The 72,089-nt window shown below is 41.2% G+C and overlaps 2 protein-coding genes and 1 pseudogene across 6 annotated transcripts; 1 reads left to right on the forward strand and 2 right to left on the reverse strand.

The window, feature by feature from the left end:
• The first annotated feature begins 15,713 nt into the window (after positions 1-15,713).
• Positions 15,714-46,246, forward strand: LOC133913036 (protein SABRE). Of its 2 annotated transcripts, XM_062356063.1 has the most exons (23): positions 15,714-16,117; positions 17,396-17,507; positions 18,223-18,483; positions 19,231-19,496; positions 20,082-20,304; positions 21,432-21,605; positions 21,693-21,770; positions 21,847-22,098; positions 22,713-24,806; positions 25,957-27,781; positions 27,936-28,036; positions 28,600-28,956; positions 29,066-29,184; positions 36,082-36,334; positions 36,492-36,716; positions 36,975-37,105; positions 37,373-37,445; positions 42,523-42,621; positions 42,699-42,884; positions 43,857-44,210; positions 44,291-44,458; positions 45,153-45,528; positions 45,625-46,246. In XM_062356063.1, the coding sequence occupies exons 1-23, from the start codon at positions 16,047-16,049 to the stop codon at positions 45,720-45,722; spliced, it is 7,896 nt and encodes a 2,631-aa protein (XP_062212047.1). In that variant the 5' UTR covers positions 15,714-16,046; the 3' UTR covers positions 45,723-46,246. The 2 variants fall into 2 exon arrangements, with proteins under 2 accessions (XP_062212047.1, XP_062212048.1); XM_062356064.1 differs by lacking the exon at positions 20,082-20,304 and having other exon boundaries at positions 21,437-21,605.
• A 12,866-nt stretch (positions 46,247-59,112) lies between these two features.
• LOC133911197 (uncharacterized) lies at positions 59,113-59,498 on the reverse strand (annotated as a pseudogene).
• Positions 59,499-61,977: 2,479 nt separating this feature from the next.
• Positions 61,978-70,454, reverse strand: LOC133913037 (serine/threonine protein phosphatase 2A 57 kDa regulatory subunit B' beta isoform-like). 4 transcript variants are annotated; one of them, XR_009908965.1, is made up of 4 exons: positions 68,903-70,454; positions 63,286-63,615; positions 62,842-62,947; positions 61,978-62,233 (listed from the first exon to the last, which is right to left on the reverse strand). XR_009908965.1 is itself a non-coding variant. In XM_062356067.1 (3 exons), the coding sequence occupies exons 1-2, from the start codon at positions 70,139-70,141 to the stop codon at positions 63,286-63,288; spliced, it is 1,569 nt and encodes a 522-aa protein (XP_062212051.1). In that variant the 5' UTR covers positions 70,142-70,454; the 3' UTR covers positions 61,978-62,233. The 4 variants fall into 4 exon arrangements, 3 of the variants coding, with proteins under 3 accessions (XP_062212051.1, XP_062212050.1, XP_062212049.1); XM_062356067.1 differs by lacking the exon at positions 62,842-62,947; XM_062356066.1 differs by lacking the exon at positions 61,978-62,233 and having other exon boundaries at positions 62,530-62,947.
• Positions 70,455-72,089: the final 1,635 nt, after the last annotated feature.

Consider the following 72,089-nt stretch of genomic DNA (forward strand, 5'->3'; position numbering starts at 1 on the left):
AGACTCTCCATGATGCTCCAAGGACAGCGTGCAATTCTGGTAAGTTGATGCTTAATTAGATAACAATGATAATTGGACATTGAGTGAGACTCCATTGTAAAGCTACCTAAACCTAAAAAACGGGCCTGGAATATTATGTAAACAACATGTGTTATGTCCATTCTAGGTGTGCAAACTTATCTCCCCACTATTTTCTAGTACATATTATTTTCTTTTGTCACCAACAATAATTTTATGTCAACTACATGCATCTTTCACCCCTCTGTGGAGATTTGGAGGTTAGATAGGTTGCTCTAAACATAAGGCGCCTGTCAATTTCCATGTCATTGATTTTTCACTGCTTTCTAAAACCTATAGTGTTTAGCTCATGTACCTTCTCTAGTACGAATACTTGAATGATTTCAACCATGCGCAGGAGTTGAAAGAGACGTGTCTTCGATATGAATCGTACTAATGAAAAAGACTAAGACATGACAAAATCATTACACCTGCAGTACTTGGTCACCAGTCCATTATCCCCAGGAAAATCCCTAGCCACCCAAATGGATAAATTTAGTCTATTTTGTGAATTCTGTAAGTTAATTAATGTGTTGATTCATATCTCGCACATTCACTGACCATGCTATCTTCCTTAAAAATATGATTTTGTATCATTATGCACTTTTCATATGGCACTACGGTTTAATTATCTGATGTTACATTATTTATGGAAAAGTTGAATAAAAACATCTAAGAAAACTGTAGAGTACATTTAAAAATTTATTTTAAAAATAATATATATATATATATACACACACACACACATGAAATATCATGAAACAACACTAGATTAGTTGTCCTAAGTATAGGCCATCGAAATAATTTACTGCAAGTGGATACCAATGGTCTAATATTTTTCCCTAGGTACGTGCAATGTACACATAGGTGAAATGGATGGAAATGGAAATGCCTTTTGTATTGGGAACATGCAAAGGTCATCTGTCTAGTAGAAGGGTAGGAAGATGATATAAAACTATTTGACAGTAATACATATCGGTGCAGAAGGTGCAATAGTGTTAGCAACATGCATATACACCTAACGATGGTATGCATGAAAGTAAAGCTTATGTGTTTCATCTGAGTGATGCCTCCATTTCTTTACCATTTAGTTTTGGAATGATGGAAGATTTTTTTGGAGTTGTCACCTGAGCATAGTTGTGCATCGATAACAAGGAGGGCATTATTGCTCTTTCTAGCTTTTGTTGCTACATGTTATGTCGCCTTTTTGACATGAGCTCACCCATGGACTAATGATTAATCATCAGTAACAACCCTAATTCCCTCATAAAAAGAGAGAACCACCAGGGTTCAATGGTACATAAATAAGCACCATGTAAAGGAGCGGCCTCTCTTGTCAAGATACGGAACAACAGCCCGTTAAGTTAATATCAACTATTACAACTAATGTGATATTATATGACCTAACCTAACACATACGGTGAGTAGATTTACTACTACAGAAATTTCCTTCACTATCGGCTCCAAAACCCACTTCATTGCCAGTTTTGGAGTCGACAATGGGTAACGGGCAGTGATAGTTGGGGATTATCACTACCGGTTCTGTGGACTGGCAGTGAAAGGGGTTATCACTGTCGGCTAAAGGATTCTGTCGGCAGTGTTGTGCCTCCCCACTTCTACTCTGGTCCTGTCCTCCCTCTCTCTCCTCGATCTCTCCGTCTCTCTCCCACTCAATACATACATACAATGAGACATATGCAATGTAAATCAATAATAAAGGTACCTTCATTAATACATAGTAATTCATGTCACACATATATATAATAGTTCTCACAGGTCACCCCCCAAAAAGTTGGTCGAGTTAATCTAGTCCAGTATCCCTCTACCTCTCCCGCGATGAGGACTGCATCTCCGCGTGGATGGCTGATGACGTCTGTACGTGCGGGGATGCGGGGAGGGGGCGATGGTGGTGGAGTGGAGGACCTAGCCACGCCTGATCGACCGCAGCATCGCCTAAGCTCCAGGCTCACCGGCGTGTCAAAGATATCAAAGTCCGACTCTTGAACGCTAGTACGGTTTGAGCATTCGACCTCCTCCGCAGCGCACTGACGAGCCACCCTCTCGTCCTCCTCCTCCTGGGTACGCTTACGGGAGGCTGCTTCTTGCTCCTCCGCAATGCACAACTGACGAGCCAGCCTCTCATCCTCCTTCTCTTGGGCGCACTGGCAGGCCACCGCTTGTTGCTCCTCCTTCACATCATTGTTGGAAGTCCATTATGTCGAAGAGTCGTCTGACGGTACCAACTCCGAAATACACCTTCATTAATACATAGTAATTCATGTCCTATATTAATACATAGTAATTAATGTCATTCATTAAAATAGTGTCATTTGGCGATATGTAAGCCATCTAACCCTCTGGTAAAATTCCTCCTTGTCGCATACTCTGTACTAGAAAGTTCAGTGTAATCTGAAGGTTTGTCACCGGTCGACGACACGATCGGTTCATGAAACTCACTGTTTGGGTTGATAACATGTTCCATGAAGAACCCGACGATCTATTCTTGAAGGGTATTTATTTCTACAGGTTGTAACTCTTTTGTGCGTAGTTTGGAGCGCTGTGTTTGAAGAATCGAATAGTCCTTGAACACGTGTAGAAATTGAAAAGAAGACATCGATATGTTATTTCATACCTCAAGATCATTGAACCTGACAACGTCTCCATCCGGGCTGAATCCGTGCATGAAAGTTAGAACATAAAACGCCCATAGATTCTTGCCAGGTGGCTGCCTCATACACTTCAAGAGGAAATGATTCGTCAGTGGAACGAATTGAACATTTTTATTCAGTAGGAAATGCAAGACATGAATATTCCGTACGTACCAGAAAGTCAGTTTTTACATTATACTCATTCCTGAATGGAAAGTGAATAAAACTCTTTTTACGGTATCTTGTGTACGCCCTGTACGTGAATATGAACATCAATTAAACTTAGATTCAATCGTGGAGACGATGAAATGATCGAGTTTACCTATTTAGCATGTCAATGAGGTTTTGGTAAGTCATCTGAGCTATCTTTTGTGAGTCCAAGACAATGATCTTGCTCAAGTCTGGGTGGATGACAAGGAGGATCCAATGAAAACTGCAGGAATATTATGTCACCATAGCAAATTAATACTAGAATCGAGTTACCCATAAAAGCAAAACGCCCAGGAGCGCAAGCACGTACTCATAGCTGTAGGGTAAGAATATGAATTTCTTGTATTGATGGTGAAGCAGACACTTCAATATGTAGTTCTCGGTGAAGTCTGGACTCTCCCTTACAAGCATCTGGTTCACAAGTCCAGGGTCGATGAATCCTACTTTAAGATCAAATTGTTGTCTACATACGTGATTCTCCATTCTACGAAATAAAGAAGTTAGCCATGCAATTTCAAAGTACAAGATCATATAACATGATTTCTATACATAAGTCACTTACAGTGTCCACGCTTTGACTATAGCCACATCGAGGGCATCTTCCTTGTACAATTCATCAAGTACTTGAAATACACCCAGAAGGAGCCATCCTCGTTGAGGAAATATTCTTCTGTATATCTTACGGGGAGCGCCTACAAACCCTACCTGGATTGATCCAAGTACCCCTGATGTAATCGACGCATTTGAGTTATAAGGTTTCTTTCTATATTTGGTTTGACCAAAGGTTTGGTCCACTCAAATGGCCATGTAACATCCAACTTTGCAATATCCGCTCCCACAGTAAGCCGTGCTAGTTCTTTTGCAAATAGTTCAGAAGTAGGCAGGAAGTCCCCAATGCTTGGAGCATCCTGAACGATTGGAGCTGATTTGCTCTTGGCCTGCTTCTTACTAATATTTTCATAGTCACTCAACGGCTTACTTAAAGCCGCCCCCGTCTATTTAGATTTGGCCATATTCATGAAAAATTTCATGGTATCTTCAGGCACAACAAGCTTCAGTGGAGGTGGTGGAGAATGGAAATGAGTCATGACACTAGCGTCCACAATCTTTTTGGTTTCCTCATCAGTGAGTGAATAGACATCTTTGGGTTCCGCCAACTTCTTAGATGCCACCGACTTCTTAGATGATGTCGTCTGCTTGGATGTTTTAGAACCTGATCTTGTTTTCCAAGCTGATGGCTGGCTTGTTGATAGTGCTGGCTTCTTAAGCGGTGGACTTCTTCGAGGAGATGGTTGAGGAGGCGGAATTCTTTTGGGAGATGTTTGAGGAGGATCTTCGAGGCGATGGTGACTCGGGGCGTAGTGGAGAGTAGAGATTCTCAGTAGTTGTCCCTGGTAGAAACACTACATAGGCCTTCTCCCATACGATGAATGTGTGCTCGTTCTCTCCTATAGTGTTCACCCCCTTCTCTGCGGGGTAATCCACCTCAACATGATGGTACTGGTCAACTTCCTCGTCTACTTCAATCACGGTGTAGCCCTCTGATATCGGACATCCGTGCAAATGTTTATGGGAGCCACGGGGATAAGCCACGGTGAAAGCCACCTTGATGGTAATATTCCTAGCACCAATGTGCAGTTCACACGGTGTCCGTGCTGTGATGAGATCCACGGGATAAGTGATGGGGTCAGCTCTCGGAACTCCCATGGACGCACAGCTACTCCTACAAGCACCAGGGCTGGAGCGCTCAACATTAGGAGACGCTGCAGGCCATTCCCGATCGCTCACAATGGCGTCCCGTTCACGCATGAGGGCTTGTTGTACCGCTTGTGCTATCTTTTCGTTTATATGTTCCCTCTCACGTTGTAGTGCTTGTTCAAGCATTTGCATCATCCTAGCTCGTTCTGCCTCTCCCTCTGCTTGGGATCTCGTTCGACTCTTGTAACTGTCGACGTCGCTTGGGAATCCATATTTCCAACCCATCACCCCAACGTCTCAAGTGTGATCACTGTGCTCCTTGTTTTATAGGGCCAAGGTGAGCTCATCCCTATCCCTGTCTAGCTTGAAAGAGCCTTATGCAGACTGCTCATGAGCTTACGCAAGCTTTTTTACAAGACTTTGCATCAGTTCCTGGTCTTTAGAGGTCGTAAAGTATAAGCTTCCATCAGACGAGTAAGAAGCACCCCTCCCAAGAAAGAAGCACGACGATCAATCGCTCTAGCCCTCCATCTCAAGCGTGACACCTCTCTCTCACAGTTGATCTAACTGTTGTTGTCACTGTCGTTCTTTCCTCACGTACCCACAACTGCCGACTTTGTGGGGGTAGAGGTTCTTCTTTGAGTTCGCTTTGTTCACCTCACTCAACCTCTGTGCTTCTTCCGACGACTTGTACTCCACAAAGGCTTACCAATAATCTTCCAGTTGTGGCCATTTGCATAAATCTGGCGTTGTACCTTTTTGCACATACGTTCTGTTCAGTGTGCCCTTCCAGTTCTTAAATGAAAGGTACATGATCATTAGCGTCTTACACTTAACTACTTCTATATATGTCCCTTTTAAGAAGTCAAACTTCTCTAATATCTTGGGCCACAAGATGTCATTCTTGATCGAATCAGGAACCATGTGCTGATCACCTTGTTCGTCAGTCCACAATCTGTAGCTGATGGGCACACAATCCTTAACAGCAATCCCACAAGCTGACTTGTATGGCCCCAGAACTCTCTCAGGTGCAGTTGGCTCCCCTTCTGGTGAGACCTTCGTGATCACAAATCATCATGTAGGCATCTTCGAGGGACCTCGGACACGATGCCGCTCCTGGGATTGCTCATTGTCGTGACCCTCCGGAGCATCAAGCATCTGCGCATAAGCGAAAATACTATTGGGAACCTATACGATAAACATATGCATTCATCTACTTATGAATTGCCTCATCGCCTCCACAGGCGTCTGTTTGTTTTAGGTTGAGGTAGTGGCTTGGGCTACCTTCTTCAATGTTTGATGGTGGCACTATATCTCCTTCTGGCACCTGGGTCGGATCGGTGTTTGGTGGTGCCATCCCTTCCTGGAAGTTCTGCATACGATGATGATGAGCAATTGAGTATTCTACAAATAGAGATAAAGCCGACGAGGGAGCGAGAGAGAGGCTGTCGAAAGAGTGAGATAACCATGAAGGGTCGATAGATAGAATGCATATACATACAATATTATAATTGAGTACATTATGACCACATGTAACAAAAAAGATGTCACATCTTACGAAGCAAAATAGGCATAAATGTACTGACAATTGACATATTGATCTTACAAGTCACATCATCTTACATAGCAAAATAATGATGATTACAACCAGAACTAGGATTATAACATATTTACACATGACATCACACTTCTTCTTATTTTTGAAGTTAGCCAATTTTAGCTCGACTTGGATGATTTGACTATTGTATGTCGCAACAGCTTCATGTTTGGACTTGTATCCTTTGTAACATGCTCATTTAAATCCATTAACTTGTGCGTGGCATTCCTTCCAACTAGAGAACACTCCACTTTGCAGCCACTATGGAAAACATACCATGTCATAGAAGTCCTAAATTTCAGATAATTGGTATAAATGATATACTGGATAGTGCTTTTCATACAAACTCATCATGACAGTGCATTGATTAGTACTAAAATAAGCATAGTATCAATATCTATACATTAGTGTGTGTAAGAAGAAAAGCAACAAACAAAAACAAAAATTAGTCACCAGCATCATATGTACCCACCATCCAACAAAGAGTCTATTATTTGATTGATCCGCATCAGATTATGGAGATAATTATATACGACTGCAAGCTCTATTGGGATAGTGAAAAGACATTAAAGGTGCATGTGTAATAACCATCTCAATCGAGCTTTGCAGTGATATGTATGATAAATAGTTCTCCAATTTCATCATTTGCAAAAAAGTAAAACAAGTATGAAAACAGTGCAATTTTTAATACAACACATAACAGAAGTTGAACTATACCAGGGCAGAACAACATACCATATCATAGCAATCCTAAATTTCAGAGAATATGCAAAAAGATATACTATACAAACCACACTAACACCAAAAACTGTTACTACGAAGAAAAAGTAGTATTCATGTTACATTACAACATAGTGGCTCAAGCAAATGACCTTATTAGATTTTCAGTACTGATTACCTATTCGAAAAGAAAGCAAATAGCCTTATTAGGACTTCAGTACTTGAGAAGAATGCTAGCTTTCTCTCTGAATAGGTAATCAACACTAAAGTCCTAGAAGTAATAAAGAAATACGACCTTAGCCATATCATCATCGCCACTATTTTATTGTATTTCAAAATAAATGTTTGCTTCTCCGTAGAGAGCATGGCCTTATTAGGACTTCGATAATTTGCACCAATGTCCTCCACTGTCCTATCATATCAATGTTTCTGAGATTTCAGCTAGCAAATAGAACATGATCTAGTTCTTCAAAATTTAAGACATCATCATGGACATAGTTGTTATGCCAACAAAGTGCACAAACTCTGAACAGAACAAATAAGGAAGTGCCGAGATAGGAGAATTGAATATCAGTTTACAAAATAACTGCTCAGAGAAGGTAACATAACAATTTACTAAGTATCAAGTATATTAGACAGTCTTTGAACTCATAGCAGCACACATCCAGGGATCAATTTAACATGTATTGCACTGGATAGCCAAACCAATATGGATTTCTCAGTGTACAGGTACAGAACCGAACATACAATAAGTAACATCCAGGTCTATGCTAATGTACTCAGAAATCAAGCCCAGTCTCAATGCATTCTTTCATCACAGAGCATAAAGCACATGTAACCTGATGTCCAGATTAACAGAGTAGGTGAGCGGGCACGGACAACGGTGGCACGAGTAGGATGGGGAACAGCCGCGTCAGGGACGAAGACGGTGGCCTCCAGGACGAGGACGATGCGGCTCTGGGGAAGGGGACGGTGGCCTCTGGGATAGGGACGGCGGGGCTCCAGGGATGGCGGCCTCCAAGACGGGGACAACAGGGCTCCGGGGACGGTGGGCTCCAAGATGGGGACGACAGGACTCCGGGGATGGGCGTTAGGGAGGATGCGGTGGGGACAGCGACGGGAGGTGTTTCGGCGCGGAGGGCACAGGTCGAGAAATTTTTTCTAAGTGTCAGAGGGCAGGCGTAGAGCAATTATATAGGGGAGGGCTTTCACTACCGGCTCAATATGAGCACCAGCAATGAAAGGATACCTTCACTGCCAGCTCAATAGAATGACCGGCAATGAAACTACTTTCACTGTCGGCCCAATAAGTATATCGGCAATGAAAATAGTTTCACTGCTGGTCCAATATGTCTACCAGCAGTGAAACCCTTTTCACTGTTGGTACCGCGGGGTGCAAAAAATTGGTTTTAGTTTCGCGCGTGCCCATAATCGAACCAACGACCTGCACCAAGTAAGAAAGAATAAATCGTTAGGCTACTCAAAAGTTTTTGATTGAATTTGTACTATCTATATTTATTAACATTCTATTGAACTAAAATCCTAATACATATTTATTTAAATTTGAAAGATTACCTTCATTGTCCGCTCAATAGGATGACCGGCAGTGAAACTACTTTTACTGTCGTCCCAATAAGTACACTGGAAGTAAAAGTAGTTTCACTGCCAGCCCAATATGTCCGCCGGTAGCGAAACCCCTTTCACTGTTGATACCGCGGGGTGCAAAAAAATTGTTTTAGTTTCGCGCGCGCAGAGAAATTGAAGCTTCCGTAACAAAAGTGAGGTATAATTGCATCTAAAACAAATTCATACAAATTTAGCTACTTTGTCTTAACGATTCACCCTTCATTATGATCATGGCGTACATAGGGAGGTTTGTCAGTGTCCTCCATGGGACCTAGGTCGACGTCCTCTCCGAAAGGAGGTAGCGCGTCGAATTGATTGTAATCTTCCCCATCGACAACATTCTCCACTCCGACAATCCTTCTTTTTCCTTGAAGAATCACGTGGTGCTCCTCCTTATTAGTCGGGTCCGGGTCCGTTACATAGAAGACTTGCATAACATCATTTACAAGTACAAATGGTTCTTCCCTGTATCCAACGAGTTTTTATCCACTGTAGTCATACCGTACTTGTCGATCTTCACACCCTCTAGGAGTTTGACCCATTGGCACCGGAAAAGAGGAACCTTTAACACTCCATAGTTGAGCTCTCAGATCTCCTCTATGAATACGTAGTAGGTCTCACTATTTCTATTGCAGTCGTAGGCGTCTATATGGACACCGCTATTTTGATTGGAGCTCTTATTATCCTGAGCTCTCATATAATATGTATGTCATTTATGTCATATCCTTGGAATGTGAAGATTGTAGTTGACGGTCCATGAGCCAACACATTCAAATGAGCACACTATTTTCTTATCCATCACCTATCTATATAACCAAGCACCAAAATGATCTCGGTGTTCTCGCGCGATCCAAACATTGGACTTCCTTGGGTTTCTGGTGCGTAGCATCTTTTGGTATTCTTCGACATACGGGTTCACTATAACTGATTATTGTAGAACTATGAAATGTGCTTGCGTGAATGAAACGGGGTCATTAGTGTGGAATGAGTTTGCACCTATCGTCCCTTTCCCCTATAGCTTCCCCTCATGGAAAGATACATGCACACCAATCAATTTGAGATTCAAGTAGTCGACGCAGAAATCAATGACCTCCTCGGTTCCCCAACCCTCGGCCATGCAGCCTTCTAGTCAATTTTGGTTACGAACATATTTCTTAAGAACACCCATGAACCTCTTGAAATGGTACATCTGATACAGAAATACGAGGCTAACAATCCGTATCTCTTTCACAATGTGAACAATGAGATGCACCACGATATCAAAAAACGATAGAGGGAACATCGCCTCAAGCTGGAATAGAGTCTCGACCATGTCTTCCTGTAGCTTATCTAGCTTGGTCGAATTGATGGCCTTCTGTGATATCACGTTGAACAATGAACATAGCTTTATGATTGGGTTTTGAACCTTCGGCGACAGAATACCTCTAATTGCAATTGAAAGCATCTGTTTCATCATCACATGACAATCATGAGACTTTATGCTAGTTAATTTCAAATCTTTCATGTTTACTAGTCTCTTTATGTTGACGGAGTAACTGGATGGAACTTTGATTCCATGCAAGCACTTGCACATTGCAATTTTCTTCGCCTTACTCAGATTGTAGCTAGTGGGGCCAATATATTTGTCACCTTCTTCCATCTCTTCGGGATGTAGATCATATCTGAGTTTCAATCATTTCAGGTCCTTCTATGCTAAGAGTGTATCCTTTGTTTTACTAGGTATATCTAGTAACGTACCAATCAAGCTATCACACACATTCTTCTCAATGTGCATGACTTCGATTGCTTGTCGAAACACCAAATTCAGCCAATATGCTAGGTCATAAAAGATGAATTTCTTTTTTAACATAGGAGCTATAAGATTAGATTTCGGAACCAGTGTACTCCCGCGTCCCTTTCCAAGGATAACCCTAAGTCCCTTTACCATCTCATATACATGCCTCCCAGTGTGATACTTAGGAGGTGATCGAGTCTCAACTTTTCCATCAAAAACTCTCCTATTGCTGTGGTACGGGTGATCCTTGCGAAGAAATTTATGATTACCTAGGTACATCATTTTTCAGCTGTTCTTCATCCACATGCTCTCTGTTTAATTCAAGCAATGCACGCATGCACAATAGCCTTTGACAGTCTAGCCTGATAGGTCTAAGGGCTGACCAATCTTCGATTGTTATGAAAAGCATTGCGTATAGGGTGAAGTTCTCTCGTTTGTATGCATCCCATACCTGCACACCATCGTTTCATAGTATTACAAGATCTTTCATTAATGGTTTCGGGTAGACATCGATATTATTGCCAAGTTGGCTCGGCCCTGGTATCAGCACCAGCATCATAATGTACTTCCGCTTCATACACAACCAAGTAGGAAAGTTGTAGATACATAGAGTCACATACTAAGTGCTATGACTACTACTCATGTTGCTGAATGGATTCATCCCATCCGTACTCAACCTAAATCTTATATTCCTCACATCTTCTGCAAAGGACTTCTTGTATTTTCTATCGATGTTTCTCCACTACGTAGAATCAACGGGGTGACTTAGCATTCCATCATCCTTGCGCTCATCGGCATGCCATCGTGTCAGTTCGGCATGCCTTTTGTTCGCGAATAAACACTCTAAACGGGGGACTATAGGAAAATACCACATCACCTTCACGAGACGCCTTTTATTCTTTCCTTCACCATCGATATCAACACCACCACGCTTATACCATGCTGCATCACAGACGAGACACGCTTGCAAGTCTGCATGCTCTCCGCGATACAACATGCAATCGTTCGGACATGCAAGTATTTTCTGTACTTCCAACCCCAGTGGGTACACAACCTGCTTGACCTGGTACGTGTTTTTTGGCAGCACATTTTCCTTTGAAAGCAGTTTCTTCAAAAACAGTAATAACTCTATAAAGCTTATATCAGACCACCCATTGCTTGCCTTCAATTGCAGCATTGAAAACACGGTACGTAACTTTCTATGCTCCTTCTCGCAACCTGGGAACAACGGTGTTTTAAAGTCCTCTACCATATACTGGAACTTTTGAAACTCTCTTTCATTAGTGAAGTTTTCGTCCCCATCGCGCAACATCTCCTCCAGATCATCGACGTCAGCGTCGGCCAACATCTCCTCTAGATCATCATCAGCCAACATATCTCCGGCAGGCGGCATATCGATATATTCGTCGACCGGCATATCGATGCACATATCTTCGTCTTCTTTCCAATGTATTGCCCTTCCTGTATGATCTCAGCTTCACCGTGCTCGGTTTAACGGGTATAGCCAAACATAAAGCCCATTGGCATCAAGTGAGAATATATCTGCTGGGTGGTGGAGAACTGTTTCTTGTTCTCGCAATCGACGTATGGACAACACATGTATTGAGACTTTGTATTTGACTTGTGCGCCGCGGCTCCTACTAGAAAACCTTCCACGCCGTTCTTGTACTCTGTGCTCACACGGCTCGCATTGTACATCCATCTTCTGTCCATCTACAATTATCATTATTGTAAATCCAAATTCAAAATATCTAGAAGATTTTGCGATCACCAATAAATAAATTATCTCGCTATCTCCTACCGGCAATTGGCCTGGGTTGGAGGAGCCGCCTTTTCTATGCTTTTGCATCCGCTTTCGATGAGTATTTGTTGGTGCCATCCCTAGAATTTTTTATTATTATTCAACCCTTATCTAGGACTCATTAAGGGAAAATGAAAAATAAATACGCTCATATCTAAAGTTTCTATATTGGAGGTTGCTAATTAAATAAAATATAAAAAATACAATTGGATCTTGCTACATACCTAAATATCATGGCTAATTTTTATAATTCATTAGAAATAAAAAAATAAATATGCTCATACCTAAAGTTTCTATATTGTAGACTTTAAATTTATTCCTATGGTCCATTAGGATCAACTTTGAATCTTCGCCTAGGTCTCTATAAGGATAAGATCAACTTTGGTTTTTCAGGCAACATTTTGAGTTAAAATGCTAAATATAGGATTAACCTTGGGAATTTCAACCTACTTGAGCTCAAGAGGCTCCTGCTAGAAGCTTGCTTTCTGTCAAGAAAAAATCTAGAGTTCACTTGCTTAAAAAATAAAGAAAGAGCAAATGGAGAGAAAAGAAGGGATTTTGTTTGGATAGCTAGAGAGAGCTCATCTAGACCTCCTTCTTGACCAAAATTGAGCTTGGGTAGTGAGGGAATCAATGCGGGAGAAGGGATGAAGTGGTTGTTGCCATATAAGATTTTGTGAAGGAGAGAGTTCTGAAATGGCTCTGTTAGCTCAAGGTACAAGAAGGTGGGGAAGATAAAGACATTACTGACGGCTCATATAATCTCCCGGCAGTGATGTACATATATCACTGCCAGTCACTGGATTAAACCGGCGGTGATGAGGGTGCTGGGTATCACTGCCGGCTCAATCCATCAACCGACGGTGATGACCCTTATCACAGCCGGTTCATAAGTCACGATGGTTTATTCTTCCTGCGTGGTTTATGAACCGGCAGTGATACCCCATCACTGCCCTATCACTACCGGCTCATAAGGAACCGGCAGTGATATGCTGGTATATAAGCCCAGTTCTGTAGTAGTGTACTCTATCATTTCTCTTCTCTTAATTATTATCCACATGCACCCTAGATTCATGGATGCAAATCAGTTGCAACTTTCAGGTTTATTATTATCGCTAGACTTGTCAGTCCCTACAATGATTGCTTGGTTAAGAGACCATCCCTATAATGATTGCTTGGTTAGGAGATTGCTGCTTAATAGGGGCAGACCTACATGGGTTGTGGGTGTAAAGATGTATACCATAAGCGCAAGATCCTTTGCTACTCTGACTTTACTCCATAAGCACTATGTTTCTTGAGAGTTCCCTGTAATGGCACATGAGCTAGACCGCAATTGGTGTGTGTAAATGCAAGAGTCGAGACTTCAACTATTCCATTATAATCAATATATTTTCTAAAATTTATAGGCCGGTCAAACCAACATTCAAATGTGCAAAGCTCCCAGTGACCCAACACAACACCTATGCAACAAGCTCCTAGTGGCCTAACGTCCAAACCTGAACTCTTAGAGACCTGAAGGCACACACACAAATCACGACGCTCAATGGAGTGGAGGCGGCGCTCAATAAAGGGGCAGAGGGCAACAACGTGACCGCGATGGGACATGGTTGCGAGACCAAGAAGAGGCGCGGCTGCGAGACCGAGACAGGGCAGAGCGACGCGACTAAGGAGAGGCATAGTGCCGCTACCGTGGTGGGGTAGGGCGAGGCTATGCAACCAAGGTGAGTATTAATTTCCTAACACCATAGTCTAATAGCTCACTACTTAGTATTGTGAATGCTTGTTTTAATTTGGAAAGTTAATGCTATGCAAATTGTACAAAACTCAAAAATCAAGAGAAAGATTTTTTATTCCAAAAGATGAACAACCATAAAGCTATATTATAATTTAATTTTTTGTTTTGTAGTTCCTTTATATTAGTTGAAATATTGTTATTGTTATAAACAATTAATACATTTAATCTTGTCATTAGTATGGAACAAATTTTTTAGTTATATACACTCATCGTTAAAATAATGGTGGCATGAATATTTTCTCTTTTGGCACGTGCCCATGGCTGAAAGGACCATACATTCGGACTTATCTCGGTTATGCCGCATTGAGTCTGCAGTGGGCCGACGCCACGTTCACTTAGGGGGCGTATAGTTACCTGCACAAGGTCCGGCTAGATTCGTGGGATATAGGTTTTTACTGTTTGGTTGTCTGAATATATTTGAGTCTGGCTCATCAAGTGTAAAACATTGTATCATCTTGGCTTCACGGAAACGAAAATGATTTGCGTTCCTCTGGAACTAGGCTCACGGGATATAGATATGCTCAGTTAATAATGATATTAATACATAATTAGTAAGTATTAACTCATATTAGTATATTTTAAATTAGATTAAGATTTAATATAATAAATTAAGTGTTATAAAGTATATTTATGTAAAATAAACATCATATTAATACTTATTTTTTTATTTCAATCTCATACAATATATACTAAACATAATATCTTTTCAGCTAAGCTAAACATGTACCGTCAACCAAACAAATAATATTATATGTATATAACCTGACTTACTAATACGAACTAGATTGGAACATGTGGACAACTAAACGAACTCTTAGACATATAACAAATATGGACATGTATCGGTAGTCCATCGAGCTAGTGATTTCAAGTAATCCATAGGATATTTTACTGTAGTCTAATAGTACTTTTTTAAAGAATAGTAGGATGCGCCTTAATTGCATTTAGGTAAATTAAATTGCTCTCCAAAATCCATTTTTTCCACTGGCTTAAAGTGTTCATCCAACGGTTGAATAATCATACAGAGCTAGTCATCCAATGGCCGATCAGGTCCTAATTAGCACAGTATGCCCAATCTAGAGGCAATGAGGCATGCCTTGTTTCCTATGCTGCAATAGTCAAAATGTGCCTTACATTTTTTTTTGACAAATTTGAATAGTTTTTGCGACTAGTAGTTCGATGTCCAAATTGATCATGGCACATTCAAATCTGTCTTGACTTTCATATGCTTCGCTGCTTCACTTGGGTGCAAACAAAATGCAACTCGACGACGCATGTTTTTCCACTTCTCTCGTGCTCGTATGCTAGTGTCTTGAAGGAAATAAAAAATATAGTAACCTTTGAGTGATACATTGTTTTAGATCTATAAGGCTATAATTATCACTTAAACTATAACATGATTTCTTAAAATAAAGTGTCAGCATAATCACGTACGTCAGTGACGGATTAGAAGCCCTTCGACTTACGATGAGCAGAACATAAAAATTACTTTTATTAATATTATATTTTATACACTATGTTCGATAACAAATTCTACAGTTTTAATCATCACAACTAATATCTAAAACTAGACAATCGCACGACTCTCATTCTTGATCTCACCCTTAACTCCAATCACTCTCCCATGAAGTGAATACCCAACCAAACTTTTGTAGCTTTGTCAACTTTAGTAAAACCATTTACAATTGTACTTCCATTTTGCTTCGCCAAGAACTCATTTGTGGCGCTTGGACCGTTGCTCGTCTTGGAAAGCGAAAAGCCCAAGGCGACCACTTCTCGCCCTTCTCTTCTTCCCTTGCCACCCCTCCACCCATTCCTGCTCCCCTCTCGCACTGCGCTGACTTGCGAGAGAGTTCCGACACATCCCCCAAGGCAGCAAGCACACAGCAGCATCTCCACGCGCGACTCCCGACGAGAGATCGCCCGCCCCCTCCCTCCCGCGCCGCGGGCCGGGCCGAGCCGAGCACCCCAGCCCGTCGCGAAGCTAGGGTTTCGCTTCGCGTCACGTCGGTGGAGGCGGAGATGATGGAGGCTGTGGCGGCGCCCGCGCCGGCGGCCCGGATCCGGGCGGCCTGACGCGGATCCGGCGGCGCGCGGGGGACGTCTCCCCCGGCGGGGCCATGGCGTCCTCGCCGGTCAAGTTCTTCTCGGTGTTCCTCGCCGTCTCCGTCGTCGGATGGGTCGTCTTCACGTAAGCCCTCCGCCCCTCTCGGCGCGCGCAGGATAGGATCTCGCTGTTGGGTGGGGCTGATTTTGGGTTTAGAGTGGGGCTGCTGGAGACCTAGTGGGATCCGGCATTTCGCGGCGGCCGCTACTTGTCTGTGATGGGAATTCTGCGGTGGTGAATTGGGTAACTTCGGTGTTCGGTGATGCCCGTTTGCATCTAGAAACTGCAGAGCTCGACTTGCTTGGTGCTAGTGTATTGCTACCACCAGCGGCGGTGGCAGGGCCTCGTGGTGGTAAGGGGGTTCATTTGGTTCGGAGCTGCTAGTGGTTTGAGCTTGGGGTTTTGCAGTGGTCAGTGTTGAGGTTTTCTGCGTTTGAGAGTATCAATTTGGTCCGGGGCAGTCAACTTTTGTGTAGAGTTGGTGGTGCAAGTGTTCATGATGTGATAATTGATTTTTCTGATGGTAACCTTGCGCACTTGTGTGGTCTATGTCATGTTCACTTTGCCGATAGCAGCGGGGGATGCTTACCGGGAGCATACCTTGGATTTGCTCTTTTTTGTGTTTCGGAGCTTGTGGTTGCCATTTGGTTGAATTGTATAGCGAGATGTAGTAACTAAGATGGCACGAGAGTTGTATCAATAATGCTTCTTAGATGGTCCTTCCAGTGAGTCATCATTCCATTTGGAACCGTTCAATTGCAAAGCTCTTCTGGTTTACCCCAGACCCTAGTTGACATCCGGCAGTAGCAAGTTGTTCTGTTGTGCTCTGCAGTCCATTCTCTTGCTGGTTGGGCAGAGTTGGACGGTATAATGGTTTATTTGAGCATTCTGTTTGTGGTCATTTAGTTAAAATCATGGTTTTCCATTGCAAGACTGGAATATTTTAGTTTTCTTGCTTGTTGGCCATCTGCTCAGTCACACCCAAGGTTCTCAATGATGGAAATATCTCTAAGTGTTTCAGTTCACATTCCTATTTAGACGCTTTTCTGATGCCACATCTCCGGTTTTTTATTTTTGAGTGGTCAGTGAATTATTTGTGTGGGTTGCAGTTTTATATTTCTACCACTTTTTAATGGAAAGAATATTTGACTGGTCAGTGGTCACTTGACATGATTTAACTCATTTTTTATTTATTGTCAAGTATCTCAGTCTAGCACAATATTCAGTATTCTTAACCTCCCTGAAAACAAAGAAAAGACATGCAATCACGCTAACTAACTCTTTCATGTTTTATTGTTTTGCTACAAATATCTTTACTGTGAAGTTTCCGTTCAGTATTTATCTGTGTTTTGCTTTTTGCAGGTTTGCTGCGAGATTGTTAGCTTGGTTCTTGAGTCGTGTACTATCAGCTTCTGTTGGGTTTCGAGTTGCTGGGTTCAATTGCTTGCGAGATGTTACAATAAAGTTCCGCAAGGTTTGGCTTTCATCTCATGCTGCCGAGGTTCTTGAGTTAAGAAGTTCATGATTGTCTGTGCTATGTTTTTCGGTTCATTTTATTAGAACATCTTGCTTTGCTTCTTTGTTGAGGTGTTGTCATACTACATTACACTTTTCAAGCATCTATTATTTCTAATGCTCTCCATATTTATGTTATGTTCAGCTAAAAATAAAATGTTTTGCTTGCATGTGACTTGTTTGCACAAGATGACTGGACTTCTTGATGTCGATAGGGAAGCAGCTTAATCACCTTGACATTGTAGAACACTTATTTTGTATTTTGTCTTCTAAAAAACCGTTTGTTTTGTCATGGAGGCAGTGTATTCCTTGTTGGCTACTTTTCTGCTTTTAGTAGATATGAAGAATCAGACCATGAGTATTCGTTCTGTTATGAAACATTAATGTTCTTAAGACTCAAAATCATCTGTATTCTGTTGAACAGTTATGTAGTCTAGATACATTTCTCCTTCAGTTTTATTCCTTTCTTGCTATCCATCTGTTCACACTATCCAATTTCTTCTCAGGGTTCTATTAAATCTGTTTCAATCGCACTATCCAATTTCTTCTCAGGGTTCTATTAAATCTGTTTCAATCGATGAAATAAAACTACGATACATTTCTCCTTCAGTTTTATTTCTTTCTTGCTATCTTTCTTGCTATCCATCCATTCACATTATCCAGTATCTTCCCAGGGTTCTATTGAATCTGTTTCAATTGGTGAAATAAAACTAAGTTTCCGCAAGTCACTGGTCAAGCTAAGTTTTGGTGTCATCTCCAAGGACCCAAAATTGCAATTGCTTATAAATGATCTTGAAATTGTAACTAGATCATCTTCAGAAAGCAAAAAGATAAGCAAGTCAGCAAGGTCTCGTTCCACAGGAAAAGGGAAATGGCTGGTAACATCAAGCATGGCAAGACTTTTATCAGTTTCTGTGACAGATCTGATGATCAAGGTAACTTTATCTGTCTCGATAATTTCCTATCATCTTGATGTGCGCTTGGGGAATCAGCTCTTGATAGGGTTATGGAGCCGTGGGAGTATGACTCCACCCAGCATACTAGAAATAGTGAAACAAGAAGAATGTGAGGAGTTTTGTAGATTAGGAAGCAATATGGAATGGCCAAAAATGAAGTAAGAATGAAGGTTTATAGATTAGAAGATAGATTGATCCCTTGAAACTACAAGGTATATGAAGATAAAAATTTATGCCCCATTACATGATTAATCTCCCTACCATGATAGCTTCACAAATAATTGCACGTAGATCTACATGCAGAGCAAAAGGCACATGAGACAGGACTGAATTACATCACTTTTCCTCTGCATATTGGATGTGTCTTTGTGCCATGTAGACCGATGGAATGATTGTGTATGTCTAAAGTTCCCACTGTATGCTATGGTTATAGCTTCATGCCTTGAAGCCAATCTACTCAGGATTTATGTGCACATGTCACCAATTTAGCATTCGACATCATATCTGTTTAATTTTCGTAGTTCTTCTGGTCATTGTGTTCTATATGCAAAATTCTTGTGAAAAGCATCTGGCAGAACATATCACCCAACCATATAGATGTGATGAATATATATTATTTTTGCTGACTGCCTGACTGGAAGCACTGTACATTTGAAATAATGCATTTCTTCTGCCGTGTGCTGGTCCATGCTGCTACTTATGTTTTTTTTTAAACAAATGATGTAGGTACCAAAAGGGGCTGTTGACATCAAAGAGCTAACGGTGGATACATTTAAAATTGCTGGACCTAATCATATTCTTGGTGTCAAGTTGCGTCTTTTACCTTTGAATGTACACTTTGGCGATTTGGGGTTGATTGCTGATCCAATGGGCAGCTGTAATCTACTTGATGCTTTCCAGCCTGATCAAGCCTCCGTATCTAACTCAGAGAAAGTCTTTCCCCCATTTGTTTGTGAAGATCTGTTAGTTACTTGTGACTTCGGACATGAAAAGTGAGTTCTTTTTCCTGCTCTTGGCATTATATATTCTGGTGAAGCTTCTCTTATCAATATTCCTAGTGTGCAAATTCAGAATAAAACACGCAAATCCCTCGTAACTGTAATAGCCACGAACATGTCTGGGATCTTGCATATTATTCTTGAATTAGTTTCTGTTGTTTAACATGTATTTTTTTTTTTGGTTATTTCAAAGCAGCAGGACAGTTCTGTAAAAACTAGGGATTACATATGGGATACAAATTTTGTTGTTGATTGCCCAAGAAATGTTTCATGCGACGAAGTATTACTGCAATTGCATAGGATGAATGTGACCTTTGGAGCTTCAGTCTCCTCTTGGCTCAACTCTTTGTTTTAATCCCTTTGTTCTCTATGTATTTTTCCCTTTTAATCTTCTTAGGCCCTGTACAGCTTTCTTATTCTCTGCACCGAGTAGCCTTTGCTACTCTTACCTCTTTTTATATTATATTAGTATACTGCAATAGGGGATTCCCCTATTTTATTTCCATAAAAAAGGAATATTTGATGTTTAAATAGTATTGACTTTTCTGTATGTATTTACAACTTTTAGTTTTTTATCAGGGAGAAAGGTGTCAAAATTGTTAACCTGGAATTGAAATGTGGGTATGTTATTGCCAACATTGATGAAATGATGTTTCGCAAGAAGCATACAAATCCAGGAAATAATAGTGGCTCTGTGAACACTGGAGATGCCATATTGGATACTTCACCAATCAAACAGACATTGAAAAGCAAATCCATTCAACCAACGTTAAAGAAACAAATGCTCGCATTTCCGGATAAGGTTTGTCTACCCAAAAGTTGGAGTTTTGATCTCTTTGATCTGTGTGACAAACTGTTAGTTCGTTTGCTGAAAATACCTTTTTAAATGTTTTTAGCCACCTGTAACCATTATGCTGGCATCGTTTGTAATGCAACATACAGTTTTGTTGTCAATTTACATTCATAATCATCCCTCTTCTTTTTCAAGAATTTTTTGGACATACATGGTGTCAATCTTTTGAAACTTTGACATCGACATCTTTTTAAATATTTATATTAGTACATGAAAATGTGTATATTTGTCTTGAAAATGGATTCTCATTATAGGAACAAGTACATTTACCTCCTTGACTCTGCCTGAGATTCAATCAACCCTAAACTATAAAACCGAACATTTGATGCCCTGAAACTCTAAAACCGAACATTTGACGCCCTGAAACTCTCAAATCTGTGCAACATACCCCCTTGGCCCTAAACAACCATGGTTTTGGCTTGTGTGGCGTCCAGAAGGCAGCAGTGGTGATATGGCATCCTAATCATCAACAGAAAATATGAAATTTTCGATATGGACCATTTGATCATTATGAAGGCTGGCAGATTGCATGGAGAATCAGGAGAGTTTGCCTTTCCTGCACAATCATGTTGTCCATACTGATTTGGACACCATGTCAACACAGGCTTGCCTATTGGACGTTGGACGCCACATCAACCCAAAACCATAAAGGGAGGGATTTTCGAACTCAGCCGAGTTGGGGGGGGGGGGGTGGTTAAATAGACTTATTCCTTCATAGTATGGTTGTAGATTCATTGCAGTACAAAATAGTGATCAAACTCATGAAAGTTACATTTTGAAGACCTTGTCGATGTTCAAGATGACATGTTTTGTGACTAGCTTATGTTCTTTCTCTCTGTCCTCTGACTGTAAATTGAAAAAATATAGCTAAGTATTGTACTTGATAGGCTTATTCCCTCATAATATATTTGTAGATTCATTGCAGTAAAAAAAGTGATCAAAGTTACATTTTTAAGACCTTGTGGATGTCCAAGATGACATGTTGACATGTTTCGTGACTAGCTTATGTTCTTTCTCTCTGTCCTCTGCCTGTATATTGAAAAATATAGCTAAATATTGTATTTGTTCTTTGGAAGGTTAGCTTCAGTGTGCCGAAGCTTGATGTGAAGTTCAGACACCTGCGTGAAGGACTTAGTGTTGATAACAACATTACGGGGATCCAGTTTAGTTGTGCAAAGTCCCTACCGCAGGATGATTTAGAGGAAGCTACACCGCACTTTGATGTTCAAATTGATCTTAGCGAAATTCATGTAATTTCGTATCTCTTTATACATAATACTCTTGCTGTACTTATATTGGCTCCTATTCTTCAATCTGTTTTACTTCATTCCTTTCAGTTAGTTAGAGAAGATTCTAGCTCTCTGTTGGAAGTTCTTAAAGTTGCTGCAGTAGCTTCTTTGGATATCCCTATGGACGTAAGTATCCTACTCTTTAGTTGGTTCATATTTTTGTGATTGTCTTTGAGAGCTTTTTAATATGTCTTTCTTTCAGCCATTTCTTCCGATCAGAGTCGAGATCGATGCCAAGCTTGGCGGTACGCAATGCAACGTTATGTTAAGCAGATTAATGCCATGGATGCGGCTTCATTCTTTGAGAACCAAAGGAATGAAGCTTTCGAAGAATGACTCTCATCAAGAAATTTCCCAAACAAACGAGATGAAGCCAATTTTGTGGACTTGCACTGTCTCTGCCCCAGAAATGACTGTCATGCTTTACAGTCTTAATGGATTGGCATTGTACCATGTAAGTTCTCTAAGTCATCATAAGACTAAGGCCTGTCCTGTTTATTAATGGTTGTTTTTGGAAGTTGGCATGTTGAGCCAAGTACTTGTCTTATGTAGATGACTTTTATTGGTTAAAACAACATTTCTCTGTTGATGCGTTTGTGTGTTGCTGGTGCTCTATCAGTGAAATGCCAAAAATGACATTTGTAATTTTTTATGTACTATTGGTTGGTGTATGTAGATGCTGACGCTTAGTTTATTCTAAATACATGTGCTGGTGGTGCGCCATGGGAAATAATGGAGAAGATTGTTGAGGTGTGACTGTTCAGGCTAGAGTGGGTATTGCGGCTTAGCTGTCATCATGGGTCATCGATTCGATATATATGGTCTACAGACCACTTTCTTTGCTCTTTCACCATCTGTGTTGGAATAGCATTTAGTGTTTTAACTGTAGAATGCACGCTCCTCTAAGCTAGCACTTGCATTAGTAATTTAGTAATGCAGTCATCATTTCTTAATGTTACTCTTTACATTTTACAAATTTTACATTTTACAAATACTTTAAGCCTTGACCTGTTAAATGTAAGCACCATCCTTCCTTTTCTGTTTTGATATGTCCATTTAATTCTGCAGGCTTGTTCCCAGTCATCACATTTGTTTGCAAATAATATTGCAAGTAAGGGGATTCAGGTACACACAGAACTTGGTGAATTGCTGGTGCACATGGAGGATGAATATAGAGAATTCTTGAAGGAAAACATATTTGGTGTTGATACTTACTCTCGTTCCCTAATGCACATTGCTCGGGTGAGCCTTGATTGGGGATACAGGGAAAATGAGGCCCAAGATATGTTTGAAATTAATAGGCTTGCGCTTGTATTTTCCATCGATATTAGTGATATTGAAGTGAAATTTGGCTTCAAGCATTTGGAATCGCTCGTGCTTAATTTGTTGTCCTTCAGAACTCTATTTAAGAGTCTTCATCGACCTGTTGAAAGAGTTAAAGAAAATAATTTGGAGCATAGAGGGAAAAAGAAAACAAAAGGCGTGGATATGTTGAAATTAAGCCTACAGAAGTTCTCTATTACTTACTGCGGTGATGCAAACATAGTAAATATGCCAATTGCTGATCCAAAGCGCGTTAACTACGGCTCACAAGGTGGTCAAGTAATTGTTAGTGTTTCTGCTGATGGCACACCACGTAGGGCAAGTATAACTTCGGTTTTACCAGGCAGTAACCGTTACTTGAAGTTCTCTGCATCTTTAGTAATATCTCATCTCTCTGTGTGTATATACAAAGACAAAAAGTCAACGGAAGCAGCATTTGAGCGGGTGAAGACAATTTACGAGGAATTCCCTAAGGATCATAGCTCTGGTGTCAGAGTAACTTTGCTAGATATGCAGAATGCTAAAATTGTTCGCCAATCCGGTGGCCTTACAGAAGTTGCTGTTTGTTCCCTCTTTAGTGCTACAGACATTAATTTGAGATGGGAACCAGATGCACATCTAGCGCTATATGAGACCTTCATCCGTTTTAAGCATTTCCTACATCACAACAAGTTCCATAATTCTGAAAAGCTGATCAATACTGAAGTTGGCAATGTCAAAGCGAATGGACATGTCAATGTAACTGCTGGTTCAGTTAAACCTCAGAAGTCTAGCAGAAGAGGGTCAATTTTTGCCCTTGATGTGGAAGTGTTAAGGGTATCTGCTGAACTTGCAGATGGTGTTGAAGCAAGCATGCATGTACAATCTATCTTCACTGAAAATGCCAAGATAGGTGTACTGTCTGAGGGCCTTTCTCTTTGTCTTAATGGTGCTAGAGTTCTAAAGAGCACCCGCATACAGATCTCCTGTATTCCTTTCGGCACTGGAAGTTTGCTTGATGCAAAGGTTGAGCCATCATCCAAAAGAGACTGGGTTGTTCAAGGGCTAGATGTCCATATTTGCATGCCTTACAGGTTGCCATTGCGTGCCATAGAGGACGCTGTTGAAGATATGATTCGTGCCCTAAAGCTTGTCTCATCTGCCAAAACAAGTATATTGTTTCCTGATGGGAAAGAAAAGTTGAAAAAAGTTAATTCTGGGGCATCCAAATTTGGATCTGTAAAGTTCGTATTACGTAAACTGACAGCAGATATAGAAGAGGAGCCAATCCAGGGTTGGCTTGATGAACATTACCATTTGATGAAGAACAAAGCCTGTGAGCTAGGTGTTAGGTTAAAATTTCTTGATGAAGCTATATCAGGAAGTGTAGATCCGAACAATCGCAGCTCCGAGAGTAAAGTTCTCTACGATGGCATTGAAGTTGGCATGCATGACACTGCAGCTCTTCAAAGGTTGCAGGAAGAAATCCATAAGCAAGCATTTCGATCATATTATATGGCTTGTCAGAAAATGGTACCTGTAGAAGGGTCAGGAGCATGTTCACAAGGTTTTCAAGCTGGATTCAAACCAAGTTCGCGGAGAACTTCACTTCTTTCACTTTCTACTTCTGATCTTGATATTACTTTGACCAGGATAGATGGTGGAGAGATAGAAATGGTTGAATTTATAAAGGGGGTTGACCCTGTTTGTCAGGAGCAAAACATACCATTTTCTCGGCTATACGGGAGTGATATTTCTGTCCTTGCGGGGTCCTTGGTCATACAATTGAGAGATTATACTTCTCCTCTGTTTTCCTCAGTCAGTGGGAAATGTCAAGGTCGTATTGTGCTTGCCCAGCAGGTCAGTTCCATTGCATTCTTTCTTTTGTGTTAGAACTGTTGAGTTGTAAAGATTTGTAGTACATTGAGGGGGCTATGATTTTAATATGGAATTTCAGAAGACCCGAAGTTGTGTTAAGTTTCTGCCAGCCTACCTGGAATATCGGCCAGCCTATCGCTGTGCTAAGTTACACAACTTGATGCGTTATATTGACACATGTGTTGAATTGATCTTCCATATAGTAGTTCCCTCACTTTCATGTAATCATGCATACCAATTGGGAAAAAAAAAGAGTGGATATGTTGTTTATCTGGTTGGTCAGATTTCGCCAGAAAGCAGATGATCCCTAATTCAGCTGCTACATGGGGAGCTCCCTCTCCAGCAAGGCTGCAACTGTGACACAGCCGCTAGTTCCTCTGGTTTCTGCAATTAGATTGGCAGCTATTACTGGCTACCCAGTAGTAAGCTGTCCTGACCGGATGGGACTTAAGAGTCGGAGTAAGACATATTATATAAGTAATGAACCATCAAACTTGTGATGATGGAATTTTGAGTATGGCTTATTAGTTGTTACTCAGTTTGGCAGCTTTCTTGATGAGGACATCCTGTTGTATACTTCCTCCATTTAAAAATACAAGGTGTCTCCAACATTACACATTGCCGGTTAATTTCTCTTATGATATATTGTTCATAGCAACAAAATTATGATAATAGGAAAGTACTTCCAGATACAAATTCAATGGTGCCTTTTTGCATCACAAAATCTGCATATTGTTAGCCAAATCATTGTCAAAGATCATGAAGTTTGTATATTGAAATCCATGCGCTCCTTATAAAAAGAAACAAGAGTATTGGTGTCATCTTGCGATCAGATATTTAGATATTGTAATATTGCACACATAAGATTTAAAATACCAGTTATGAGAAAAATAGTGGGCCTAAGTCTCTTCTGTTTCTTGCCAGTAACTGTTGACGTCCGAATGTTTTGATGACTCAAATTCGCATGCACATTTCATTTTGAATACCATTTCATGGTCAGTCAATGCTGGTTACCAATGGGAAAGAAATTTGAGGTTATTTAAATATTCAATTTTTGAATTGTATAAAAGAACAGGTGATTTTTATATCCTTGTCCATCCTGGTTTTCATTTCTCATTGTGTCTACTTTCAGGCAACATGTTTTCAACCTCAAATACACCAAGATGTATATATTGGAAGATGGCAAAAGGTTACGATGCTACGCTCTGCCAGTGGTACTACACCAGCAATGAAAATGTACTCTAATTTACCCATTTATTTCCAGAGGGGAGAGATATCTTTTGGAGTTGGTTACGAGCCATCTTTTGCTGATATAAGTTATGCATTTCAAGTAGCCTTGAGGAGAGTAAATCTTAGCACCAGGGCTAGTTATTCTGGTCCAGCAATCGTACCACCTAAAAAGGAGCGCAGCTTACCGTGGTGGGATGACATGAGATACTACATCCATGGAAAGATAGTTTTGTATTTCAACGAGACCACATGGAAGTTCCTGGCAACAACTAATCCTTATGAGCATGCAGACAAACTCCAAATTGTTTCTGAGTACATGGAGATTCAGCAAACTGATGGGCATGTGGATATTTCTGCAAAAGAATTCAAGATGTACATCAGCAGCTTAGAGAGTATTATGAAAAATTGCAGCCTAAAAGTTCCAACTGGTGTGCCCAGACCTTTTATATATGCTCCTTTATTCTCCCTGAATGTGATTATTGATTGGCAGTGTGAATCTGGGAATCCATTGAATCATTATTTGCATGCACTCCCTATCGAGGGGGAGCCACGGAAGAAAGTTTATGATCCATTTCGATCTACTTATCTCTCTCTTAGGTGGAACTTCTCCCTTAGACCATTGCAAGCACAGTGTGATAATGGCTCATCATCTTCCTGTTATGGAAACAACTCAATGCTCTGTGGAACCTTCTCTGGTAGTTCTTCCAAAATGGCTGATGAACTCCCAACCATGAACCTCGGAGCCCATGACCTTGCTTGGGTTTTCAAATGGTGGAGCTTAAATTATAGCCCCCCTCACAAACTTCGTTCGTTCTCTAGATGGCGTCGCTTTGGAATTCCTCGGGCTGCTAGATCTGGTAACCTCTCACTGGACAAAGTTTTGGTTGAATTCTTTTTCCGGGTTGATGCTACTCCCTGTTGCATAAGACATGCAACTTTAACTGAGGATGACCCTGCTAGTGGTTTGACCTTTAAGATGTCAAATTTGAAGTATGAGTTGTGTTACAGTCGAGGTAAGCAGCAGTACACGTTTGATTGTAAGCGTGAATCGCTGGACCTTGTTTACCGTGGTCTTGATCTTCACAGGCCAGAGGTTTATTTAATCCGAGATAGTAACTTGTCTTCAGTTGAAAATGCATCCAAAGTAAAGACTACTACCCAACGGTCACTGGGCAAATTTGTTCATGACAGATGCAACACGGGCAATTTCCAAGAAAGACATGAGGATGGCTTCCTCTTGTCTTCTGATTATTTTACGATAAGAAGACAAGCTCCTAAGGCAGATCCTGCAAGACTTGTTGAATGGCAGGATACTGGTAGGCATCTTGAGATAACATATGTCAGGTCTGAGTTTGAGAATGGCAGTGAAAGTGACCATACTCTATCCGAGCCTAGCGATGATGATGATGGTTTTAATGTGGTGCTGGCGGACAATTGTCAAAGGGTATTTGTTTATGGCCTTAGGCTTTTATGGACTATTGAGAACCGAGACGCGGTTTGGTCATGGGTTGGAGGAATTTCCAAAGCATTTGAACATCCAAAACCCTCTCCTTCACGACAATATGCACAAAGAAAGATGATTGAAGAAAGGAACGCCGAAGGCTCTAGATTGGCACAAGATGCTACCACTTCCATCAGTGTCGGTTCTCCATCAGTCCAACACGTTGATGCTTCAGGTTCAACTTCCCCGTTGCATAGTAAAGCCAATCACTTCTCTGATATGGCTGGTACGCTGATCTTTGCTATCTCATGCCACACCATAAGTTACAAGCTTTGTTTGTTTTATTTCTGTTTGAGTCCATTGAAAGCTAAAAACTGCTGAACTTATTTTAAATTAGTGTGACATTTGTAATTTGATCTGACCTCTTCCTGTCAATGCAGTGAAACATGGCATTTTTGATGATTCGGATATGGGAGGGACACTTCAATTTATGGTTAATGTTATCAAACCCCAATTCAACCTACATTCTGAAGAAGCCAATGTAAGTAACTTTAGAAATAATATTCCTTTCTTTTGTTCTCATTTGGCAAGTTTCAGTTATGTACTATTTTTTCATGTATGCTGTGATAAAGAACAATATTGTGTAATTTGTTGGAATCTTTTGAGTATAACGATTTTGGTCATGTTTTAGGCTAATCCACATCATGTCCTTCCATCGAACCCATTGTATTCTGAGATTTGAAAATTGGAAAACAGTCCACTTTTCAACCTTGGATTATGGCCTCAATTTACTTTTCAATCCTGAACTCAAGAACGTTCATGTTTCACCCCTAGAATGGTTTCATGAGTGAGTTCTCCACGTTGGCAACCACAGTATCTGCTTGTGGCTCACATCGCATCTAGTGGCTTACATTTGCATTCTTCCTTTTTTGCTTCTGCATGCTAGGATATCATTAGATGCCATGTAAACCAAATCCAATGATTGTGGTTTTTAACATAAAGAAAATCACTCATAAAACCAGCCTAGGGGGTGAAAAAAATTAATGGTTTGAAGTTGAGGGTTACAAAATGTATGGGACTAAAGCTAAATGTTGTATGCACCAGGGAAGGTTTCTACTTGCTGCAGCCAGTGGGCGTGTGTTGGCTCGTTCATTTCATTCAGTTGTTCATGTTGGGAAAGAGATGCTAGAGCAAGCATTGGGAACAAGCAGTCTACACATTCCTGAATTACAACCTGAAATGACCTGGAAAAAAGGCGATGTATCAGTGATTCTTGAAGATGTTCAAGCTCATGTTGCACCCACTGATGTGGACCCTGGTGCTGGCCTGCAGTGGCTTCCTCGGATTCTAGGTAGCTCTGAGAAACTGAAGCGCACAGGAGCATTGTTAGAGAGAGTATTTATGCCTTGCCACATGTACTTCCGTTACACTAGACACAAAGGTGGAACTGCAGACTTGAAGGTAAACTAGGGCCAGTACCTTTGAGTTTGTACTGGATGCACTTTAGAAAACTAAATACATGAAGTAATTTTCTTGTGATCGTTAATTAATTTCATAATGTATGTCCTAGGTTAAGCCTTTAAAGGAGCTACGTTTTAATTCTCCTAACATTACGGCAACAATGACTTCTCGCCAATTTCAAGTTATGTTGGATGTGCTTAGCAATCTTCTATTCGCAAGACTTCCAAAGTGAGTCTTCTTTTAATTCCAAAAATTATTTTTTCTTTTTTCATGTTTGCTACCCTCATAGTTTGGTCCTTGTGCTTGGTCTAATGATTTATGTTCTTTTCCAGCCTGATCATTATATTTACCAATTATCAGAAAAGGGATATTACTTTATAGAGTTCATGTCAGTAGAAAAGTACAACATTTGGAATGAAAATGTTTCTCATAGGCATTATTTGAATTTTTAGTGGTATCCAAATTGAGCATTTGGCCAAAATTTTGTTCAGTACAACGGCTTTACAATGAACAAGAATGATTTTTGGTGGCTGACGTGAGTTATACAACTCATTTCTTTACGTATGTGTAACTCTCGACTTTGAAACAACAATATTACATGCTTTGCTCATGTCGATCCAATCTTCAAATTACAACTTCTAGATGTGAATCATCTAGGAGATGTGAAAAGAGGGATTGGCAGTGATCGGTAGGGTAGGGTAGGGTTGGTGGAGGGTGGCTTGTGCTTTAGGGGACATGGTCACTTGGGGAAGAGGGAGGAGTGGGTAATTCGAGGGTAGTTGGGATGTGGCCCCACATGCCGGCACGTGGAGAAGAAAAGGATAGGCTGCACGTGTTAGATATATATATTGCTCTGTGTAATATCCCCGGACTATAAGGGGTTTCGTGCATATTTGTCACGTGTACATGTGTATATATTATGGCATAGTGTTTCGAGGGAATACAAGTTGCTATTCTTAACATGGTATATAGAGCCAAAATTTAGGGTTAGGGTTTCGCTCTCCGCGTGTTGCAACTTCACGCGTCTTTTGGCTACTGTTCACCTACAGTGCTCATCAGATTCGACCTCTTCCCCTGATGATCCATCTCTCCCCTCCCACGTACCCGCCTTGCTCCGGTCAATCAGGCATGTCGCCCATCAGGCTGGCCTTCCATGCAGCTTAGCACTAGCCCCTGCGCGTCGGTCGCCATCGATCCTCCTGCCAACCTCCTTCGCCTCGCTCTGGCCGATCGGGCTCGACACCCATCAAGCCAGCCTCACGTGCCGCTCCATCTCTGTCGCCTGCGCACCGGTCGCCGTTGATCTGCCCACTGACCTCCTCCTGCTGGCTACAGGCAACTTTGAAACAGAGTTGTGTTTCTAGCACAGCCGGAGCCGAAAGCAAAGAAAAAATTGCAGCAGCTCGCCGCTATCTTTGCGCTCTTGCCGTCGACTGCCGTTTCTCCTTTGCGCTCTCGCCGTCATTCGTTATCTCTTTAGGATGTCGTCGAGCACTGTTTCAGTTCCTCGGTGATCCGTGCTTTTTGATGGTGCCAACTATCGGGACTTTGTGCAGCATATGCGCGTTCACATGTGCGGCCTTCATCTTTGGAGTGTTCTCTGTGGCGATGTTCCTTGTCTGCCTTCCCTAGAGCTTCCGACGGAGCTTGTGCAGCCAATTGTTGACATAGGAGACAAGGCAGCTATTGACATCGCCACAACTGCTTATGAGAAGGCCATCTCCGCCTATTCGAAAGCTTTGGATCTGTACCTTGATCGGTTGTCGTACATTGCTCAGTGAATGGATGATGATGCTTGTGCAGTGTCTATTCTGATTGCTAGTGTGGAGCACATGTTTTCTTCTTAGATTGTTAGGTTCTCTACTACCTTTCAGATGTGGACTCATCTTCGTCAGACTTATGAGCCGTCAGGGGATGCTCTTTATCTGTCTATTGTTCGCTAGGAGCAGTCTGTTTAGCAGGGTGATGCCACAGTTGATGCATTCTATGCTCAGATGTCAAATGTGTGGCGTCAGTTGGACTCTCTTTCTGTTGCTGGTTGTCACTGTTGTCAGTGCTGCTTGGATCTGCATGCGGAGCGTGACTTTCGATGCCTCTACGAGTTCATAACTTGTCTTCGTCTGGAGTTTGAGCAGTGTCGGGCTTAGCTACTTGCTCGACATCCTCGTGTCACGCTTGTGGAGGCTCTTACAGAGCTGCGCTCAGAGGAGGCTCGTCTGCGTGGTTCTGGACTGTTGCCACTTTCTTCAGTACTGACTGCTCGTCCACCTGTTGGGCCTACGTCTTCGACTACAACGTCGTCAGCTCCACGTGTGCCTTCTTTGTCACCTGCAACCTCTTCAGGTGGTGGTCTTCCTTGCTACGCCTACTGCAGTAAGGAGGGTCATGTTGAGGCGAACTGCTACCGGAAGAAGCATCTTCGACGCTACTCTGGTGCTTCTACCTCGACTACCCCTTTGACCAACACTTAGTAGGAGATTGTGACGCTGCTTCGTCGCCTGGTTGCCACCTCTGGTTCGGCTGGTTTTGATACTCCCTCTTCTGTCACTGAGAGACCACCTTCTACGTAGTTAGGTACTTCACTTTGGATTCTTGACTTAGGAGTTTTTCATATGACTTCTGATTCTTCCACTTTGTCTTCGCTTCATTCTCTTATTTCTTCTATTCATGTCGTTACCGCGGATGGTACTTCTCTTTCTGTTGTTGGTCGGAGCACTCTTAGCACTTCTTTTAACGTTCCTTCTGTCGTTCATGTTCCCCAACTCACCATGCAGCTCATGTCAACTCGTCAGCTTACTAACCATGGTTGCTGTGTTATCTTAGATTCTGACTCTTGCTGTATTCAGGATCATCGCACGTCTGGTTGGTACTAGCCTCTGGTGCCATGATTCTCAGCGTCTACAGGAGCTTGATTTGTTTCGTCTTCCTTCCACTGCCGTCGTCGGTTTCTCTGCTTCCTCGACTACTGGCTCCTTCCAGCAGTGGCATCATCGTCTTGGTTATGTCTGTGCGTCGCGTCTGTCCTCATTAGTTCGTCGTGGTCTTTTAGGGTCTGTCTCAGGAGAAGCGTCCTTAGATTGTTAGGGTTGTAAGCTTGGTAAATAGATTCAGTTTTTTTATCCTCATAGTGAGTCAGTGTCTCAATGTCCTTTTGACAATATTCATTCTTATGTATGGGGTCCGGCTCCTTTCGTTTCGAAAGGGGGTCATAGCTACTACTATATTATCTTTATAGATAATATTTCTCGCCACACTTGGATTTATTTCATGTTTTCTCATAGCAAGGTGTTATCTATATATAAGTGTTTTGCCACTATGATTTGCACTCAGTTTGACATGTATTTCTTGCTGACTCTGCTGGTGAATTTCTTTCTGGGCATCTTCGTTCCTTTCTTACTGAACAAGGAACATTATCTTAGTTTTCTTGCCCTGAAGCTCATGCTCAGAATGGTGTTGTTGAGCGCAAGCATCGCCATCTCCTTGAGGCTGCTCGTGCGCTTATGCTTGCCTCTTCTATTTCACCTCATTTTTTAGCTGAGGTGGTCTCCACTGCCACATACTTGGTCAATATCTAACCCTCCTCTACTCTTAAGGGTGGGATTCCTTTCGAGCTTCTATGTGGACGCCTTCCTGACTATTACTCTCTTCGTCTTTTTGTCTATGTTTGTTACATTCTTCTCGCTCCTCGTGAACGTACAATGTTGTTGAGTGTTTTTCTTGGCTACAATGCTGAGCATAAGGGTTATAGGTGTTGGGACCCTGTTGCTCGCTGGATGCGTATTTCTCGGGATGTTACTTTTGATGAGTCTCGTCCCTTCTATCCTCGTCCCACACCTTCCACATCTTCAGCATCCTTGGTCGATCCTCTGTCTTTTCTCACTTTTCCTGCCACACCTGTTTCTTCACTTCCCCAGGCACCGCTGGTGCCCTCTCCTGCTGTGCCTGCTTCGGTGCCTTCCACACATTTGGCTTCTTCATCTCATCCTCCTAGTACTTTTGGTCTGGTTGAGCCTTTTTCTTTCCATTACACTCTCGCTCCCGTGCTGTCTTACATCCTGCTGAGCCACTTTCTGATGAGTCATCTTTTGGTGATTCAGTTCCTTCCTCTCCTCGCTATTCTCTTCGTGATCGTCATTTGATTCGACCTTTTGATCGTTTTGACTTTGCTGGTGTTGTTCCTGCTAAGTCGTCTTCTTACCGTGAGGCTGCTATTCGTCAGGAATGATAGCATGCGATGGCTGAGGAGCTTGCTGCTCTTGAGCACACTAGCACGTGGGATCTTGGTCCTCTTTCCTCATATGTTTGTCCTATCACGTGCAAGTGGGTCTATAAGGTTAATACTTGTTCTGATGGTTCTCTTGAGCGCTATAAGGCTCGTCTTGTTGCTCGTGGTTTCCAGCAGGAGCATGGACGTGACTATGATGAGACTTTTGCTTTGGTAGCCCATATGATTACAGTGCACACTCTTCTTGATGTTGCTTCTGTGCGTCAATGGTCTACCTCTCAGCTTGATGTCAAGAATACCTTTCTTAATGGTGAGTTGCGTGAGGAGGTCTATATGCACCCACCGCCAGGGTATTCTATTCCCGAGGGCATGGTTTGTTGCCTTCGTCGCTCTCTTTATGGCCTTAAGCAAGCCCTCAAGTTTAGTTCGAGCGCTTTTCTTTTGTGATCATTGCTGTTGGTTTTTCTGCTAGTGTTCATGATCCTATGCTCTTTGTTCGCACTTCTTCTCGTGGTCGGACTCTTCTTCTCTTGTATGCTGATGATATGATCATTATAGGAGATATTCTGAGTATATTGCCTTTGTGAAGGCTCGTCTCAATGACCAGTTTCTTATGTCTGATCTTGGTTCTCTTCGCTACTTTCTTGGGATTGAGATTTCTACCTCTGAGAGCTTTCTTTCTGTCCCAAGAGAAGTAGATTAGGATCTTCTTCATCGTGCTTCTCTCACTAATGAGAACACTGTTGAGACTCCTATGGAGCTTAATCTTAAGCTTCAGTCCACTAATGGTGAGCCTCTTGCGGGCCTCACTCGCTATCGTCATCTCGTTGGGAGTCTTGTTTACCTTGGTGACACTTGTCTTGACATTTCTCATGCAGTGCACAGCCTCAGTCAGTTTGTTTTCGCTCCTACTCAGCTCCACTATAGTCATCTCTTGCATGTTTTGCGCTATCTTCGTGGGACTATCTCTTGTCGTCTTTTTTTTTCACGCTCTAGCTCTTTACAGCTTCGTGCTTATTCTGATGCTACTTGGGCTAGCGATCCTTCTGATCGTCGGTCTATTTTTTCCTACTGTGTTTTTCTTAGTGGTTCTCTCATTACATGGAAGACTAAAAAGCATACCGCGGTTTCTCGTTCTAGTGTAGAGGCTGAGTTACGGGCCATGGCACTGCTGACAACGGAGCTCAACTGGTTACGGTGGTTACTTGAGGATTTTGGTGTTTCTTCTCCTGCACCTACTCTTCTTTATGCAGACAGTACATGTGCTATCAGTATTGCTCGGGATCTGGTGAAGCATGAGCTCACTAAGCATATTGGTGTTGATGCTTCTTACACACGGATACAGGTACAAGATGATGTGATTGCCCTTTAGTATGTTCCTTCCGAGCTTCAGTTAGCTGATTTCTTCGCGAAAGCATAGAGTACAGCTCAACACTGGTTCTATCTCTCCAAACTCATTGTGGTTGATCCCCCCATGAGTTTGAAGGGGGGGGGGGGTGTTAGATATATATTGCTCTGTGTAATATCTCCAGACTATAAGGGCTTTCTTGCATATGTCACCTGTACATGTGTATATATTCTGGCATAGGGCCTCCAGGAAATACAAGTTGCTATTCCTAATAGCATGGACAATCATCATGCTATGCAGCATAAATTGGATCTTTGTAATTTTGGTTAGTGAAAATTTTTATATCTCTGTTCTTACTATTACATGGTTGTTCACACGGGAAAGGGGGAGGAGTGGGTGATTCGAGTTTGAGGGGAGTGGTCAGAGTGTGCAGTGTGCAGGCGACTTAGGGAGGGAGACTGATGATGTGGCCCCACATGCCGTCACATGGAGAAGAAAGTAACAATCTACGATTTGTCACTGAATAAGTGCCTGTTCTATGATATGTCATCCATTGTCCCACATGTCATTGACACACTGATAGCATATCGTAGGACAGACAACTTATTCAGTGGTAAATAGTAGAATCTCCCGAGAAGAAAAGGATGGGCTGCACGGTCCATCATCATGCTGTTCAGCGTAAATTGGATATTTGTAATTGTGAAGATACCAGTATCTCTGTTCTCATTATTAGGTGAGGGTTAGTCCTTCATCAAAGAGGGGGCTTCTTCTTGTGGATGTAAGCCTGTAACACTGTGTATACATCAATTAAGATTTTTTTTTGACTCTTCACCACTGAATACAGCTGTAGTATCTGAACATGAACGCGCGAACTCACCCCACACGCACGCACGCAACCCACACACACCTAACGCACGCACATGCTAGTTCTACACCTACACGCAGCTTGAAGAAAGCGTCCATCTGGAGATCACCGGAACCCATCGAGAATCCCGTAGACGACGAGCACATCGTAGTCCTATCTGTAGCGCCACGCCAAGGGAACTGGAGGTATCCGAAAATAAATCGGAACCAGTGTGTATACATCAATTAAGATTTGTTCTGCCAGTTGGGACCTACTCATTGAAAGATGTGTGTGAGTAAAGTAACTTAAAAGGAAAACCAAAGTTGAATTGCAACCCCAGTTTGACCTCTCTGGTCTGGAGGTCAATCAATAAAGAAATGTTACCCAAATCAAAGATCCAACTAATCCCCACGCCTGTAGTGCAATTACGCAGTCATGAATAATCACACTAAAGCAATAGGAGTTAGGTCTAAGATGATGCCAAATGTAAAAACTTTGATCATTTCGATTTGTTTCGGGTAATAAAAAAGAGGTTTTTTTAGCTCATGTATGCATGTTTGGTAGATATCTCAAGTAAGGTATTTCTTACCATTGTCTTTATCGACTTTAAAAGTTTATACCTTTACGTTGTCCTTTTTAAGGTTCTCACGTAACTTTTTTTACACAATCTATTTAACTTAATTCATCCTGATTCATTGCCTGTCACAGGCCTAGGAAAAACAGTCTTCAGTATCCATCAGATGATGAAGATGTTGAAGAAGAGGCTGATGAGGTGGTCCCTGATGGAGTTGAAGAAGTGGAGCTTGCGAAAATTAACCTCGAACAGAGGGAAAGGGAAAGGAAGTTACTGCTTGATGATATAAGGTCTCTCACTGGAAATGGTGATAATCGGACTGATCACTGTTGTTCTGTAGAAAGGGGTGATTCTTTGTGGATGATCAACAACGGGAAAACTTTACTGGTAAAATTAGACTTTGTACAGCCTGTATCAAAATAAGTGTTTTTTTATTTATTTTCCCTGTTTAGTAAACTACTTTATTTTGATAGCAATGGAACTTTCCTTACCTGCTTGTAGAATAATTCATGTACAATGTTTGATCATATTGTACTGTAATCAGGTGGAAGGATTGAAGAGAGATCTTGTAAACCTACAGAAGTCTCGGAGATCTGCATCTTCAGCATTAAGGAAAGCTCTTCAAAAAGCTGCGCAGCAACGCTTGATGGAGAAAGAAAAGAACAAAACCCCTTCTTGTGCCATGCGGATTTCTATGAAAATTAGCAAGGTTGTATGGAGCATGCTCGCAGATGGAAACACTTTTGCAGAAGCTGAGATTGTTGATATGGTCTGTGTTCAATCTTTGGTGTAGTAACTATTTTTTTTCTCACCAATTTTTCTGCCGCTTTTTCTTTTGCTTTTTTTGTGCCCACCTTAATGTTTTAGTTCACTATGAGTTCACTTTCTCTTTTGGCTGTCATTTAGGTTTCATGATTTGGGGATGAATCACCTATATAACTACCATTCCCCCCATATTTAGATAAATGCTTTTATTGGATAACCATTTTTTGTGGTTCAATCATAATGCTTCAAAAATATTTTGCAGGCATACGATTTTGATCGGGATTACAAAGATATAGGCGTTGCTCGGTTTACAACTAAATACTTTATTGTGAGGAATTGCATGGCCAATGCAAAATGTGATACATTGTCTGCGTGGAACACACCTCCTGAAAAGTAAGAATTAGTTTCACTTTATCTCCATGGTTGACCGCATTTCAAATTGTGCTGTTGACACTTGTGTATACTGATGAAACTGCTAAACAAAGATTCTCATTGCATTCCCTAGTGAACTCTATACTCCCAGTTCACCTTTTCATGTTACATTACATTTTTCGGCAGCGTTCTTTTCCTTTGTAATGTCTTAAGGATTCAAGGTTCCCAGCGAGTTCCTCTCAAAAAATGGGATTCCATTGAATGATTATTGGTTGGATTCTATTACAGAAATCACATGCTCCGTGTGGATGCCAAGCAAGGTGCTCCAAAGGATGGAAATTCTCCGCTTGAACTCTTTCAGGTCAGTTTAGCCAGGCAAAATTGTCAATTTATGGCTTTTTGCCTGCCATACAATTATTTTATTTTGGTCCTGGTAATGTCCAATGAATTTTGTTAGGTACTGGAAAATATGTGGGCTAATTGCCTTGGTTTGTGGGGAGCTAAAGGGATTTCAAAATGACCCCATCTTCGACACTAGCACAACAAAATATAATCATAGAACAGATGTGTCGGGATGTATATGATCAGCTGGTGGACAGAAAGAAAGTCATGGAAGGGAAAAGAGTTAAGGGAACAAAAATTAAACATTTTAGTAGCGTAGTCCAAATTATTAACATTTAACAGTATGTCTGGATTTCTTTTTCTCATAATTGATGCTTGAATCAGTTTCAATAACTGAAAAATGTCAATGTGCAGTGTGGTGCACTGTTTGTTTATGATAACACCTAGGGCTTTTCTTTGCACCTGTTGCATACCCTTAATTCTGTTTACAGACTACTATGCAATTTGTGACTAACCTTGGGAATTAGAGAGCTTGGTCGCATCATTGGGGTGGATGTGTATATATAGCCATGAGATGGACCAATATGGGGCTAGATGATATATGGGCCTTAACACTCCCCTCAAACTCAAGACGGATCCTAAGCGTTGAGTTTGAGCAAATGAAGCTGATGCTGCTCTCGAGTCTGTGCTTTAGTGAAGAAATCTGCAATTTGCAGTTCGGATGGCACATATTAAAGAGCAATTGTTTTTTTATGACAACGAGACAGGGTAAAGGAGGCATCAACACCAATATACTTTGTAAGTTCATGCTTCACAGGATTACTAGCAATATGAATGGCTCCAGTATTATCACAAAGAGGTGGGATCATCACAAGAAATACCAAAATCAGCTAACAACCATTGAAGTCATACAATCTCAGAAGTGGTAGTGGCAAGTGTTCGAAGTTCTGACTCTGTACTGGACCGAGATATCGTTGCCTGTTTCTTGGACTTCCATGCAAGAGGTGAAGAACCAAGAAGAATGCAATAACCAGTGACAGAACGACGATCTGTCAGATCACTCGCCCAAGTGGAGTTCGAGTAAGCATGAAGCTGAAACAGACTATCACGGACATAAAACAAATACTGAGATGATGCCCCCCTTAAGTATCTCAGCCCACGAAGTAAATGTTCAACATGAATCGAAGTAGGAGCACTCACAAACTGACTCAAAATATGGACAGCATGATTAATGTTAGGTCTGGTGACAGTGAGATAAACAAGGCGGCCCACAATATGCCTATATCGAGAGGGATCCTTTAGAGGTGTACCATCACTAGGATGAAGTTGCAAGTGAAGATCCATAGGTGTTGCAGCTATTCTGTTATCAGTAATGCCAGAACGAGAAATAAGATCTTGAATGTATTTAGACTGAGGAAGATTATAGCCCTTGGCAGAATGTAAAACCTCAACCTCTAAGAAATAACTAAGAGGACCCAAGTCAGACGTCATAAATTGCTCACTAAGTTGCTTCTTCACATGAGAAATATGTTCCACATCATCACCCTTGATCAACATATCATCAACATACAGAAGAAGTAAAGTACGTCCATATGAAGAGAGATGAATAAATAAAGCAGGATCATTATCACTAGGCGAGAAACCAGTAGCTCGTATCATAGAGACAAAACGCTCAAACCAAGCACGAGGAGCCTATTTAAGACCATATAAAGCACAACGAAGACGACAAAGGAGCATCAACACCTGGAAGTGTCTGCATATAGACTTCCTCATGCAAATCACCATGAAAAAAAGCATTCTTGATATCCATATGAGAGATGGTTTAAGAACAAGTAGTAGCTACAGCAATCAGAGTACGGACAATAGTCATGTGAGCGACAGGAGCAAATATCTCATCATAATCTCGCCCCTGAGTCTGCTGGAAACCTCTAGCAACAAGACGAGTTATTATATCTCTCAATAGAATCATTTGACTGACTTGGTTTTAATCTTGAACACTCATTTACATGTAATAGTTACTGCATGTGACGGTAATGGAACAATATCCCAAGTGTTTGTACAATCAAGTGCAGTCAGCTCCTCAGACATAGCAAGCTGTCATTTCGGAATACTAGAAGCTACCTGATAAGTGGATGGCTCATCAATAATAGTATTCACATGTGGGAAACCCAACCTGGTAGGAGGCTTAATAGTAGTATGATTCCGTAGATTATATCTCGGACCAACCTGTGACTCATCAAAAATAGCATGTGACTCATCAAATTGTCAGATTCATCAAAAACAGGAGCATCAGGACTGGTCGAGGAGGTAAGACTAGGCGGAAGCTCTGTGGGATCTGTGGGACGACGAGTGTATACATGTATGATGGGTTGTTTAGATTGTGGAGGTGGAGCAGAAGTGGGTGGAGGAGGCTCATTAGAAATGAGTGGAACGGATGGGGGCGATTGTGGAGATGGAGTAGAAGTGGGTGGTGGATGCTCATCACTAGAGGAAATAGGAGGGACGCATAGAAACGACGTGGACTTTGTGGGAGAATAGGATGGCTAAGTTGAAGGGTTATAAAAGAAAGGATGGTCCTTAATAAAGATCACATCACGAGAGATACGTATGCGACGTGAGGAAGGATCATAACAACGATAACCCTTATGCTTAGGACTATACCCTAGAAAAACACTCAACCAACTGGGCTGTCAACTTAGTTTGCTCACGAGGTGCAAGCAGAACATAGCACATACACCCAAACAGGGCACTTGCCAGAAAGTTTGGATTATAGTTGTCGGTTGATGAGATAAACATCAGTGGAAACAGCTTTGCCCCATAAATGAGAAGGAACAAAAGAGGCAATCAGAAATGTTCGAGCAGTCTCTATGAGATGACGATGTTTGCGTTTAGCAACACCATTCTGAGCATGAGCACCATGACATCAGAGTTGAGCAAGATTGCCCTCAGATGTCAAGAACTGGCAAAAAATATCAGATAAATACTCACCACCAGAGTTAGAATGAAAAACTTTAATGGGAGTAGAAAACTGAGTGTGAACCATGCGAGTAAAAGAATGGTAAATAGAACGCAACTGGGAACGATGTTTCATGAAATAAATCCAAGTATATCGAGAATGATCATCAATAAGAATGACATAATACTTATGATCGTCTTTTGTAGCAAAAGGTGCAGGGCCCCGTACATTTGAATGAATAAGATCAAAAGGTCTAGCAAAATGAGAAGTTGTATTTGTTTGCCAAGCTTGCAACCCTTACAATGAAAGCTAGACTCGATAGATGTATGACCTAAATAACCTTTATTTATTAATGTAGACAAGCGAGACCCACATAGATGACCAAGACGATAATGCCATTTGGCAAAGGAAGAAGCTGGTGACGAGGAGGCCGTGAAGAGCGGCGGTGGATCGACGGGTAGGAAAAAAAAAGGCTTTAACCGTAACCCTAATCCATGGCTGTGATACCATGCGACTAACCTTGAGGATTAGAGAACTTGATCACGTCATTGGGGTGGATGTGTATATATAGCCATGAGATGGGCCAATATGGGCCTAGATGCCTTAACACAATTTTCCCTCCAGCTAATTTAGCTAGGATTTATGGTCTTGGTGGAAACTTTTTATGCATGTTTTGGATACTTTTTGTGGTGAGGAACTCAGGATCTTCTTGTGTGGGTTTTTAAGCATCCAATGGGGATTTATCGATTAAATTGACATATCTTGTTTTAATTGTTTTGATTTTTAGCTGGCTTTTGACTCATCTAGTTATGTATCACCATTTAGTACTTTGTTTCCTTCATTACAAGGCAGAAGACATTTTATAATGATTTGAGTCAAACTTTGGCAACACTACACAAAAGTAAAGGTATTTTTGATTTATCACCCAAATGATATTGGCACATTTATCATAAAAAGTACTTCCATAAAAAGAATTGTTGGAAATAAACATTCTCCATTCCATTCTGTAAGGCATATTTTGATTAGGCACAGATATTAAGTTATAAGCTAGATGAGTCCATAATAGAGTGACCTAGTACCCAAAGCCTTTCGATAATAATAGAGTGACCTAGTACCCAAAGCCTTTCGTTAAGTGCTGGGATTTTTTTTAATAGAAAACCTTAGAAGTCTTTTATTTTTTTCACTCCCCTATAAGGCATTTTATCGATTACCCATGCACACACGCACATAAAAAAGGGGAAAACATTCTCGCACCTTCCCCCTAATTTCTTACAGCTACGGATCAGCGGCGATATAAATATTCTGTGGGTCCGAGTTTTACAGTCATACCTGTCAGCTGCCTTCTCTATATCTCCCTGTCACTCCCCTCCTCGCCAAGGTTGCCATCCTGTGAGGATGACAGGAAGGAGAGATGAGAAGATGGCAGTTGGTAAGTTGTGCCAACCCCCTCGGGTGCCACAGGATGGTTACATGGCACTGAGATGTCAAGGTTAAGTAAGAATATGAGAAAAATGGCTGGATGGGGATTGTTAGATGCTAAATGACTTACAGGTGCGTTAATATACCAAACTGCGATGTAAGGACATATTGTGTTAGTGATAAAGTCAGTGATACAGAAAGATCAAGGTATGATGGTTTATGTGTAGTGTTATGTGTAAACCTTAACAGAGAGAAGAAATAAATAAGGGAAAAAGAGAAACTATGACTCATAAAATGCTGAACTATGTAATGTACATAGGATAATGTATTGATGTTTGAAATTGCATTTCTACCTCGGGTGACAACATGTTCTTTACGACACTACCTGGATCTGTAAAATCCAACTTTAACCGCTAATTTATATGTAAACCTATTTTAAATGCTAATTAAGCTGAAATAATATGAAGTTTATTAGCATACAAATCTGCTGTCCAGTCTAAAAATTCACAAAGATTATTGGTAAAATGAAGATTTTGTTGTTTGCACGCTACCCTTGGTCAAATGGAGCATTTATTAACAGAGGGTACTAATATTTTTGTCTAGTTGCTGGCACTACACAATTTCGAGTGAAGTATTTCATGATTCTTCTGAAAATTAGGTGTCACTGTCTATACTGCTGCTTTACTAGCTGTGTATTTTTATTAACTCTTAAGTTTTTCAGGTGGAAATCTGGCCACTAAAAATATATCTGTCTGAAGCAATGTATAGAATGATGTGGGATTATTTCTTTCCTGAGGAAGATGATTCACAACGACGGCAGGTAAGCTGTCCTGTTCCATTTTTCTTGTTGCTTTGTCTTCACTGCCCTTATTTCTGATTCTTTTTGGGGGAGAAAAGGAAGTTTGGAGAGTTTCAACGTCGACTGGACCTAGAAGAACAAGACGACTCCCTTCTGGTGTCGATGCTATTACTTCTAGCAGCTATTCAGTCGGAGAGCATGAGCTTCCTTGGAAATCAGGTGCATCCGTATCCATGTCAACAAATGTCTCAAGTTCGCAAGGCTTACATGGCGACAACGCTCAGGTGAGTCAACTAGAACAGTGTAAATAAACAAGGTATACACATGTGCACTAGTACTTGTCGTAATATGTATACATAATTTTTTGGGTATTGCAAACTATCTTGTGTTACCGTAAGCCCACCTGAAACCAGCTGGAATTACAATAGTTCCCCTTACTTGATGGCATCCATGTTTGTATTACAATTTTTTGCTATTTGGATTTGGAGAGGACTGTGTAAAATCAGATCGTGCTGGGAACTAGACGGGTCCTAGTTCTGGGCTCTATGCAGATTTTTGCATGACCTGTGGTTTCGGGAAACATTCTTGAAAAAATAGGGAAATCAGTCACCCCTTCATGCATCGAAGGTCTTACCATTTCTGAAGGAACTGGGGCTATGTTCTCTTTTGAATAGGTCCTGAAAGGAGAAGGCTGAAACGTGAAATGCATGTGAACCTTCATCTATTCACTAACTCACCTGAAATGTGAAATGCATACAAACCTTCATCTATTCACTAACTCCTGTCAACACCTAAACTATTTAGAATTTCAAAACGGTGCCACCAAATGGTGTGTTTCAATGAAAGGATGTCCTTTCATCAAATCATGCACACAGTTTCTGAAGGGTGCTGTAGACTGTGGAGAGTTGTCTTTCAATGAAAGGGTGTTCGTTCATTAAATCATGCACACAACTTCAGAAATCTTTACCACTTCCACTAAAAGGTGTCTAGTTAATGCGTCTTTTAGGTATTGAAGATCGAAGGGTTATTGTAACTGAGTTTTATCAGATGGCTGTAATTTTAGAGGTAATGCATTGCATTAGGAGACAATTTTAGAGTGGAGAAGGATTTATATGTCTCCTTTTAAATTTGAAACCTAAGGATTTTTTTAACTGAAACCTTAGGATTTAGTCTCAATTGGATTGTTGTGTTAATGTTGGTGAGTATATATTGGCAGATATGTGTGCAAATTGTCTAAATTCTTAGTCTACATTCAGGTGTCCAAATTGCAGAGTCTGAAAGCCAATATGGTATGTGGTTCACATCAAGAGTTGCACCGGACATCGTCATTTGAAAGGACCTGGGAGGAAAGTGCAGTGGCAAGTGTCACAAATAATGATGTGGTATCATTGGTGAACCCTTCAATTGTTTCTTCAAAAGGAGATGTTAACAATTCTATGGTAGAGAACCCTGTTGCGGGAGCTGAGATGTGGAGGAATAAAACAAAAGATTCTAAGCCTGCTAAGTCTGGCCGTTTATCTCACGAGGAAAAGAAAGTTGGGAAATCTAATGATGAGAAAAAGACTAGAGCTCGGAAATTGATGGAATTTCATAACATCAAGATTAGCCAGGTTAGTATATTTCTTTATTGTTGCAGGTGTTGTAACAATTATTTCAGTTTATTTTACATTAAATATTGCTGATGTTATAGGTTGAACTTCTTGTTACATACGAGGGATCAAGGCTTGCTATTAATGACCTAAGGCTGCTTATGGATACTTTCCACCGTGTAGAATTTACTGGTACATGGAGGCGACTGTTTTCGAGAGTCAAGAAACATATCATCTGGGGAGTTTTGAAGTCAGTGACTGGAATGCAGGCAAGTGCTTTGGGTGTGCACTGCTTCCTTATTACAGAAACCGTGTTTACAGTGATTAGCTGTTTCATATTCTAGATCCATGTATTCATCACTTTACGAATATTTTATGGTCAAAAGCAAACTTAACTCATCAGGCCTGTTACACGTTCTGTTAGGTTTGGCTTCGGTGATGTACTTTTGGAGTCTGATACCCTAATCAATAGTGTATTCATGCATCAGTATCATTTGCCCTTCAGTACTTGCTTCATTCTGTTAATGTATCATTCAACTTAATGTCTGTACGAACATAGTTATGGTTCAGTTCCCTACGGCAGCTAATTTCTGTGTGGGTTTTCTCTATGCCTGTAACATTACTGGGCCTGCCTCTGAGAGAAATGACCCTTTGCCCTTTAGCTGTGAAATGCTTATGCTTTTTGTACTAACATCTAACCTCCGTTGCTTCATGTTCATATTGGCTTAAGTTGGTAGTCTTAGAGAAATGCATGGCCCTTTTTCTGTTTGAAATTCTAGGCAACATAGCTACCTTCCATGGTTATATTATTTCAGTCTAGCTGGTAATTTTGCATAATTATTTAGGTAACAAATTAAGGGCAATCAAGCTCATCTACTATCTAACCAGCATCCACAATTTTTTTTGGGTGCTCCCTGGTAATTATTTCGTTTCAACAGTAACTAATGGCATCCTTTTGTGCAGGGGAAGAAGTTTAGCAACCAAAGAGAAACACATGATGGTGCTGTTCCTGAAAATGATCTTAACTTGAGCGACAGTGATGTTGGTCATCATGGAAGACCTGATCAATTTACTGCTTCATGGTTGAAGAGGCCGGGTGATGGCGCTGGTGATGGATTTGTCACATCAATTAGAGGGCTTTTCAATTCACAACGCCGTAAAGCAAAGGCCTTCGTAATGCGGACAATGCGAGTTGATGGACATAATAATGAATACCACGAGGAATGGAGTGAGAGTGATGGTGAGTACCCTTTTGCTAGACAGCTTACAATTACAAAGGCCAAGAAGCTCCTACGAAGACATACCAAGAAATTCCGTCCAAGAGGGCAAAAGAACTCAGGTATTCTTGCTATGTTGATACTTTGGTTCACTACTCAGAGCACAAGTGCACTTCTGCGCTTGTAGGACTGACAATTTCTTTTCTTCCCCACTTTAGGTCTGGCATTGCAAGATTCACTCCCATCTAGCCCACGAGAAACGACGCCATATCAAAGTGATTCCTCTAGGTCATCTTATGAGGACTTCCATGAGTAGTAAAACAACGCAGGTAGATCGTGATTTTCGGACCCCCATAGTAGACAAGAGCAGATGCTGCTGTCAGCTTCTACAATTGGTGGATAAGATGCAATCATTTTAGACAGACGGCATTTGGGTGGGGGGCGATGTTAACGTACCATCATTGTAAGTGATTCCAACCAAGAACCAGCTTGGGGGGTGCAGCCTTGAGATCAGTCAGCTCTTGGGGAGCTTCCCCATGTATATAGTAGGGTGCAGTGGAAGAATTTGCGCCGCCTTTGTAGTAGCATCAAAATATTCAGATGTATAGTGGTTAGATATTACTATATCCGTTATTATTTGGCCTTGTAAGTTAACAAGAGGCCTAGTACTCCTGGGAGCTGTTATCGCAATCGGATGCTCTAACGGCCTGTTGCAATATTGAAAAATAAAATCTATAATATTAGAATGACTGATTGAAACATTGAAAGATATGTATCAAAATAGCATATCAAATTTCTACCTTAACATTACGATTTGTTCTATGTAATATTTTCATGCAATGCCTATATGGTCATTTGGCCTTGAGCTTATTGCATGAGATCTTGAATGAGTTTCAACCAATTCTGTTGTAAAAATGGCATAGAAAATGTTTTAGATCCTATAAAATTGAGTTCCCTTAAATCACAACATCAGCCAAAAACAATTGTAACATCCAACAATTACTATACAATATCTTAACATATATTGTAACATCCTAAAAACTAGTAACGTTTAGAACTAGCTATGAAAATATTCAATCAAACAATTTTACAACAATCATAAGCCTGCAACGTTAAAAAAGCGTAACTACAATATTCTTGAAGTATGAATACAATATAAAATTAGAACAAAAAAGTACAAAAGCCTATAACAAACTTGCAGCAAATAAAGAGAGCAGTTGTAACAAATTGAGAGACCAGTTGCAATATCATATTGTTGGGTCTTCATCTAGTAAAATCTAGCAAGCTTTGGTTACGACAGCAACAAATAGAGGTTGCAAGTGATTATACTCTTTTGAGTTTCCTGCCGCACCACAACCTTCATTGGGAGTGCGTAGGGGGAGGAAGGGGCCTCGACTAGAGCGCAAGAGCAAGCTGCACTCGATTAGAGATGATGGCCACATCATTGCTTTGTCGAGGTCTCGATCTAAATCCAGTGAGCTCTAGCCACGATGATGCCAAATCGAGGGAGCTCCTGCCTCTTAATTGCAAGGTCTTACGACCCCACAACCTTCCTCGAGCACATGCAGGGGGCGAGAGGGGCTGGAGGGAGAGGGAGAGAGAGAGAGAGGGGGGGGTGAGGTTGGGGGGGGAGAGAGGTGGAGGCCATGGGGCATGTCATGTTTTGGTGTGGTGCTCTTGATGGAGAATTGGAGATATGGAGTTGAGAGTAGGGTGGGAGACAACTGATGAGGAAGAGAACTACTAGTTGATACCTAGACTGATATGAGTTGTTTATTGTTTTTTGTTGTTAGAAATTTCAGATCCGGTCTTAGCTAAGCATGGAGAACACACGTGCACCAGGTCTAAAAATGAAGATTGCCGACGCACCAGGGCCATCCGTTTCATCAAACTACAGTAGATGGAAGATGATGCATTCAGGAGCAAATAGCTCGTATAGGACGTAAGAGTATGAGCATTTCCGAGTACTCCTAGATAACAGAATCCATAACTTCATGGCCCGAGGTATTCTCATTTCTTTGTGCTTCAGAATTTGTATGCATATATATATTCACTGGCGGACGTGTGTTGCAATAGTTAAATCCACAATTTACAATAAAGTTTCCTTGTGAATGGTTTTGTAAAAGTATATCAGAAACACTAGGGTGATAGAGCAACAGATAAGGTATAATTTTTGCCCCAATTTGCTTTAGTTAGAAGAAAAATGTGAACAAAAATGTGAACCAAGTCTCGTGACCAACGAATGCTCAAAACAAATTCTAGGATTATTACACACAATTTAGACAGCTCTGAGTTCCTATGTCCTATGAAATGTTTACCCGCTCAAGAAAAAAGAAATAACCGTACGTTCTGGTAGGGTTGATACTTGATAGCAGAGATTAATAAAAGTACCATAATAGAAATACTACAGAATTTTACGTGTCATAAAATCTATATTTTATGATCCTCGTCGTTAACTCTGCATTCTGAATAAACAACGCTTGGCGAGCAGACAAATTGACAAATTCAGTAAAGCAAAGTTGAACTTGCATTGCATTTTATTTCGTGTCTGTTCAGTAAACCGACAAAATAAAGACATTATTCTATATATAAAGATTAACAAGTACAGGACCTGACGCTGATGCACATTCATTTACAAATCACAAGGGCATGTTAATTTCAGTCAATGGGTTGCTTGAAATAAGCCTAAAGCATTTCCCATGTAAGACGCCATACCAAGGTAATCTGGCAAGTAAGGTCTGCTGCTAGGCAAAACCAATTGAAAGCCATCACATTTCATCGTCGTGGAACCACCACCTGGTCTCCTTTGGCGACCTCCCGTTGCGGCAGTTCCTGACATAGCGATCATTATCGGCCGGGCATTGCTGCAATTAACATTTATATATATTGTAGTCAGATAGCAAGATCCACTACTTCAATGAGGATACACAAAGGAAATGTGTAACCTTTGTTGGTGAGCTTGACAGCATAGACTAAGATGCTGATATAGACAGAACTGACAGTCATCGCTGGGGACCACGAGTCATACAGTATATCTGTAGACAAAATGAAGGAACAATAAGCTGATAGTTCTTCTGGAATTCTAACACCCACAATATATCGCATTGTCAGCTGTTTCAATAGCTAAGGAAATTCAGATGTTAGGGCTCAGTCTTAAATCCAAAAAATAAAGGCACAGGAGGGACTAAATGTTTCATCATCTATAGTGTTGAGGAAGGCATCTCAAAAATATAGCCAGTCGCCAAAAAGAACTCAACTTTAGAAGACATATTCGAGTTGTGCCATTTTAGCTCATTTAAATAATTAAGCTAGAAAAGGTAGATCACAAATTGATAATTTGATCAAAGTGGACGGCGAAAAGTCACTATAGACCCCAAAAGGAGCTTGCTATGAGGCACGAAACATACACAATATATGCAATAAATGATTGTGAATGTGTAAACACAATATATATTTGCTTCAAAGAAAGAAAAAGAACCCAAAGAACCCAGTGATATGAAGATTTTGCAACAATGACAAATAACTATGCTCATGGTTAGTTAGTACTTAGACTTCTAAAATTTCCATGACATAACCGGTGGACCATGCTGGAAAATGAGACAAAAACATAACAAAAACTCTCTACCTGTACCAAAACTCATTGCATCAGTAGACAGTTATTATGATTGAACTAGATTAAATATATCTGGAGTCTTTGGAGAAGACATTCACTGAGGAAGAAGCTTGGGCGACTATTAAGGAGCTACCGATGGATAAAGCACTGGGTCCTGATGGTTTTACTGGTAGGTTCTACAAATACTGCTGGCCTTATTATCTAAGTGGATCTGTTGGGTGCTCTGTTGGTCATTCATCAAGGAAAGTGAGCCAAGCTGAGGTTGCTTAACACAGCTTTCTCACTTTATTGCCCAAAAAGGTAGATGCCTTGCAAGTAAAAGATTTTCGTCTTATTGGTCTTGTTCATAGTTTCGCAAAATTGGTCACGAAAATCTTGGCCAACAAATTGGCTCCGAAGCTTTCCTCCATGGTCTTGGCTAATCAAAGTGATTCTGTCCGGCGGCATTGCATACAAGATAACTTCATGCTTGTCCAACAAATGGCGAAGCTGCACAATCAAAAGGAACCTCATTGGATGTATCTAAAGCTTTCAATTCAGTCTTAGCCTTTTTTATTGGAAGTGTTGCATCGTTTGGGTTTTGGTCGCCGTTGGTGCAATCTCCTTTCTAGCATGTTGTCTTCCTCTTCCACCCATGTATTATTAAACGGGGAACCAGGGGGTTGATAGTGCATCGCAGGGTCTCAGGCAGGGTGATCCACTCTCACATATGCTCTTCATTCTTGTAATAGATGTCCTGAATTCTCTGATTAACTGGGCTAGTCATGATGGGCTGTTGTAGTCACTCTCTACTGGGGAACTTTAGCATTGGGTCTCTCTGTATGTGGATGATGTGATTCTTTTTCTTTAGCAAGTTGCTGAAGATTTGGACTTGATCAATAAGATTCTTCAGCTCTTTGGGGAGGCTTCGGGTCTGAAGACTAACATCCTCAAATGTTTTGTAACTCCAATTCATTGCCATGAAGAGGACATGGTGGTCATTCCGGATTTTCTGCTTTGTGAGGTAAAGCATTTTCCATGCACGCAACTTGGCCTCCCTCTGACAGTTCAAAGACCTTCCAAAGTCGTCCTTCAATCACTCGTCGAAAAGTCACGGACAACAACCCGGGTGGAAGGCTTCTTTGTTGAATCATGCAGGTAGGCTAATTTTGGTGTGCATGGTTGTCATGGCGACACCAATTTATTAGATAATTTCCATGGATCTTCCCAAGTGGGTAATCAAAGCTACTGACAAACGACGATGGGGGTTTTCTTTGGACGGGTCAAGAACAAGATAAGGGTGGTAATTGATTGGTTTCTTGGCAACGAATGTGTCACCCTTTCCAATTTGGTGGCTTAGGTGTTCATAATTTAGTGACTCTTGGTTGAGCTCTTTGGATGAGGTGGCCTTGGGCTGGTTTTCAAGTTCAAGTTCATCCGAATGCACATGCCATGTTTGCCATGGCTACTGTCACTCTGGTTGGCAATGAAATCAATACAAAGTTTTGGTATGATCGCTGGTTGCATGGTCATACTATCGATCATGTGGCTCCCCATCTCATTTCTTTAATTTCTCGAAGGGCGATCAACCAAAGGACGGTGGATCAGGCTTTGGAAAATAGACGGTTGGTATCTGGTATCAAGGGTACCCTTTCGGTAAGGGCAATTGAGGAGTACTTCTAGATTTGGGATTTGTTGGAAGGGTTTGTTATTCAACCCGGGGTGTAGGACCAACACATTTGGAAGTTATCTGGTTTAGAGGTTTACTCTAATAAGTCGGCCTACATTGTGCTCTTTGTTGGTTCGATTAAATTTGTGCTATGGAAGCGAGAATGGAGGGCTTGGGTGCCTCTATGTTGCAAGTTCTTCATTTTGCTTACAGTCCGTAATCGTTATTGGACGGCGGACAATTTGGCCAAGCGTGGGCTACCTCACCAGCATCCTGCTCCCTTTGTGATCAGGCTAACGAAACAATCCAACATTTGCTAGTGTCTTGTGTGTTTGTAAGACAGTTGTGGTTTGATATCCTTCACAAGGTCGGGTTACAATTAGTAACTCCTCAACTGGGGGTGTCTATGTTCTCTAGTTGGTGGTGTCGCTCTCTCAGATGGTTGCTAAACAGCAGAAGAAGGGTCTCAACTCTATGATAATCCTATTTGGTTGGGAAACCTGGAAACATCGTAATGGTTGTGTCTTCAATGGGGAGGCCCCAAATGTTAGTGTGCTCCTGAGGATTGTGGTAGGTAAGGCTGCGTTGTGGTGTGCCGCTGGGGTTAAAGACCTCCGGTCTCTGTTTGTTGGCTAGTTTAGGTTTCTTTTTCAGTTTGTGGTTTTAGTTGTTCCTGTTCAGTGGGGGTTTTTGTGTTTTTTTGTGTTGTACTTGTTTGTTCCTTCTCCTTTTAATAAAATAACACGTAGCTATCTTGCATATTCGAGAAAAAAAACTAGATTAAATATTAGATCTGGTGTTGTGTTTCAACAATCACATGTGGTGGAACAAGATAAATCCAGCATATGTTTTTTACTATGGAAAGCCCCATAAATACATTATTGAGCTTTTACATAATATGTTTGTTCTTCAAAGTGACATTCTAATAAAAAAGTTGCTAGAAGTGTTACAGCACGGCAACCCGTTATGTTGACGTTGGCTTATCTTGCCTTGACTGAGGAGCATTATATTAGTACACAATTTCTGTTAATTTAATGCTCTGACAGAAGGACTTTTGTCTATCAAGATCATCCAGCATCAATAGAACATCTAACAGCTTACATCTTATGCAAGCATTGCTCTTTAAAAGAATGGCAGATATGGAAACATGATAACTTGAATTATCTAAGTTTAGCAACGTACAAGGGTTAGCACAACCTGACACACAAACAAATCATATCATTATCACTACAAATATTTCAGTTAACATGAAAATCTTGGAAATTCTATATCAAATAAATGCATGGGCATGCATGGATAATAAATCATTGAACCCTCAGACCATCGAAGATTATCCAGTGAATGTTCAATAGCCCATGACAACATACTAGGCTGATGCATCTTTTGTTCCATGACCCTCGTGGTGCCCCTACTCTACTAATCGCAATCAATCAGTGACTCAACCATTTTACATAGAAGTAATAGACATGAATTACAAAGACAACCTATATCTCGAGCTTATCCACATTCCTAATATTAGGGTAAATATCCACCGGGAGGATAGCCAGGTAGCGTCGGCTGCTAGAGGAGGGATTAAACCATAAATTGGAGAGACAGAATATTAGAGGTGACAAGATTAATTTTTCTTTTCTTGATTACAAAGGGTGACAATCGTGTGCCTCATATAGGTCTACAAAGACCTCATTCAAATTCAACTCTAACTTATCTCTAATATAATTTCTAACTCTTATCTGATTTAAACTACTAACATATCTATAACTAATCTAATCACATGTTACAATACTATACGGCACCACAGATTGTGCATGAATAGTAATTTCATCTAACAACTTCACCCCTTATTGCAAGACAGCTCGAGGGCGAGCTGTGGTGGCGGCCATGGTTGCAACCCTTGAAATCCCCATGTTGATAAATGGTTGTAGCGTTGACATCCCTTCACGTGAGAGCACCAAGTCCCCTGGTTTGGAGCAGTAGAAGCCACAATGTGGTCGACGTCGATGATCACTGGTGACGACGTGGTTGCAATGCTGGTGGCATTGTTGCTGCCACTCAAGCATAATGTCAAACACTGATAGGTGCTCGGTGTCAACGATGGTGTCCACTCTTGATGTAGCCGCAGCAGCGGTGTCGCCCGTGGTGGTGGAGTGCGTCGGCGGGTTAGTATCTTTCAATGCCTTTAGGTCTCTCTATCTCTTATTTTTTTAAATTCCTTATTGCACTTCATTACCTGTGCTTAATAGTACCTTTCAATGATCCTCAGTTCTTACTCATAACCAGAACTGCCATATATGAGTGATATAGTACAATGCATGTGCGTTGCAATAGTTTCTAAATTGTAGACCCAATTATTTCTTGGATGGAATATTCAATTCTTTGCAACAGCAGTGCAGGAGAGAGAATCATCATGTTTAGCCATCGCTAGATTGCAGTTCTTTGCAAGAAGATCCGGATCAAGCAGCTAGCTCCACTTTGAGTTCAGTCATGTAGAAGTTCAACGTCACCAGAACAGAATTGTCGACAGCAAATTCATGGAGCCATTCACTGCCTTTATCAGTAATTGTGCTTCCAGGAATAAAATTCTCATGACAGAATTTGCTAAAGGACCTTAGAAATAGACAGGTGTGCTAGGATGACAGGGAAAATTAATTGCAGCCAGGCAAGTCATGACAGTTTTACTGAAAAGATAAGCAACTTCAATAAATGTTTCTACGTACACATTTCACAAGTTCAACTCTTTGAATTAGACATATACATCGAACACAAAACATTTTGTACATCTATTATTCAATTTCCTTAGCCAACTGATTAACATCATTGTTGCAGAATTCAAAGTATGAAAACCAAACACTGAACCATTGGAGACTTGTGGCAAAAAAAAAAAGGGATGCTACCATATGAATGGGATGGCAGAATTGATTGATAACAGAAACCAGCAACTTGCAAGTAGCAGCTGAATTTTGGTAATACAGTTACTCAGGGATAGAATAGTTGGATCACCTGCTATTTTGGTGATTCATCAAATATTGCTTGCTTTTGCCAGACTCCGTAGCGTCTTACTCTTATAAGTTGCTTTAGTACTCTTCCTCGCAGTTGGCTGTGGTCGACAAGCGATTGCAGGAGGCTTTTCTAAGGCATCTGCAGCGGCAGCCTGCCACAGTGATGACGGCGATGCCACAGCCCTTGGAGTGGACGCCGCCATAGCTGTTGTATTGTTGCCATCGCTTTACACGACGATGATGATGCCGGTTGTGACACCGTCCATGTCCGTCATGGCAACGACATCACCTCCATCTCATGTTGCGACGCCATCGTTGTGCACCATGACACCACCTGCTAGCTTTCTCGAGCCCAAGCAGGAGCACCACGGGTTCGTCGGGGCTCTCAACTCCGTTCCACGGGTGAAACAAGAGTCATCATTCGTGCAGCAATCTCCGCCGCAGTAGAAGCATGAGGCGGTGTTCACGCGGTAGTCATCGCCACTGCTGCGCAGCAGATGACAATGTCCATGCTAGCGTCTGCTCTACTTGCGATGGTCATTCCGTGGTGTTGCACTGGGTGGTAACATCCACAACGGCTACACGGTGGGTGCCATGGCGTTGCCCAATGTGGTTGCAGTAGCACCCCACTCTGTTTTGGCAAGTCCAAAAGTTACAGCAATGTGGGGCTACCAAATAGCAAAGTTGGCAAATAACGGTAACAGGTAGCAAGTAGCAACACAACATTCATATGGCCTTTTATTCCATTGTGCAATAAGCCAATAATCCCGAACAAATGGTTAGGTTATCCATAAAATGATAAAAGAAAACATAAGTCAGCATATGCAGAACAACATTGCTAGGACGCAATCAAGTTGTTGACCATTGCATTTAACTTATCAGCATTGAGACTATGAAATAGTTTAGTCTATATGTTGTATTATCCATTTGGATTAGGGGGCTGTCTTTGTTAGGTTCCCAAACAACCCAGCGTCAGTATTCCGTCCCTGTAGACGCATCCGGTCCAAAACCTCCATTGCCTCACTTAGCCGACATTCCTTGCAGAGCCCATCAACCATCGAGCTATATGTGATTGTATTCGGCAACTTCCTCTCCTTGATCATCTTTTCCAATAATTCTAATGCTGATGCTGCACGTCCACCCTTGCACAATCCATCAATCAGCGAATTATAAGTGATCAAATTAGGCGAGACCCCTCTTCTCCTCATTTCATCAAATATCTCCAAGGTGTCATCAAAGCAACTGTGTGAAGTCAGAGCGGGGAGGAAGCCATCGCAGGCAAGGCGGTTGAAGTTTACCTACACCTCCATCCAGGCGCTATTGGCCTTGTTGTTGGTGATGAAGCGAAGGCCACGTAACGCATTCGTGGTGTGTTACATCCACCACAAATCCATCCAATGAACCGAACCATACATTGAGCTAACCACATATTTCGCTTCAGACTCACAGTTTACGGCACAAATACACAGAGGGGAACAGGAGAATTGACCATTGATTATGAGAGGAGATCACGCTAGCCGGTGGTCTAAGAGGGGGGACGACGGCGTGGAGGGGGAGATCGTGCCGTAGAAGAAGAGATATTCAGCGTGGTTTCCCCCAAATCAAGGTTCAAAATTTGTTTGGGACCAAAAACCACCCCTAACGATTTTTTGATATTCATGAAAATTGGAAATTTTGGTCAAAATTCGGCGAGATTCTAGACAAATTCACTCGGTCAAATTTATAAATCGAAGGCCACTATTTGGTAACCGCTCGAATTCCATTGAAAACTGACCGCATTTCCAGTATTTCGTTTGTGATCGAAAACCACTCGAATTCCATCGAAAACAGTTCGTTTTCATCGAATTTAAGTGAAGTTCAAGAAAAATAAAAAAATAGTTCAACTTTGTAAAATCGATAACTAATTCATATGAGCATCAAATCAAGTTAAACAAATTTTGCTGGTTTCCTTGTAATATGATCTACATGATAAAAGTATTTATACTCATGAAAAAGTTGTATATTTTCTGTGAGAAAATATATTTGCTAAACCTAGTTAAATGCATAGTTAATTCTTTGCTAATCTAAAAATCATAAAACCATTTTTTTAGTCATCTTACATGATTCTATGTCTTTTAAAAATACATGAACTCATTAAATAGTTATTGTAACATGCAGGATTGTGTAAATATATTGCAACTAGATTAATTCATAACTAACCTATCACACCTCCAAAATTAGTAAACCACTTTTATTAGTTTACTTATACTATGATGTATGTAGAAAAAATAATTGTAGACATTAAAAAGTTAATTACAGTGCTATTTCTTAACATGTTCACTTTATACTTGTGAACTTTGTAAAAATCATGGAGAAATTAATAAAACTCTAAATGAAGTGAAACAAATTTTAAAGATCTTCTTAAGATATATCCTACATGCAAAAAATATGTGTTTGCATTTTAAACGTTTTCTTAATATGATGGCCAAATCATCATGTTCATACGACCTATTTCAGTATTTTTTAAACTTCCTCCATATAAAATATGATGCAAACAATATTATTCTTGAACTTTTTTCACATAAGGTCTTAGAATTATCTCTAGTATTTTTAGATTTTTTGTGATTTTTTAATTTTTTAATTTTTTGAATTCAAACTAGAAATCAGTCAAATTCAGAATTCGGTGTGGACCAAATTGACCAGTTTTCACGAATATCGAGCGGTTTTTGACGATTTTTTGAACCATGCTCCCAATACGGTGTGGTGTGAGGGAGAGAGATTTGGCACGGTCACAAATTCCGCCCAAGCCAGTGTGGTGTGAGGGAGAGATGGGGCAGCAGAGCAGAAGCAAAGTTAGAAGAGGAGTGGATGGCAAAAGTGGGTAAATTATCTGAACTTTAAGTGTTTTTATTAGACAGAAGGGGAGTGGAGGAAGAGGGTGAGACATGAACCAACTCGTGTTTTATGCATATTGCCACTTTGAACCATATATAGCATCTGAAAGCATTCGATAGTTGTAAGAACTTTTGAAACATTTGGTTTCAACTCGTTTGTGCAACGACACTCAGTTCTGCTGCGTATTCATTCTAGAGTTTTTTTTTTGAATTTTTTTATCAAAATATATAATTCCATTAGACTAGGGGCACCAACTGTTGGAATTGATCTTAGCTTCATCATGTTTTTGCCCAACTGCGTGTCTTGATCGAGGGCCAACCAACATATGGTTGTAGTCACATTCTACGCGGCGCACACATATAAAAAGGGGAAGTCCGGCACCTCACGAGATTAAGGTTCATGTGAGGTTTAGATTCACCCTAATATCCCTAACCTACTTAGTTCACCATCTTAGTTCTTTAGTGGATATTTTATTGGCCAACAACGATAAGGATATATTGTATGAGATAAAGAGATTTCTTTTCTCTAATTTTGATATGAAAGATCTCAGTGAAGTTTCTTATGTTCTTGGCATTAAGATTCACCGAGATAGATCCAAAGGAGTACTCCCTCCTATTACAAATGTAGGTCGTTTTAGACTTGTGCATGAGGATTAAGAAAGTAGACCAAATGACCTTGTTGCCCTTCATTTATTCTGCATTGAAAAAGATAACTCATTCATTTATGAGAGTGGTAGCATTTATTAAACAAGGGCAAAACAGGAATAAAAGAGAAAAAATGCATAGAAGTTCGAGAATGACTTATATTTAGAGAATAGTTGATGAGGCTAAAACGACCTACATTTACAACTAAAGGGGGTATTAGGTATGTCACAAAAGACATACATTAATAGAGTACTAAAGAAATACAATATGCATAAGTGATTTGTCTCGTCTGCTCCTATTATTAAGGGTGATAAGTTTGAGATATTCCAATACTCGAGGAACCAATTTAAAGTTGATCAGATTAAGTCGATACCTTATGCTTCAACCGTCAGAAGAATTATATATGCTCAAGTCTATATGTGCCCTGATTTAGCTTTTGTAATAGGATGCTTGACAGATATCAGTCAAATCTAGGACCATATCGTTGAAAAGTCGTTAAGAGAGTCTTCCGTTATTTGAAAGGCATTAAACATTACATGCTCGTATTTAGAAAATCCGATAATTTTGAAGTTGTAGGTTATTTGGATGCAGACTTTGTGAAGTGTATGGATACTAAGAAGTCAATGTAAAGTTATATCTTTATCCTCGCTGAAGGAGCTATCTCCAAACAGACCTTTACAACATCTTTAGTGATGCAAGCTGAGTTTGTATTATGTTATAAGGCTATCAGATAGGTTGTATAGCTTAAGAACTTTGTCCGAAATTAAAAGTGGTAGACAACAATTTTAAACCAATTATCATATAATACGATAACCAACCCGTAATTTTCTATACGAGTAACAACAATTCGAGTGGTGCTATCAAACATATCAACATTAAGTATCATATTGTGAAAGATAGAATCCATGATCAAACTATTAGCGTCAAGTACATAAGTACTAAGTCAAGCTTGTGCACCCTTACAACATCATCAACCACCAAATATTTTTTATAATCATGTTGCTAGCTTGGGATTATTAGAAAACCTATGATGCTGGATAAGAAGACCATAAAGCAAACCAACTCCTATTAAACATAACAAATTTTCATTTTGAGATAAAATAGTGCACCATAGGTTTCGGTTGCATTTTTATTAGCTGTTGTAACACGTTGTCGTTGTGTGCTGTTTTGTTAAGAGTGAGCTTATGATATCAGTCTAACGATCAATGGGAAGAATATTGGAATTGATCTCGATTTCATCATGTATCCTAACCAAAGCTGATTCCTAAGGGGTATGCCCACCTGCGCGCCTTGATCGAGGGCCAACCAATAGAGAGCCCAGCACCTTATGTGATTAAGGTTCATGTGAGGTTTAGACTCACCCTAATATCCATAACCTACCCTGATCCTCACGGTGTGCCACAACGGAGCGAAGATTGCCGTCGCCATGACTACACCGAGCCCTCCTCAGCGCCGGTGACCACGACGACGACTACACTCTCTACACCGGCTATCTGCACGACACAGTGCTACTAGAACTGATCCATACCACGCCTCTTCCCCGACGGAGCTACAGCTAATGGCGTCATCCAGTTCGGATTAGTCTATTCATGCTTCCACTATGATGTGGTGTTTGATGTTAGGACAAGTACTGGGATGATCATGTGCAATTATCGTTCACACAGACAAATCGCTGGCCGCCCAACTCATGACACACGCTGGAGGAGAATCAACCCACATACGGGCATCTTCCTCAGCAGCTGCACAAAACTTACATTCCCTGTAACAAAAAAGGAAATCGAGACGTAGACGACGAGATACAGAGTCTCTTTGCTTCTTTGATAATCACTGCGTATTCGTTCTGGAGTTGAAAACCAAGAAAGGACATATATTCATCAAAGAATTCAATCGATCTATCAAAGAACAAACGAATCATCTATCTATATGCAGTACAAATTAAAGTTGATGTATAGCTAGCTCGCCGCGCGCACCGGGGGCGTGTCCTCCTCCTCACAGCTTGGTCACGCCGAGCTGATCCCGCATCTCTGCATGGCGCCGTAGACGACCCGGCGGAAGTGTCCCGCATCGCAGGGGACCTGCAGCACGCCCGGCTGGCCGTACTGGAACTGCTGCGCCGCCATGCTCAGCAGCTCCGCGACGCAGGGTTCGCCGGCCGAGCAGCCCGTCACCGGCACCGTACCAGAACGCGCTCGCCTTCTCCCTCCCTCCCGCAGCCGGCGACCATCGGGACCTGACCCCTCGGGACCTTGTCCTCCTCTTTGACGCCGCAGGCCCCGCGGCCGGGCGTCTCACCGCCGCCCTTCTTCCTCCACACCATGGCGCACGGTGCAGTGCACTGTCGCGTCAGGATGGTCATCTTGGCGCTTTGGAGACTAAAGTTCGAGATCGAGAGGGATGCCTCGCGCCTTCGCGGCGGACGGGTATTTCCGACCTGGGCCGTGACCAGCAGTGCACAGCTTCCAGCCCATTGGTTCTTACACAAGTCTCGTGGGTTTTTTCTTCTTTTTTTTTGCGTTGGGGACTTGCGTGCGTCCTGATTATTCGACATGGGCAGCATCCAAAAGATGTGATCGCATCTTGGGTTGCGGAAATACATCCATCCACTGCCCATTACATAAATGTTAGTCAAGTCGTTTTCTTTGGTTTTTGGCCGGCCAGATACATGACGCAACTGGCAGTTGATAGCGCCATTCTTTTAGGGCTGTTTGGTTGGATAGACGGAGCGATTCAAGAGATGGCCATTCACTTTTCCTGCTGTTTGATTGAATAGATAAATTGGATGGGGCGACCAGATGAGAGTATATTCTCTGAGACGCTGGTCGGAGCCATCCGGGCTAAAACGGCTGGATGGAGCGATTCAAGTTGGTGTTGTTCGCTCTAGTTCGTGCTAGTGTGTGTAGTGTTTTCCATTTAACACAAGAATCTATCTAGGAATATATAATGGTCCAAAATTTTTAAATGTTTTCATAAATAAACTAAATCTCACTAGCAACCCTAAGCCAATATTTAAAAAACCTGAACCAATATTTAATTAAAATTCTCCAAACAAATCTACTTTTATAACTTATATCAATGTTTAATGCCTCAAATAAATTCCTAAAATTATAAAAAATTACTAATATTGTTCTCATGTGATGTACTAATTTATAAAATTGTTTCCAACCCTAGGTTATTCAGTGAAAAAGTGAGTTCTTTTGTAATGTTCTATTTATATGTATTTTTATCATTTCATGTGATACTCTCTTTTTAATTTAATTTGAATTCAAACAAATTCAAACATGCACAAATTTATCCAAATGCTTATAGAATGCATATAAATATGAATGAATCATCATATCCACTCTAATCTTACCAACCAAATAGAAAGCTAGTTCATCATATCCACTATAATCTCACCAATAAAAAAAACTGGCTCATCTCATCTATCCTAACCAAACAAAAAAGGAAAAAAAATGCAAAAACCCCCCTAAAAGTCACTTGGATTTTGACTTCCCTCCCCAAAAGTTGTTTTGTTACAAAAAACGCCCCCAAAAATTCAAAAAATAAAAAAATCACAAAAAATTCTAAACAAAAACTAGAGATAATTCTAAAACCTTTTGTGAATTTTGTTTTCAAGAATGATATCCTTTGCATCATATTTCATGGAGAGGAAGTTTGGAAAAAAAAAAGAAAAATGTGCAGCTCATTTATTAACTCATGTTATTTTAACTCTGTCATATCTACCATTATTTTTTCTACATAAATAATTGTTTAATTAAACTAATAAAAGTGGTTTCACTAATTTTGGGGGTGTTATGGATTAGTTATGAATTAATATATCTGCAACACATTTACTCAATCTTGCACGTTACAATAACTATTTCAAGATTTCATATATTTTTAGAAGATAGAGGATCATGTAAGAAGACTAAAAAAATTAATTTCATGATTTTTGGATTAGTAAATAATTAACTATGCATTTAACTCGAATTAATAAATGAGCTGCACGTTTTTCTTTTTTTCAAACTTCCTCTCCATGAAATATGATGCAAAGGATATTATTTTTGAAAAAAAAAAGTCACAAAAGGTCTTAGAATTGTCTCTAGTTTTTTTTAGATTTTTTTGTGATTTTTTTTAAATGTTTTTGATTTTTTGGAGTGTTTTTGCAACAAAACCAAATCTTTGGATTTTTTTGCAACAAAACAACTTTTAAGAGGGAAAGTCAAAATCAAGTGATTTTTAGGGTGGTTTTGCATTTTCCCAATAAAAAATTGGATCATCTTATTAAAAAAACATAGGTGCTCCTATACCATCCAACTTCATACTCCAACCAAACGCACCCTTACTTCGACATTATCTTTTGGTTAGGGTAGTCACTTGGACACAAAGGGTGTGTTTGGTTTGCAACCAACCTTTGCCAACACTTGTCTTACCAAAATTTGGTATCGTTGATCAAATTTGGCTAGCATTTGGTTTGCCACCTAACTTTGATAAGATTCTCTCCTTCTTTGCCGATGCTATTTCATTTGCTTTGGTCAAACCATAGGTGGCCAAATTGGTAACCAAAGTTTGGTAATGCCAAACTCGCTTGACGGGGAAAATTTGGTGACAAACCAAACATCCCCTCATTGCAGTAGAACATCTTGCCGGTTGATTCATAGGGAAAAAAAACGATGAGACTATGAGAGCATGAGCTCGACCATTCTTTTCTGGATGGGGGGTACAAGGCACGTGAGCACGATGCCGGACAAGTATTGTGATGTTTCTCAGCCACCCAATTTTCACCTTTTCACGTGAGCATCATGCCGGACAAGTAATTGCGATGTGACTTGTATGGCTCACTCAATGCCTCTGATCGTATCACAAGTTACAAATTTGCAACCGTTTGGCGATGCGAAGCAGCAAATCGATCACAGCTGATCAAATTGTTGTGTGAAACATCAGTCACGAGACAAGGATAGGAACAAGTGCCGCGTAAAAATCACGACCAGAAATGGAGGGAGCAGGGCAAGAAACATAACTATCACATTCATGCAAGCAAGATGAGCCGATGAGTTGCACGGGAATACAAACCTGTAAAATGACAGAAGGTGCATAGTTGAAAACATTTGAAATATGAGGGGCCTAAACTTGGAAATGAAAATGCAAGGGGCATAAATAGGCAACCTGCCATCTACCACAAATTAACGAGTAACCAGAATGCAAAGTTATCCAGCATACGCTAAGTAAACGGCAAGTGTGGCAGCCGCCGAAACCTAAAGCATCCACAGCACAAAACAGCAGTTCCTAGACAATGAGCCATTTTATTGCTATGGTACCACGCACTAAATTAAATAACTAGACAATGAGCTTTATCTCTGGTCACGTTGTTACTTCCATGCAAAATGATGAAATTAAATAACTCAAAAGGAGAGAAGGGCGAAAAAAATTACACCTAGCTCAGACATTTTTTACTTGCATTTTCCCAATTGTGGGTAGGAAAACTCGGGCAAACAATGAAGGACTAATACAACAGTCTGATTATTCATAAGTTAACTGAACAGACAGGGTGGGGCTAGACAAAGGACTAACGAACACAGCAGGACTTCACTAGGCATAGCAACTCTGGAAGAATTAGCCTCTGCTACCATCATTGTGTTTGAACTCAGTCGATATTTGTCTCCGATCCAAGGAACACTGACCTTGTAATTCCAAGTCATTAATGTTGATATGAGTGCACCGAAGCTGGCACCGATACCTTGCCGATAGATGCACATGGATGCTCAAGGGACAGAGAGCAGCAATCATCTGAGCAAGCATAAATATCCTTTCAAACGATTTTTGCATACTTATGGATGCTGACACAAATAGAGTTTGCTTGAAATTACTAAAAATAAATGTCGATAATAAATTGAAAGTTCAATACAAATATATTCCATCTTTTCGTGAACTGCCATGACCACCAGGTCAAAACAAAAAAAATCAGCAGAACAAAAAGTGGTAATGCATCTCATAGAAATGCTAAAACAAAGGGAGAACATGAAGCAGAGGGCATAACCACAGTAATACAGTTTTAACTTACAAGACTAAAAACAACTTACGAGCACAAGCACTAAAAAATAAATGAAGCAAGAAGATTATATTACCTAGTTGACCAAAACCATGTCATCTTCAGCAGCCTTTGCTGCAACAACAGCCTCCAATTGTCTCCATGCCAATTCTCGTTGCTCCTGCATCTCTTTGGCTTTTGCTTGTTTCTCCATGTACTGCTGCTGGCACTCTTCAAATAGCTCGCTGTCCATGTCCAAAAACATCTTACGCACATTTGCGGTGAGACCATGAACAGCTTGATTCCAGTGGCTCTGTATATTCCTCTCAAGAGCTTCAAATATTATTGGAAATATAACACCACGATTTTGTGCTATCAAGCTTACAACGTGATCATTGTTCCACAAGAACAAAGCCCGCTCTGCAACCTGAAAAAGATAAATCAATAATCAAGCAAAGATATCAGAGAGGTGAAGTGGTTAATCAAGCAAAGATTTCAGAGAGGTGAAGTGGTCCTGTATCACAAGAGCAGGAACTAGCAATTCAAAATAGTGAAATACTTATCAGAACTAGCAATAGAGCAGATTTTGTTTAGCAAGGGTAACTGAACTAGTGGCCAACGGCAAGTAATCTGCATAGCAATACTCCATTGCCAGGCATTTAACAGGAAGGCCTGATACCCCAGGGTACGAGCATTACTCTGATGACAGTGAACGACAAGCAGCCAATCGCTTTGGACCGGCACAAATGAACAAATATCTACTCTTGACTCTGAGCAATTTATTTAATTTATTTAGTGTTAGAATTTTACAGATAGTGCTCGTGAAATCTATATTGCTCAAAATGCCATAAAAAAGGCACAAGTATAATTGTGCCACTGCTTGTGCACAATGGTATAAAAGCCACCCTATTTTGCAAGAGAGGGGGTTGTGTGGTGGGATGGCTACAAGGGACCTGAGTGTATCATATACATGCACAGCTGAGTCTAATAAGATGCGAGTTATCGACAAATGCAGCATAAAATAGGCAAGTTGAACAAGAGAAGGAACAGATCACCCACTCACCCATGGGTCCATAGATGGTTGTGCACGTCATGTTTGGGAAGATGTGAATTCGGTTGAATGACTAAAAAGAGGAATATATCCATGGAGAAGAGCACGTAGAGATCAGCAATCCACGTGCCCGAACCATGATTTATGCTATCAGTCTCCTTTTACTTACTATTACTAATACCCTTTTTTACCTTTTTTCATCCTCTTCATTGGTGGATCTTGTTGGGTTTCATCTCTAGTCTACCCCAATTTGCTTGGGACTAAAAGGTTTTGTTGTTGTTGACCAAAAAAAGAGGACTATACAATACAACGACAAGAGATCAACTTATACTGGAACAGTGCGATTGAAACCAAGATTATAAGATATATATTAGAGACCAAAATATGTGATTTAAATGCAGAGTGAACAAACACAGTTACACAAGCAGTTTGTCAGGAAGCAACAAAATGACTGTCTGAACAATAAGGCAGTTAAAATCAATTGCTTAATGATGCCTCTTCCTGGGATTTACAAATCTTCTTCGACTAAAACGAATCCAATATGATTAAGGCAGAATATGCATAGTAGAGCTAAAAATATCCGCAAAAAATGCTCAGAAGGAAAGGAAAAATCCATTCATAGGCAAAGCCCGGGAAAGGAATGCTGGGAATGAAAGAGCAATGGTGCAGACATGGTGCAGAGAGACAATGAGAGATGAAAGCAAGCAGGAAAAGGGAAATGAAGCATTCAGGCAACTCTGTTCCATTGTGGAACCTCCTGGTAATGGATCATCAACATAACTTCATTGACCAACAAAAAAAATTGGGCACACCTAGTACAAGGCGTCTACAAGATTGCAATCAAGTATTAAAGTTTCCAAAATAAAGAAGTGTAATTTCAATCATTCACGCGAACAGTATAGCTCAAAAAGCTTAAGCATAGAACCAACATCTATCTTCATCTCGACATCCAACAGTACAAACAAGTACTACATTGAAAAAAATTACAAACAAATGGTCTGCTAAGATGGATGTGCTTAGCTAAAACCAGCTCCAAACTTCTTGAGTTGAGAATGACTGGAAGTACTTTTCTCAACCAATACTCACTATTATTGCACTATGAAGGGATATGAGCGAGCTATACAAGACGACAGCATACCATACTTGCACAATCATCAAACTTTAAAAAACAGTGCTAAATTAGCATGCAGTAAGCATCAAAATACAGCATATAATATCCACAAAGCACTAATGTTCTTAAATGTTAAACACAGAACTGGCACCAGAGGCAACGGTCCAAAGATACATAATGCAGGACAAATGCAAAGATATGCTTATAACCATCATTAGAAATATTGGGCATTCATGATGCACAGCGGGGTGTGTTGTCAGAGTACCACAATAAAATGTTACACTAGAGGAGAGTTATCTACAACTGCATTCTTTATCCCATTAGGTCATAGGTTTATATGCTAAATAGTTATTGGGACACATGGGCCAACAGTACACTATCTGTGTTATGAGCTAGGCCTTGGGCCTGAGATATAGCTTGTTAGTTTGTATGGGCTGGAATTACTGTTCGCCGATGATACTGTAGCAGCTCCTGTATAAAGGAGGAGCTAGCACCTATTGAACCTTAAAGAGCAGTCAGAGCCTTCGAGAGGAAGGCAACTAGCCGGTTTCTTCCTGCTATTCCATCTACCCTAATCAATCTGGGCCACAAGGCCGAATTAGTTATATACATATATTACAATTCACCAACAAGTCCAAAATGGTTGAAATCTGGACATAATTTGCAAATGCATTCTTGGCCAAAAACAAAAACAAAAGAATATAAACAAACAAAGAAACTATTATTCCCATCTGTAAGATGATCCTGGCAGTTTAACTTCAAGAACTCATTTACATGTTACAAGCAGCTGTCTAGCAATAGAACAGCAAGAGATGGCTTGCTTGCCTTATCTTTGTTTTTGTAAGCCATGCAACTCGAAGAAATGGAGAATAAGTGGACACAAGTATAAGTAATACTGCTACTATGTGTTGTTAGATCACCAACAAAATAATATGTTGATACCGACAGAAGATTATAATTACAAGTAAAATCCCACAGAGGAGATCAACTTGGAAAAATGCGACTTAAGCAACTGTTGTGCTGGCACATCATCTTAGTGAAAAACCATAGCACGGATATCGACAAAAGCCCACAAACAACGATTAGCTTTCAGTTTTTTTTTTGGGGGGGGGGGGGGTTCCTGTCAAACAGCTTTCATTATGTATGTATTCCCAGTCTGCCAGTTTCTTAAGTCCTTCAACCTGTTATGACCGGCAACAGACCTAATAGGCTAATACTATTTTAGCTCACACATGTTTTAACTTCTCACATGACTTTCTCCCAGTTCAGCTAACATATTAACCATAGTTGTTACAGCAGCGTGGCGAGGCACAGCAACCCACCACTTTCACAACTTTACAGAACCTATGGCGGGCGGTGTGGCGACACCATACACACATCAGCGTGACGAATACACACATTATAGTGGTGCAACTTTATCTTGACAATGAACAATACGATCTGATTATGTCACAGAATCTAGAATGCAGTCGTAACTTAGTCTATATATGCCTCTGTTAGTGGTCCTGGTTCATGATGGGTGGATGGTATTCTAGAATGTGGTTGTAACTGGTGAATCTAGAATGAACAATGAAGTCTACACTGATACAGTGCTGTTCTGCTATTTATTTCACTCACTTGTTATTTCGCAGAGACGCAGTCAGCAGCTGGCAGCTCTTCTTCACTCCTCAGTAGTGGGCGCCGGGCGGAGAGGCGAGCGGAGTGGCAGGCCTAAGAGGCTAGCCGGAGTAGCATAGTAGGGATCTCGCTGAGCGACGGCAGACGGCGCAGACCGCAGGGGTGACGGCGCAGACCGCAGGGATAACGGCGGACGGTGAGGAGCGCAGGGGCGATGGCGGACGACGAGGAGAGCAGGGGCGACGGCGGACGACGAGGAGAGCAGGGGCGACGGCGGACGACGAGGAGCGCATGGGCAATGGCGAGGAGCGTAGGGGCGGCAGCTGCTGCAGACGCCATACCCGCTAGCGCCGTGGCGGCGGCGTGGTGAGAGCCAGAAAATCGCCACGCCGATATGGCGTCGCTATACCGACGCCATGACAACGATGATATTAACAAAGTTGAAAGCAACACCTAATGTTATACACTTCTACAAAGTTGAAAGCAACGATGATAAGGAAATATATAAATTTGGCTCCTTATAAACAGCAAAGGCACTTTCTTCCAGGACTTGTCCATGATATCTTTGCAGTTTACAGGTTCAGTGTAGTGTGTCAGGCAAGCAATCTCTCAGGATGCAGTACAGTATTTTAAAGTACTTGTATGGTATTTTTCAGGTACTCCAAACAAATTTCATGCTCCAAATGATTGCTGCAAATGGCAGCTTGGAGTGCTAAAAGCTCTCATTTCAAATTCAACATTTGCACGTTCTACAGCTAAAAGCTGCGGATAACAAACGCCTACGGCAATCAGATAGCTATGCAAAAGGAAAATAAAAGATTGCTAAAAGCTGGAGATAAGATACACTGGGCTGTAAAATACCGATATGAGGGGAAAAAAGGGGGAAAAGGACAATTGATAAGTCAGCCCTCTTATCTAAACTCAGCATAAATCCTTTCATCCGATAGTGTCCAAGTTTCGCAAAGTATTTCAATATTGCAAAAGTGGAAATTCGATAAACATATGTGATTCACATCTACAAGTACCGTTTATCACGTCATGGCTCCATAGTTCTGCTTGTGCTGTAGGCAGGAAGGCAGGCATTGAATGATGGTGGTGACTAGTAATAAAAAATTAATATTACAAAAGACCAGCTATGCTACAGGTGGCATCAAACAAGTGCCATATTCCCAATATATACCTCTTGAAGGTTGTCCCACAAAGATCTATGTTGCAAAAACTATTTTGTCACAAAAAATAACAACAGCCTGTTTGTCCTGCAAAAGCTATAAAGCTGCTACTACTTTGTGTGAACAACAATTAATTATTACCCATCGCGTTCCACTGTGGTACAAAAGACTTTGATTACAAAGTTACTGTTGAAAATGACGAAAACATTCTTTTCCCTACAATGTAGCTCCTGACTTCCCAGTGCACCTGGTAGATTCCAAAATGGCCTTGCTACCAAGAAGCATAAAAAACCTATGCCATATTGTGCTCAGTATACTAGTATTAAGTTAGAAAGGGAGAAATCATTAAGGACACACCACAAATACTGATGTCAAACTAACTCACCATAGTGGCAGACTCTCAACATGCACATAGCGAGACAGTCTTTCATATATCACGGGATAGTACTCTATATTAGGAGTCAACAGTTCAGAACTAATTTGTTTTGCTGGAAGCATACAAAACTTACAGTAACAAAATATTTTTCTTATTAACTACACTATATGCCTTGTCATAAGAAATTTGTTTTCCTCAACATGCAAATAGTCATTTAGCACACTTGGAATGAAGCATATTCCCTCAAACAGGCATATGGGAGCATATTTGACTTAAAAAAACATATGGGAGCACCAAAAAAAAAACACTTGTAAATGTATGGGAGCATGCTGATCAAAATATACTCAACAGAAACTAAATCAGAAATCAACAAAGCAATTAAGTCAGTACCTGGAAATGAAAACTGTTAAGGCAGCGCCCAATCTGCTTAAACAGCGGAACCATGCACCGCTGGAACTCGGCAGGCTGTGTCGCCTCGAGCACTTCCTCAAGCTCCCCCAGAAACAGCACCTCCTTCTGGCAATTTGTGACCGGCCAGTATTTGAGCAGCCCTCTGATCACTGTATCTGCTAGTTTGTAGTCCTTCTCAACAAACTGGACAATGCAATATGACAGTTGCTGGTGGTAGATCCCGACAGACTTGGGCTTATGCAATGGGATGAGCACACGGGCAAGGAAAAGCTTGTGCTCCTCCTTCATTGGCAAGGCGAAGCCGTTAATGATGCTTCCAAGGATCTCAAGGAGCTCCCCTATGCCATTGTGGCGCTGCGTCTCGAAGATGAACCGATAGAACACATTGTTGATGGCCTTGCGGATGAAGGGGCGGTGTACCATGAACTTGCCATATATGCGGTGGAGCACGGTCTTGAGGTACTCGCGCTCGCGGGGATCCTCAGAGTCCAAAAGGTCAAGGAGGCGGAGCACGAAGGCGTGGTCCACGTACCGCTTGGCAACCTTGGTGTCGGTGTCCGACGACACCACGTACCGGAGCAGGAGCTCATAGACGAGCTGAAGGTGCGGCCAGGCGGGGTCGAGGTAGGGCTCCTCCTCCTCGTCGGGCGCGGCACCAGGGTCGATCGCGGCGGCGGACTCGTGCAGCGCCGGGGGCAGTGGGCGGAAAATGTTGGCGGAGATAGCGGCGATGAGCGCCTCCTGGACGTGGTCCGGAAGGCGCGCGGGCGCGTTGGTTCCCGCGGCCTGCGCGGGGGCCTGCACGTAGTCGACGAGCTCGAGGAGCGCCTGGCGCTTGGCCTCCTTCTCCCGCGGGTGCTTGAGCGAGTCGGAGAAGTCGAAGAGCGCGGCGACGAGGCGGAGCTTTCGGAGGAGGAGACCCGGGCGGTCGGCGGCGGCGACGTCACGAAGGAGCGGGAGCGGCTCGAGAAGCGGCGGCGAGGGGTGCGACGACACCGGGTTCGCAGGAAACGCGGCCGGCGCCACGTGCGGCGAGGTCGGCGAGGACGGCGACGGCACGGAGGCCCGGGAGGCGTGGTTGACGGTGACAGGAGCGGAGCCCCCCGCGCCGCCTCCGCCACCGGAGGACGACGAGGGTGCCACGGGGCGCGGGGCGGGCTCCGCCCCGTCCCCGCGCGCGCCCTTGCGGGCACCCCGCTTAATGATCTTGTTGAACATGGTGGCAGCGGCGGATTGGGAGACCGGCGGCGGCGGATCGGCCGATAGATCAGCCAACCAATTCCCTCCTGTTCCCTGGGGGATTTGGAGATTTGGTGGCGAGGGGAAAAGGGGGAAGGTGGTGGGGACCAGGCGACAGGGAGAGAGAGGGGGAGGTGAGGTCAGCTGGTCAGGGGCGGCGAGCGAAGGGAAGGAGGCGGTATGCACGCATGGTGAGGCTCGCTGGTGATGGGAGGCGGCAGAGAGGGGAATGGGATCAATAGCGGAGGAAGGAAGAGGGAGGCTGAGGAGGAACGGGGGTTTTTGGATTTATTTTTTGGTGTATTTATTATGTATTTATGGGAGGAGTTTATTTGTATTTTGGGGGTATTTGATCTTTTCTCATTTCAATGGATGGATAAATGGGACTAGTTCTTTTTCTTCTTGAAAACACTAGTGTAACATATGGAAAGTACGCACACCCTCACACCATCATCCGCACATAATCACCCAGCGTATACGACAGGAGATACGGAGTTTAGAGATAGATGAAGTCACACATATGTCTCATTATTAACAAGAATATAATCTATCATTGAAAAAAAATTCTATCATTATGAGACCCGTAATAAGTAAATCTAAAAGTTTGATTCTCAATAGGCAGCACTGGTTGGCTTATCTATGCTTGGTAGAGTTGCTAAGGTATTGATATGGCTAGATTGGCTTTTTCTAAATTTGATCAGTCCCTTCGTGTTAAAACCATCATAATATATGTTTATTTTAATACATATTTCTTGTAGGAGCTGATTCGTGTATGTACTACTGCGAACTCAAATCGTGCACGAATCTAGAATTCTGACAATGTAAGTAGGTTTTTGAGTTCCCTTTCTTTTTTTTCTTGTTTGGTGAGCTTTCTTTCACTTTTCCCTCTAAATATCGGAGCTCAATTTTTTCAAAAGAAAAAGAAAAAAGACACAAGCAACCGTGGGAGAGAAAAGACCGAAAGAGAAAATAAATGAAAGGTTTAGAATAATTTATTTTTCTCAAAAAAATTAGGTGAAATTTTTTTTAAAAAGTTTGAGAATAAAGCTTCGGCCAAAAGAGAAAATAAATTAGGTAAAATTTTCAAAGTCGGGACTACAATTAAATCCACTACCGTTAAAGGTGGTGCTGCTAGATTAAGGGGTAGCGCTGGGATCCACGTATGCTCCCGACGGTGGTGCCTTTGGGTTTCACGTTGGCTGACTTCGGCCGTCACCTGTCGTAGATCACTTGTACCTAGATCTGGTTTAGAGAAAGAAGTGAGGGAGGAGGAATGGTGCCCTCCCTAATAGATGCACTCAGCAACGCCCCTTCTGTTGAGCTATAAGGGAGGAGGAAAAGGAATATCACGTGATCCATTCAGACCGTGCTAGACTTGATCAAGTAGCATGCACGCACTTAATAGGAGTATCACATCTTACCGTATCAACTTAGAGAAAAACATCCGAGATTATCCGATAATAGTTGCCAAAACATTTCACCTTCGTCCACCTTACCACATCAATTTGGAGGAAAGAACTCTAAGCTAACATGAATTTATTCAAATTTCTTACCAATTTGACTGCTCTCTTCCTCAGGGGAGGATGTATAATGCGCATTTTAGAAGAAGAGGAGACACACGGAAAACAAAGGGGCGGCTAAATTAAAACAATATCCAATATAACATGGTTTCTTATCAAGTGATTGTTCAAGGAAAAAACTTACCCGCAACTGATATATGATAATACATACGACGATGAACTGGATCCATCGCTGGTGTGTGATTGTGTGGCATACAAAGACGCCTATACAAAGTGATATATGTGTATAATATTCATTGCTATAGATAGGCATGGATTAATTTATGGCTATCTATTGATTTATTTTAGTTCAACTTAATTATTAATTTGATAGATCTAACTAGATAACCCCTCCAAATAATTTGTTG

The sequence above is a fragment of the Phragmites australis genome, chromosome 3 (genome assembly GCF_958298935.1).
Source record: "Phragmites australis chromosome 3, lpPhrAust1.1, whole genome shotgun sequence".
NCBI lineage: Eukaryota > Viridiplantae > Streptophyta > Magnoliopsida > Poales > Poaceae > Phragmites > Phragmites australis.

Excerpts from the sequence above, each read along its gene's own strand:
- LOC133913036 (XM_062356063.1), top strand. The coding sequence starts at position 16,047 with ATGGCGTCCTCGCCGGTCAAGTTCTTCTCGGTGTTCCTCGCCGTCTCC. Across the intron at positions 20,305-21,431 it reads TGCTCGCATTTCCGGATAAG|GTTAGCTTCAGTGTGCCGAA; the intron begins GTTTGTCTACCC and ends GTTCTTTGGAAG. Across the intron at positions 27,782-27,935 it reads TCACTTCTCTGATATGGCTG|TGAAACATGGCATTTTTGAT; the intron begins GTACGCTGATCT and ends CTGTCAATGCAG.
- LOC133913037 (XM_062356065.1), bottom strand. The coding sequence starts at position 70,141 with ATGTTCAACAAGATCATTAAGCGGGGTGCCCGCAAGGGCGCGCGCGGG. Across the intron at positions 67,371-68,902 it reads TTAACAGTTTTCATTTCCAG|CGACGCCATATCGGCGTGGC; the intron begins GTACTGACTTAA and ends GCGTCGGTATAG.